Here is a 54,495-nt window from a genome sequence, read left to right as displayed (position 1 = left end):
AATGGAAACTACTATTGAATATGTGGATTTAAATGTTCCTTGTTCCCTCCATAATTGCCGTTTGCCATGAAAGATTTTTCTAAAACCAAACGTATTACAGTATGTCTAAATTAGATAGGAAAACACGTTTGCTAAGCTTAAGCTTTGAATGGGAGAAAATGTTAAAATCTCACTGCCCATGATCACCTACAGTAAATGCTGTCCTTGCATCATATAATTCAACAAAAAGTTTTATTTTTTTCATATTTTGTAAGTTAGGAAGCAGCATTAAAAAAATACAGAATTATTTTTAATCTTTCAGTCCACACAAAGTAATTTACCAGCGACCATGAACTGTCTTTCAACTACTCACCTCAGACAACAATTTGCAACTTCTGGTTATTAACATTAGTCTTCTCAACTATTTACAAATATATTACATATTTTAAATCCTCTCAAGCAAAGAAATATTTCAATAATTAACACAGTAGATCCTACATAACTTCAGTGTTCAAGGGAACTATACACGCAGTGCTGGAAATCTGAATAATTTATAACTGAAATGCACATATGTTGAATACAAAAATTCTGTGTGTGTTGCAGTGGCATCTATTGACCAGTTTCTACTGGAGGACAAGAATGAGAGGTGATGTCATTGGTCTTTTGGAGCGCCTCATCTAAATCCAGAGCTTGATTGTTAACTTTCACCGTCATGCAGCCATGGTAGGAAGCAGTAACTGGAGTTGAAGTGACAGGAACATCTGTGGTGTTTTTAAAACAAGAACAACAAAGAAAGACATCTTCAATAAACACTACTACCAAGCTCCTCATTATTCTTAATTTCAAAATATAGAGAACAATTGTTCTTTTTGATGTTGTAAGTAGTTCATGTATCTTATAATGGCTGTATGAACAGTTGAGTCCCGCTATGAAAAGAAATATTCACAAAAAGCACCTTTGCAAATGAAGAACCAGAATTTATATGCTGAAATGAATTCTATATTCTTAACACTTCTACTTTCAAAATCTTGACTTTAATTTTTAAAATAAACCTTAACTCCCCAGGTGATGAATGCAGTATCACGGTCCTAGTTCTGCCTCTTTGTATATGCATTGATGTAGAATGGATTAAAATATCATTTTCTTATTTTACCAGCTTTGCCCCTCCTCTTAGATAAAAGGTTAATACACAATACACATAACAAAAAGGAATAGCTTTGATCCCCCCCCATTGGTTACAGCATCATGAGTTTTTTTAATCACATGGGAACATCTCTGCATTATAGAATCAATCTCCGGGATGTGTATTTATCTCCACTGCCTTGCTGGACTCAGAAACACTGCAAGATCATATTTTTGTTAAAATGATGTATGCACAAGCATTTGTCATTTGCTTCCCTTGACCTCACCTGCCAATTAAGGTTTAGCCTCGACCTATGACCGTAAAGGGCATGTTGTGATGGTTAAGGGGGATCACCTTGGTTAACGACCCCCAACCCTGTTCTCCCTGATGAAGTCAAACGACCATGCAGGTCATTAAGTGGAGCATGGAGTGCCTCTGGAGTGGGAGGGGCCCAGTGCAGGCCCAAACCCACCTGTTTTGGGACTCCCAAGATCTTCCTCACCCTGAGACACCACATGCTATGCTTGCTGCCCCTCAGGGTCCCCACAGCCCTTGGACCTGCTTCCGTTCCCCCCCACCAGGTCACCACGTGCCTTGTATAAAAGTACAAAAAAACTATACTTTTCATATGAAACATTATTTTCTAATCTATAGCACCCTCCCTTCTCTCCCTGAAACATATGGAATGTAGTTTCTCCAATAGGCCTTGGGTGATATCTAGAAAGAATCAAGAAGAACTTTGCCCTTATCAGGAAGATATTACCTAGCTGGGAAAAAACAACGGAGCAATCTAATGCTTGGATGGGGTGGGGCAGAAAACAAAAGAAAGGCAGACATCAGCTGACATTTGCATTCCACTTCTGCAGGATTCCTCTACAAACCAATGCTTTAAACTCTTGCATCTGTAAAAACTCTTCAAGTACTCAGAAAATAAAAGTAAGGAGCAAATAATATGCCACATTATCTGAATAAGTCTCATATATCCAAATATCCATGATTAATTAACAAGAATGACATATGTACAGTATTTAAAAACCAGGGCCTTGGTTTTTTGCACTAACTCTAACAATTACTCCCTCTCTATCCTGTTATATTTATGTGTTATCCATAGAAACCTTTTCTTTCCAAGAGCTGGCTCCCACAGATACAGACATACATCTATACACACAGTGCCTCTTTAGTGCCCATTTGAAAATGCAGAGATAAATCTATATTTAGCTCAATAATCTAAATTTAATCTAACAGGATCATATGGACAGACTTTTACTACAGGCTTGATCACCGCTAATAACTATGTGCAACAAGGGAAATGAATGAGCCCATGACATATTCCTACGTTCACTGATCATATACTTCACATATACTAAAACAGCAGCCTTCAACCTTTTGGGCACCAGGGACCAATTCCGTAGAGCGATTTTTCTGCAGACCAGAAGAAATATAGTTTCGCATGTTGCCTCCATACCGCGGATGGGGCTTTGCTTGTTTGCATGAGCTGGTTTTGGGCATGCGACAGACTGGTACCAATCCATGGACTGGGGGTTGGAGACCCCTGTAGTAAAAAATACAACTGGGCCTTCAGTAAGAATCGGTGGAATGTACTTTACTTCTACGTAACTATAAGAAAATGTCTGCAATTTGACAAGTTGACTTTTCTGTCACTTAATCTGTTGTTGTACAAGAGCAATCCTGAAGTAAAGCCAGTGGTGGGCTGCTGCTGGTTCAGACTGGTTCTAGCGAACCGGTAGTTCCAACTATCAGCTGGCCCCACCCACCTGCCCCCATCCTATCCTGTTCTATATTTCCTTCTTTCTGGCCCAGCTGATTCGCGCAGCACAGCTGATTTCCACGCTTCCGCTGTTCTACTTACCAGGGCTGCCATAGAAGGTAAGCAGCTGAGCTTCAAATTGCTGCATTTTGAACACTGTGCACCTGTGCATATGGCGCATGCATGCACAAAGCAAAGCACACATTCACAGAATCAATTGTTAAACTGATTACAGCCCACCACTGAGCAAAACTGGTATTTATTTTGCAGCATCACCACCACCAATACAACAGCAACAGTAATAATAATGGTGTTTTCCCATATAGCTTCAAATAGCCCTTGTAAAGGATGTGGGATAGCCTGGCAGATGTTTCTGATGTTTGATAGCTGTGTCCTGAGTTATTCAGTATTGTTGACAGAGGAATCAGTGGAATGACAAACCATAGTGGTGATATTGAGTTTCCTTGAAAGATTCTTCTCTTGATGTTAATTTCTCCCAGTCTATCACAATTGACCAGCAACTGTGTTCTCCATTATGCCATCTATCTTTGCATAAACCTTTCAATATTTCTACTGCCTCTGGTAATTTCTAGACACTTGATTAACCAATCATGTGGCAGAGAGTCGAATGCCTTCCTGTAACCAAGCCATGCAACATTGAAGTTGGTCTTCCTTTCTTCCAGTTTTCCAGAATCATCTTGTCAATTAAAAGTTGGTCTTTTATTCCTCTGCTGTTTGGGCAGGTTTTTTTCTGCTCAGGTGGAACATCCTCTTGAACACCATCGGCACTGACAAATTCACCATCACTCAATTGCAAAAGTGATTTTACTCAGAATAGTTTACATCCTCTGATGATACCTTCAACACCATCAAACATCCACCTCTGCCTAGCCCAGGTCACCGGAAAGGACTCAACAAACAAAAATGCCAAATCTAGTCTCAACATTTGGCAGACTGTGCTATGAACCCTAATAAAACAATGAAAATAATAAATGATAATGAATAGACCAAGTATATGATAATGGAAAAAATAATGAAAATAAAATAAAAACCATAATAGAAATTCTCTTTAAAGCAGCCATGTCCTTCCTTAGGACCTTTCCTCAGTTTGCACCAAAAGGTTGCATAGCTCTAAGAGTCACCAAATGTAATCAATGTTGTGCCTTAATCCAAATGATTACAGGAACCATAAACACATATGGATTTTGAAAATTCTGTGTAAACTATTTCAGAATTCTGAGTCATTATATAAGATATCTCAAATAATCACATATCTACTGAAAAAAATTGGCAGTGGTGGAAGCTACTGATTATTTGATGACATCCATATGAAAGCATCTCTAAGCATCAGGAGTGGTATTTTTATGACCTCTGCACATCCAGCAATTGAAATAGACTCCTGGACTATTTCCTGTAAATAACTTGAACAAAGAAGATCATAATGTTTGCTGGTGGAATAAATTTAATTGCAGCTGAACAGCCGCCTCTGCATCCCAAATGATCTGATGTGGCTTAATTCATGTATTAGAATTATACAAAAAAGTAGCTAGCCTTGAAGGGAAATCATCAGTTCTAATATAATGGACGAACGTTCAAGGGAAAATTATTTGCTCTTCCATGAACAATGTATGTTATATTGTATGTTATATTACATTCATTTCAATTATTTCTTTGAGACTTTATTAAAACCAGGCCTGAGATAGCATGAGGTATATATTTTTTCCTCAGAACAAAATCAAATTTAGTTGTGCTTCATTTACTTAACTTCCCAAAGGATATAACCTAGATGCTGTAATGTGTTTAAAAGCAAACAAGTCAATAAGGTTTGTTCTTGAGGCAGTCACACAGAAAAGATGCAAAACACCCAATTTTCACAGGCCACCTTGTTGACCCCTATTCTATCAATGAGCAGATTATATGCCTTCTAGATGTAGCATTTAACACTCACCTGGCAGTCCTCCCACACAGGTCTTTATAGATGACTGTAGGTAATTATCTAAAACAGAGAGATTATCTTCCAGTTGTGCCTGGCTTAGTTCGTTCTGTCCTGCAATCCCATCCATGGTCAGAACTATCTGATTATTGCTGATGGAGATGTCCACCAAGTGCTCTTGTTTGTCACAAATGCTTACTGCCAGCCTGCAAACTACAGTGTCCTTCACTGCCAGGATAATAAACTGTACAGCAAGGAAATAAAGAAAAAGTTTGTTAATGAAATATTGACCTACTATATTTTTGAAACATATTAAACACTGAAGATGTTATTATGGCATATATATTGCAGTGGGCAACTATTCTAAAGTAGTCTATTCCCACTTCCCAGAAATCTTTGAAAATATAGTTTTATAGTTAATCACAACACAATGCATTTAATTAATATGAATTAGTATTTACAGAACTGTTTAATAATTTAAAAGTTTCTCCTTGTTGTATGCATGAAGTATTTCAATATGTATTTGTGTGTTTTACCTGTTGCTTAAGCTTCTTTGTGGAATGGTAGTCAACCAGAGCCACTGACAAAGGGACCACTGCTTTATTGCTAACAAGAGCAAAGAGCACCCCAGTATCTGTGGCTGGACGAATTAAAAGATTTACTTTTACTTCCCACTGCTTCCTGGTTTCATTGATATCAAATGGATAAGCTATAGAAAGAGAAACAGAAGGCTAAGTGCATACCCTACAATTTTTAACACTTCTAATAATCAAACAGTAGGTAAGGTTTCTCACTCATGGTAAGAACAAGTGGCCATTATCACAACTTCTTCGGATGTATATTGTTATCTTATGCTATGCTGCTATGTTATATTATAATAATATTTCCATCCTTTTAACAGCTCTTTTGCTGATTTCATAAAAAGCACTGTGATTGCTTTGACTAGTTAAAGTCAAGATTATACTTTTTAATCACCAAGACATCTGGATTGTAAGAACCTGGTCAATCTGCTGGGTCTTTAGGGTCCCTAATCATCCAATATCTTGAGCTGCAGGAATTAATTCTGGGTTTCTAATCGAAAGAAACTAGAACAAAGAAATAAAGCTATTTTCAGTTGTATTTTACTGCAGCGCAGAGTTACATATGTAATACTGTGTTTTCCCAAAAATAAGACCCAGTCTTATTTTCTTTATTTTCACTCAGGCTTATTTTCTGTAGGTCTTTTTTTTTTTTTAAATGCGGGGGAGAGAGGTGATTTGGATGTGCTGCGCAGTTGCCTGGCTCATGGGAGGCTCATGGGATGCTTGTGCAGCACCACCGGCAGCAGGTGGAGGCAGAGGCATGGGGGGGGGATCAGGATGTGCTGCACAGCAGCCTGGTTCACAGGAGGCTTATGCAGCATCACACAACTGGCAGCAGGAGGGCAGAGGCACGGGGAAGGCAGATGATTTTGGTGCAGCCGCAGACAAGCCGAGAGACAGTGGGATAGAGTGGGTGGTATGTGATTGCCTGCCTCCTCCCTTGCCTCTGCCTCCGCCTGCTGCAGGTAGTGCCACACAAGCCTCCTGTGAGCCAGGCAGCTGTGCAGCACGTCCGGATCGCCTGTTTCCCCCTCCCCAGTGCCTCTGCCTGCTGCCAGTGGTGCTGCACAAGCGTCCTGCGAGCCTCCCGTGACCCAGGCAGCTGTGCAGTATTTCCGGATTGCCTGTCTCCCACCCTCCATGCCTCTGCCTGCTGCTGGTGACGCTGCACAAACCTCCTGTGAGCCAGGTAGCCGCGCAGCATGTCTGGATCGTCTGTCTCTCCCTTTCCCCGCCTCTGCGCTCTGACTTACAGGTATCTGTGCTGCACCAAGAGGTTGGTGGGCCACATCCATCCCCCTGGCTTATTTTTGGGGTAGGTCTTATATTAGGCCCACCCAAAAAATCAGGCTATGGCTTGTTTTCGGATGGGTCTTATTTTCAGGGAAACACAGTAGTATAGAAAGCTTGATGGCTTTTTGCACTTCTATATCTTATTTTTATCTGTTTATGTGAAATATTTATTTACCATTTTTCATAGCAAAGAATCCTGAAGGAGTTTAAAAACCCAGTAAAACTAAGGCAGAGAAAGAAAAGAGTTTCAAACCAGTTCATTTAAAGATAAACGTTACACTAAATGATTGGGAAAGCCAATATAAAAATTTGGTGCCGGATGTAATGTATGCTGCTAAATTAGATTAAAAAAAGAAAAGAAATGTATATTCTTTTCTCAGCAGGGTAGATAAAAATCAATGATTTTTTTTAAAAAAATAAAAAAACAGATTTTTTTGATTTAAATCGGATTTTTTTGATTTTTATCAAATTTATTTTAATAAAAAATTTTTGGGGTAAAAATCTATCATAAGATAGTTTTCTATTTAAGATACATAAATAATTTAGTTTATTCAGCATGAAATGGAACTTAGTTATGTAGCATGAGGCTGTGTATTCTGCAACACTGGGACTATCGGTGAGTCAACAGTGGGTCAAAGGAGTAGCAGAGATGACAGTTGCTCTTTAACAATTATGATTTAAATCGAGTTGATTTAAATCAAGCCTTTTTACTAGTGATTTAAATCATGATTTAAATCGTGATTTAAATCAACTCAATTTAAACCAAATCCACCCTGTTTCTCAGCATCTCTTTACTTTCTATCAGCACATAATATTAAAATTAAAAACAATGGTGCTGGTCAAAGAAGATCTGAATTGCACTTGTAATAGGTATGTATATTATTCAGCTTTAAAAGATGTCTATCTATCATTGGGAAGGTAAATAACAATGAAATCTGAATCCATTCAACATTATCAGATGTGATAAGGAAAATGACAATTACATTTCAGGCCCTAGTAAATTTTCTCTCCTAAGTAATAACTCATGCCATGCATTGTCTGACAAGGTTATATAGGCAGGAAAAGAAGCATACCACATTGCAACCAGCCAAAGTAAATCACCTTATATATACTTTGCATGGCTTTACTTAAAAGCTATTAGATCATGCATTATACATATACTCAATATTCTTTGTAAGAGTTTAGTTTTTTCAGAGTTACCGTATTTTCCGGCATATAAGACGACTGGGTGTATAAGACGACCCCCAACTTCCTGTTAAAATATAGGGTTTGGGCTATACTCGCCGTATAAGACTACCCCTCTTCCAACACACACCAAATAAAAATTAAAAAACATCAACTGGCTCACCCACAATGTAAAAGCAGCTGTGCTAGACCCAAAATGGCCTCTACAACAAGCAGGAACCTCTCACAGCCACAAAAAGCCACAAAAAACAACTTTCACAGTTTACACACACACAACACAACACAACTGGCTCACCCACAATGTAAAAGCAGCTGTGCTAGACCCAAAATGGCCCCTGCAACAAGCAGGAACCTCACAGCGCCACAAAAAGCCCCCCCCCAAAAAAACAACTTTCACACTTTACACACACAAAATTCCACATACAGCTTTGTGAGATTTTGTGTGTTTGTGTAGTTAGAGTGAAACACTACAGAAACACACTAAATCTCAGAAAGCTGCACAAATATTATTTTATTTTATTTTATTTTTATATGAAAACTAAATTTATAATTTCCTAAACTTTAAATGGCTAGGTCTAAAAAAGAACAACTAAAAAAACCCCAATTAACTATTTTTTTTAAAGCTCCCAAAGGGGGAAAAAAACTTACCCAATAGAACAGGGCTCTCCAACCTTGGCAACTTTAAGATTTGTAGACTTCTACTCCCAGAATTCCTCAACCAGCTTTGTTTTGCTGGCTGAGGAATTCTGGGAGTTGAAATCTACAACTCCCTGCCTGCTTGATTGCAGGCAGGGAGTGGCTTGCTGATGGAATGAATTCAGGCAAGCGAAGCAAGGCAAGCGTTGCAACTAGCAGCTAAGGTAAGCAAGCTGGAGGGGGAAAACTTTTTTTCTTTTACATGGCTCTGGCGATCCCAGCTACGTTGCCTGATTAGCAGGCAACTCAGCTGGGATCGTCAGAGCTTGGATCGCCAGAGCCATGTAAAAGAAAAAAAGTTTTCCTTTTACATGGCTCTGGTGATTCCAGCTGAGTTGCCTGATTAGCAGGCAAAGCTGGAATCGTCAGAGCTTGGATCGCCAGAGCCATTTAAGGCTCGTCAGAGCCTTTCGGGCTGGTCTGCCTGGTTACAGGAGAATGACACCCAGAGTATAAAATGACCCCCATACTTTTGAGAAGATTTTCATGTGTTAAAAAGTCGTCTTATACGCCGGAAAATACGGTATTTAAATATTATAATAACACTTATTTTTTTCTTCTTCATCCATGCCTAGAAGACACATTAATTTTCTTGTAAAACTTTCTTTCCTATAATAATTAAGAACAAGTACTTACCATAACTGAGATTAAACACGGCAAATCCTTTGCCAGGGTAGAAAGAGCCTCTTCCTGCAATTGTAAAGCACTGCATCCTATCATTCGCTCGGACCGTATCTTGGATATTCATGTCCTGCCAATTCCAAGCCCTCATACATCCATCTAGTCGAGGATTAATCTAACAAGAGAAAGGAAATTACTATTCTTTGAACTGCTGATGAAAATGGAATGGGGTTTATCCAAATATTTTAACTTAGAAAACAATGCTTTTCAATTATCTCAAATCTCTCTTCAATATATTGATTATATTTATACTCAATAAATATGAGTATTATAAAACAACATAGGCTTAATCAATCATGGTTTAATACCACTGCCAAGACATACAGTAGTGATATGCTATTTCAATGGCCATTTTTTGTTTAAAAAAAAGATCATATAGATGTATGTAGGCTTATAGTTTAGCAGCATTTGGAATGCTGTGCTCAGTCCAACCCATCTAAAAAAGAGAACAGCACTGGAAGAAAATGTTATAGCACTTCCCCTACAATCAGAAGATAAAATATGACAGGTTTGAACTTCAGAGTAGATGGGGGAAAGGTTTCTGTGAAATTTAATACATCTTATAGCATCACAAATGTAGGATGTGGATAGAAACTGACTGGTTATCATAAGCCAACCAAAACTGCTTCATGTAACAGGTAACATAAGAATGTTCTACTCTAAGCCATTTCTCTGTTACAGCTTCTCCTCTTCCATTTCTTTAAGTTAGAGAACATCTATGTCTGAGCATCAACCAAGCTGGGCAGGTTTGAAGAGATGGCTGCAGGTGACTCCTCTTCCAAAGAAATAAAGGCAATGGTAGAAAGGGTGCTGCTTATGGCAGGCAGGTGCTGCTTATGTGGTCCCTCCTGGCACCTTGCTACCTGCTGCTTTCATTGGTTCATAAGAAGCTGCAGTATCACAAAGCATAGAGATACTATGCTTCTATAGGCTATGAAAATGTGAATCCATCTGAGTGAAGAGGTTGAGTGTAGAGCTGGTAGAACAGTTTGTTAGAAGACTGATGAAAGGATTCATGAACAGGAAGGCATGTAAGGTAAGAAAACAGATTTTAATGCAGCATGATATCATTTCTTAGGCTAAGAGTTGCACTTTTCCTCCCAATGATGCCATTTTACTTTTATACACTCTCTCTCCATTTGAAGAACAATATGTGTTTTTTCATTGCTATGAGCCTGATTTTATAAAATGTCTTTCCATCTTTTGTGAAATCAGACACTGCTTTATCTTTTATATTTTAAAGAGATTGATTTTATTTGTAATTTTATTCAGTTTATTGTTTTGATTAGATTTGTATAGACCATGCTGCATTCTTCCAGAGGGAGTACATATGGAAATGAAATGAATCATAAATAATTTTCAGTCAGAATTTTCTCAAGAAAATATAACACAGCAAGATAAAATGTTAGATTCCCTACAGTCAGCAAATTAGGTCACTGAACCTTTACAAAGTCTGCTGGGATAAAAGTTGCAAAACACTATCAGCAGGAAAGCATAAAGAAAAAAACCTTAAAGAATGCAGAGGAGTAAATAGACTTGCTCATAAGGTATGTTGACTTACTATCCTCCCTAGAGCTCCCAGCTAAAAATAGATAAGTGAACAATACAAAACAAAGAAAAAAATCAGAACAGCAGAAAAGCCAATTTCTATAATGTTGAGAGCAATTTTGCTTGCTTGACATATCTTCTGAATATGTGTTCTACTGCACAAATTTATTCTTATGGTCAAAATTCTTATGGTCATATGAGTTTTTTTTAAAAAAAAAAGTATTATATTTTTTCCTCATGGACAATATTTTATCTTACTTTATTATTATTATTATTTTATCTTATTTGAATCCAAGATGTCTCTCTATCCCTTGTTCCATCAGTTGTTCAACTCTACCATAGATTATAAAATGCATGCAATGAACAGTCCTACTTACAGGATGGATAAGATGATGGATCTTGAAAGGAACTCCTCCAACTGTCAAATTTAGTTGATAAAGTCCTCTGTCTTGAGTAAACAAATCACCTGAGACAGCTATCCTCATAACTGCATCCTTATTGACTTTTATAACTAAACTTCTTTCCAATTCATCAACTGATATCTGACAGAAAAAAATCACAAAGGGATCAGGAGAGAAATATGAAAAAGCACATCATATTCCATATAAAAATATTATTCAATGAGCCATTTTCAAGTCATATGGTGGCTATGAATTAGCCGTATCTTTAGAAATACATACAGCCAAATAGCTTTATTTTTTTCATTCGGTAGGACAACATTGTAACTTCAGAAGTGAAGCTAGGAAAAAGGGGTAAGCTGATTTATCTCAACAAAGCAGGTCCTATGAAACATTTCAAGTGACACATTAAAATTGAAAGTCTCATAATATTTTATATACATATATTTGCTAACAATAACAAGACAAAACATGATCAGTATGCAGTTTTCTCTCATGTTCCAATCATACTGTTGGGACTTAACATTTGACTATAAATTGACTATTTATTTACCAGATTTATCCCAAGCCACATCTTCCCCCAAATAATTATCTGAAAACTAGGAAAATGGCTGATAAGAAGAAGCTGTTGTACAGCTGTTGTGGATGGGAGGTTAAGACTGCGTATTTGAATTTATCTGTTTGAGAGAAATGTATAAGATATACAAGACAGAATAGTTCATACACAGATGGAAATAAATTAACTTTGAAATATGTACAAGTAGCTCTTGTTATCCATGATTTTGCATATATTGACAGATTCCTTATCATCTGAAATTCCACAAACAGCTGGAGATCAAGAAGCTTTCAGTTTTTCCACACCAGCTCTTTTGGACAACTATCCAAACCACTCTACAATTTTATCTACAAGAGGGTGAATCTGAATGCCTATCAATTCATTTTGTATGAATCTAATTTCAGTTTATCCACTCACATCCAGCCCATTATCAGGCTCAAACACAGACAAGGGAATAAAATGTTTTATGTTAGATTACAATTAAAACCCATGATACATGTCACCATAAGCATGTAGGCACTTTCTGAATATGTCCTGGCAAGAGCAAACACAATTACTATTAAATTCAAGACCCAATCCTAAAGGGAATTAAAAGCTTCCAGGGAACCTAAGAGAACTAGGTGGGTGCATTCCTGGATCCCTGATATACTGGTAAGTCATCCATCAAGCCAAGAAAAGCAATCTCAGCCTCAAATTCCAGTTGCATAATCAGTAACTTCCAGCTGTATCTACAATAGCAAGACTACAAGACTCTTAATCATCTTAGTTGGAAATTATGTATTGCAAATCAACCTACACTTTTCCTGCTCTTCCACATACGAAGAGTTAAACTGGATTTTAACTCTTACAATTATTCATATGTTTTGACTTTGGTATGGTATCTTTGATAACAGTATCACAGCTATTTATTTTATGAAGGAAAGTATATATACCCTCTTGCAAGTAAATTGATTATTTGGCTAAAAAGGATTTACTGCAGTACAATGAGATTGGTACTTGCCAATGTTTACATTTCTCTACCCTGCCTCAATATTTACCTGCAGTTCTAAAGACAGCTGCAGAGACAAAAGTTAGCTGATGTCACAAACTTGCAGAAATATAGAATGTTATATATTTAAACATTAAAAACTAACATTTTATTGTATTAAATATAAATAATTCTAATTTTTTACTATGGGCAATGTACAGGTCATCGTATTATTTATTTAAAAATATTTACACAGATGTACAGTTTAAAATCACAAATAAAATTGCCAATAGGATAAAAGTTCCAACCAGCCAGATTTTTAAAAAAAATCTAGCATAGTAATAAAAGCAGTCAAAAGTCCAGCAATACAGCATAAAGTTTACCACCCAACTAAAACCAATGGACCTTGTCTAGCAAGAGAGACTTAAAGGCATGAAAATAGAAGCCTGTACTATACCCACTGTCTGCCACATGCCATGGTTGATGACTGGACCAGTGCTGGTCACCCGGCCAATTCCATTGTACTTGAGTTGCAGCTCCAACCGTCCATTGCGCAAAGCCAAGACTATCCAGGTTTTGTCTTTATGGCCTCCAGCAAAAAAAAGGATGCCTTCAGGATCGAAGGTTCTAAAATCAAATTCAGCTGTAAATCTGGACACATAAGAATAAGGAAGAAAAAAAAGAGTTATGGAGGGAATAGAGTCTATTTTCCAGACACTTAAGCTTTCAGACTATCTCCATCTAATTAAAAAAAAAAAAACCCTATCAGCCATAGAATCATTGGGGGATGATAAAACATGACATCATCAGGCAAGCCCCATACATTGGGCATTTACATTCAAAATCACCTACTACAAAAGATCAGGGTTGGCATTGTGATTATCAGGCACAAAAAAACATGTCCACATATGTTCGAATTTAAGTGATTTGTTGCTATGCTTCTTCTCAACTAAGGTCAGCACCTGCTTAGATAAGGGTCAATGGAAGTCCAGGGAGGTTGGACTTAGTTCCATCTGTGGCCATGTAATGATTCTAGGCTGATCCCTCTTTTCACCCCACCGCAGGGTTTGCTATTCCTTCTCCTACAGTAATGTACCATATATTTGGTCATTTTCTTCATCTCCATAGTTTATATACAGGTAGTCCTCCACTGACAGCCATTTTATAGTGACTTTGTGAAGTTACAATGGCACTGAAAAAAGTGACTTGTGACCATTTTTTAAACTTATTTATTATTAATGTATTATTATTTATTAATTCAATTTGTATGCCGCCCCTCTCCGAAGACTCAGGGCGGCTCACAATGCATTTAAAATCATTATAAAAAATATTTTAAAATTAAAAACATTAAAAACATTAAAACTCATTCACACCATTCATGGCCGGATCTCGCCAGATCGCAAGGGCGAAATCAACGGCCCCAGGCCTGCCAGAAACGCCAGGTCTTCACCACTTTTAGGAAGGCCAATAGGGTGGGGATGGTCCGGACCTCAGGAGGTAACTCGTTCCAGAGAACTGGGGCAGCCACAATGACAATTGTTAATCCCATGGTCATGTAATCAAAATTTGAATGCTTGGCTACTGGTTCATATTTATGACAATTGCAGCGTCCTGGGCTCCTATGTTCATCTTTTGTGGTCTTCTGGCTACCAAAGTCAATGGGAAAACCAGATTCACTTGACAATCATATTACTAACTGAACAATTGAAGTGATTCATTTAACAACTCTGGCAACAAAGATCGTAAAATAGGGCAAACCTCACTTAACAACTGTCTTTATTAGCAACAGAACTTTTGGGCTCAGTTGTGGCTGTAAGTCAAGGACTACCTTTCATTAGATATCTTTCTGTGCATCAATTATTTCCATATGTAAATTGATATATTTTAAGGATGATACTCTTGGCAGGATATTATGGGAAACTTCAATCAACAACCATACCTTCCCCAATAACTGCATTCTAGATGATCCCAACCTTAGAATTCACTGACCGCTAAACGAATGTACTTGTGATGTCATTTTAAGAAATAAGAAAACAAGAAACAAGAAAATGAACAACACACTTGTTGCATGTTCTTGGGAAAGTTGTTGGCCTGGTAGGCAAGAGAGAGAGTTGAAAACGGAGAGAGAGTTCCCAACCTCTCCTGATTCTGCAAACAATTCTTCTACACCACACTGTACTATCATTGCTGCAAATGTGTTAATTTTTTTTCAAGAACTATAACCACATGAGCAAGCTGCCCTGATGCTTCTGCCACCAAAACAGTCACACCTCTGCTCACATTTCTTCAATGACTTTTTGCTGTAGGAAACCTTCAAAAAGGGAGCTTGCACAAATATTGCTGACCATGCACTGTAAGGTTTCCAGTCATGTGGTAACCTACCAGGGGTGGGTTCTACTTATCTTTACTATCGGTTCACAACAGGAGCACGTGCCCATGCGAGCATTTCTGCACATGTGCAGAAGCTTCTCCGCATGCGCAGTTCATCAATTATGACGTCTGGGTGGGTGGGCGGAGCCTCCCACCGCTTTTACTACCGGTTCTAAAGAACCGGACAGAACTGGGAACAACCCACCACTGTAACCTATTCACATCCCTCTCATAAGAACTTTACTCGGTGGATTGCAAGCCACTGATATAGGTAATGGTGTGCACAATATCAGACCAAGACAGATGCACTGTACTTTTCCCCCTTCTCTGTCATGTGTGTTGCATACAGAAAGAGTTTGTAAAGAGGTCTTCTGGTATTTGTTAGTTTCATATAGTTAGATTCTGATATACACAAAAGAAAAGATGGAAAGAAGTACCTAGAACCTACAAAGGTCAAAGTTAATGTTCAAAGTATAATGTTTTATGCCATCAACTAGCAAAGTTAATACCCATACATAAGAGACAGAATCAGTATTTTAACCCTTCAACCCCTGCCTTAAAATGGAAAGCTCCTTATCTGGGAGGAGTTCAAGACATGCAGGAAGACCTAAGACCTACTATAGCCCTTAAAATCCCAAGTCCCCAAATTTGAATCCCAGATACTCTGGAGAAATCTAATACCACAAATGGTCTACAGCCCAAAGACTACCCATCTTGGCCTATTTAAGAACTCCTGTAAGGACTCCAGTGACATAAAATAAGAACACAATTGTAATTGTTATTCAGATCTTAACATCATTAGGCAATTGGTCCTTAGTAAGTCTTAGAATTCCAGCCCAGGATGACACAACTTAATTGCAAAGAAAGGTAAATCAATTGCCTTTAAGAGGGAAAATAATTATTATTTAAATTGCTTTTAAAAAGCAATTCTCACCTTGTGGGTTGTGTCCTTTTAAAAGCTGCTTTGATGACAGGTGTTGCACTAAAAATTCTTCCAAGATAGAGAGATTTAATGCTTTTTGCAGTAGCAAATGGTACACAAGGCAAAATATCCTGGGGGAGGGGAAAAAAAGTTTTTTCAAAACACTCTGCTCAGATTGAGGTCAACAATTACAAAGATGTTTGTGTTTGTGTGTGTATGTAAGAATTATATTTAGAGCATTCAGTGATTTTGTAGTGTCCTGAAAAACAGATATAGTAAATCAGGGCATCCAGCTCCATCTGGCTATGACTGATGTGTCCAAAACATCCTGTGAACGCCTCCATAGGAGCCATCTTTTCCCTACTTAGATGTCATGTGATCACACCACTTAGTGATGGCAATTCTGGCAGTCCTGGTTGCCAAGTGAAATCATTATGGGTTATTAAGCAAGAATGTCACATGATCACCATTTGCAACCACCTGCTTGCTTCCCCATTAATTCTTTGTGGCACATTTGGGGGAAAAAGTCACAAATGGCAACCATGTAACTATGAGTCACTGCAATGGCAGAAGTAAGTACTACTCATTCAGCACTGTTGCAAGTTTGAATAGTTGCTGAACTAGTGTTTGTAAACCAAGGACTACCTGTATATTATTATTTTGTTATTCATATAACACATCTTTCTGATGTAGAAGACCATAAAATAAGCCCATTGTCAGGGTTGACACCCATTTAATGGATCTCTGGTGAAAAAGGTTGAATAGTGTCAGGCAGAAAAGACCCAAAGAGCTATTGTTAATACGAAAACACTAGTACAATGGGCAAAAAACAAATCTCATGACGGAGAGCAACTTTGTGTAGGTAATTCTGGACTTACAACCACAATTGAAATTGGAATCTTAACCATTGAGCAGAGATTCAAATGAGACACTTTGTCACCGTTTCACTGAATGACTGCAATTCTAGTTCTCCCAGTTGCCATTAACTGATTGTGTGGGTCATTAAATTGCCTTTTTCTGCAGCTGTAGGCACGCCGAGTTTATATGAACCACCTATTAACCACCTTGCACCATCCTGCAAGTGGGCCCCATTCTCTTCATCATTGGAAGACTCCTTCTCCAAACTGCACAATTTGAAAAAAGGGCCTCCTGAACAAATGTGAGAGCAATCATATTCACTAGCCTTCCCAGAAAACTTTCTAGCCTTCAGAATGCTGGCGTTCACTAGCTTTCTAGTGTTAGGAAGCTAGTGAATCTTCAGGATCTGAGATCTGTTCTTGAAGCCCACTGAAGGATTTCCCCTCTCTATATAATCATGGGATACTTGGCAATCAACCATAAATATGAGCTGGTTGCCAATGTAATCATGTGACGGGGGAATGGGGGGGTAAAGCAACCTTTTACAACAACTAGAATTGCTTTACAGGCAATAAAACATCTTTTTAAAATCTGTCGTATCTTTGTACAGCAATTAAACAACCAGTTGTAAATCAAAGGCAACCCATAAGTTTTTATCTGAAATTTCATTTGGCAAGAAAACAAGCAACACATGCTGTATGAATGGAACTGGGAACCAAAGTTTTAAGTATGCATCTTCCCTATTCATGATAGGCAACGCTCCGTTTTGTATTATAATTTGTATTATTATATAAACATAGTGTTATAATATATTCTTCTCCAGACTCAAGTGAAGGAAATGAGTTAAACTTTTCACTTTGTACACTGCTATCTCATAAGCATGAGGCTCCATTTGTGTGTTTCTGCCTACAGAACAGAAGTATTAAAATATTACCTCACAAGTATTCATATCACTGGAGAGTTTAACTCCGCCTTTTCCGTTGCAGTGACAAGTATAACTTCCTTGTGAATTAACACACGTTTGCTCACAGAAGTTCTGCTCACATTCATCCACATCTATAAAACACCAATAAAAAGAAAAGCAGAAAATTAAGTTCTTGTGTTTGCTTTAAATGTATTTTAAAACAGTTATAGCAACCATAAAGAAAAATACAACATGTTATTCTTTCTAGAAAACTTAGTTCGGCATTGTGTTCCATTTCTGGGCAGCTTTTCTCCCTACCCCATCTCACCCCTAAATTTACCAAAAATAATCAATACCTTTGATATATTTTTTTAATTTTCATGAAGATAATGCCATTTCTGTGTTTTTCTTATACCACAATAGGAAGTCATGGTGACATTTTGCTGTCCTGCTCAATGTATGATATTGAAGCAGTAAAGTTGTAATGTAAGATACCATCAGTTTAACCATGAATTGGCATGTCTCATTTGTTGCAGCCAGGCAAGTGTGGTCAGTTATAATGGTGAATTCCTGACCCCACAAATAGGTATGCAGAGCATTGATTGCCCATTTTAGTGCATAGGCTTCTTTTTCAATGGTGTTATATTTTTTGATTTTGAGGGGAGGGGATTCTTGGAGAGGTAGACCAAAGAGTGGTCCATTGCTTCAAAATTTTGGGTGGCATGGCGCCTAAGCCTATGTTAGTTATGTCTATTTCTAGAACAAAGAGGGTTGGGGAAAATTCTGTCCTGGTTTCTGGTTTCTCACACAATGTGTCTTTTATTTTTCCAAATACTTCCCGGTGTTCTTTAGAAACTTTATCTTTGAGCATTGGTTTCTTGTTAGGTCTGTGAAGGGTTGAGTTACAGTAGAAAAATGAGGTATGAACCTTTGATAACATGCTGCCAGATCAAACTTTTCTTTGTTTTAGGGGCTTCTGCTTGTTTCAGGGTTTCAAACTTTCTATATTCTGGTTTTACTTCTTCCTTTCCAACCATGAAACCGTTATATCAGGTTTCCTGATATCCCAGATGGCACTTCTCTGGAATAGGCCAGGTTAGGCCAGGTTTTCCTAAATTATCAATTACTAACCTTAAATGTTGGAGATGTTCTTCCCAGGTCTTGATATACAGTAGTGTGCAACAGTGTTCGGCAGTTGTGCAAAAATGGTGTAAATTAAGAATGCTTTCAGAAAGAGAAATTTGAATAGTTTGTTTTTATCAATTAACAAAATGGAAAGTAAATGAAAGAAGAGAAATCCAAATCAAATCAATATTTGATGTGACCATCCCAAACTATTAGCACTTCTATTTCTGAAAGCATTCTTAATTTACAGCATTTTTGCACAACTGCCCAAAAGTTTTGCACAGTACTATATATGAAGATATCACCTAGATAAGCAGCATATCCTTTCCCTTGACCTCATAAAATCTTGTTTGCTAGACACTGGAAAGTAATGGGTGCCCTATGTAGATTAAGTGACATTCTCTTAATTGAAAGAGAACTTGTGGAGTAGCAAATGCTATTTTCTCATTTGAATAGTGTTCCAGTGGAATTTGCCAATATCCTTTAGTTAAGTCCGAAGGTGAAAAATACCTGGCTCTACCTAGGCCATCTGAGAAGTCATCAACTCTGGGCATTAGATACCCATCAAATTTTGCCACTCAGTTTATTTGCTGGAAGTCTATGCAACACTGGTTTTCCCCCATTTGATGTTGGCATTAATATGATTGGAGAACACCAGTCACTTACAGATGAGCATCTTATCTATTCAATTTTTAACAGACCTTTCAACTGTTCAGGAATCCTATAGGGCAGGGGTGAAATCCAAAAATTTTCCCTACTGGTTCCGTGGGTGTGGCTTGGTAGGCGTGGCAGGGGAAGGATATTGCAAAATCTCCATTCCCTCCCCTCCTGGGGGAAGGATATTGCAAAATCTCCATTCCCACCCCACTCTGGGGCCAGCCAGAGGCGGTATTTGCTGGTTCTCTGAACACCTCAAAATTTCCGCTACTGGTTCTCCAGAACCTGTTAGAACCTCTTGGATTTCACCCTTGCTATAGGGATGCTGTCTAATCAATCAAGTTTCTCCCATTTTTATTCTGTGCTCTATTAAAACAGTTTAACTCTTCAGTTAAAATTGCTGAACTACAATATCAGAAAAGCTAAAGTGGTAGCAGATTAAGTAAAATAATCATTAACCAGAGCAGTCCATTTTCTACCTAAGAATGCTTTCGTTTGAGAAAGGTGGGCTCTCTCAATGCTGACATCCAAAAGCAAATAAAGAAAATAGTGATTTCCAAAAATTTGAGTATAAACCTGCATTGAATTTTCTAATCATCAAATGATTTTTTAAAATAAATTGGATGACAATACATTTAAAAAAGAATATTTGTAGTTCAGGATTGAATTGAGGGATCCCATTGATGCTCTCTGAGCTTGGTTGTTTTCTTGTACACAATACATTACCCAAACTAGGTAACATCATCAATGCTAGACAATACATTTATTGTACCTTTTAAAAATTATTCTTCTAAAAATATTATCGTAATGCTTGATACAGTCTTCATTCAAAGCATCAAGTCTGATTCAATACATCTGCTTATTTTTCAATACCCACTTGCCATCTAGAGGTATATAGGAAATTTAAAGCAAAGTGAGAAGGCAACAGCATACATCAAGGGTAAGAATTCTCATGATGATATTTAATTCTACCTACTAACCTTTGCAGGTCTTTGTGGCCTCATCGTAAGTGTAACCAATATCACAAACACATGTGTAAGAGCTTATTACATTTTTACATTGAGCTTCTCCACAGATCCCTGCTGTTGCAGCACATTCATCAATATCTGGAAAAGAGCAAAAAGTAAACATAATCAACAATAATAATCAGAGTATCAACAATGTTTCACAGACCTAACTCATTCTCTTTCTATTGTTATAACTGCATGATGGAATTAGGAAATGACTTCAGCCTCCCCATAAAAAAAAAAGATTGCTATTCTGCAAAACATACAGCACTTCTGGGTAAATGCTGTAAAATTATTAAAAATGGAGAAAACTCTGGAGATGGGAACAGAGAGGAGGAGAATCACAGGAAAAAGTGTGATAGCAATGTTAGAAGAGGGTCAGGGTTTTGAGACAAAAAGGATCACAGGATAGGAAATTACGAAGCTGTTTGGCTGGGAAAAGCTTCTCTCAGTCAACAATGAGGGTTTTGTCCATAGTTCCCTTAATGCAGGGGTGTAAAACTCAAGGCCTGGGGGCCAGATCTGGCCTGTGGGGTGCTTAGATCTGACCCGCGGGGCTGCCCTGGAAACAGCGAAGGACCAGCCCGCAGTGCCTCTGCCAGTGAAAACAGGGCCGGGGGGGCACACGTGGCCATTCCCTGAGCTCTGTTTTCACTGGCAGAAGGTTGCAGGAGGCAGTCACGGCTGAAAACAGAGCCCAGGAATCCCTTTTTCGCTGGCAGGGCGCTCAGGCCACCACAGGCGCCCCCAACACGAGTGATCTTAAGCTGGCCACGCCCACCCTGGCCATGCCCACCCCAGTCCCCAAGGTCAAACACAACCCTGATGCGACCCTCAATGAAATCGAGTTTGACACCCCTGCCTTAATGGAACATGCTGTATAGATCATGTTTACATGCACATTTGAATTTGTTTCTGCATTATGAAAATGAGGCGTCTAATGTAATGAATGGAGGATACACAGTCAAATCTTGCGGTGTAGATAGTAGCATGTGGCACCACCCATTTTTCAACAACTAGTCTGTACATAGCAAATTTCATGCAGAATAGTATATAGCTGCATCCATACATACCCACCATGCCATTCTCTTTTAGGTTAAGCAATGTTATGCACAGCATAGAAAAGGAGTAAACCAAAAGAAATTAAAGGCATCAGAGAAGAAAAAGAGAAGAAATATAACCGACACTAGTTTATACCAACATCATTTCATATTCTCTTTGCTTCTGACAGATTCTTCCTCTGCTTCATATGCTGCCGTTTGTTTTCTTAAATTAGGTTCTGAGGATGTCATCAACTTTATCTTACCATGACTTTCTCTGCCTTCACCTTCCTTTTGAACTGTTCGTTCACTCTGCTCTCATCTATTGGTTGAGGAATTCTGATTTTCATTCATTCTCACTCTATGAGAAACTACATCCTCATACAGGTAGTCCATGACTTATAACTAATCCTTTAGTGACTGTTCAAAGTTGCAATGGCATTGAAAAAAAGTGACTTATGACCAGTTTTCACATTTATGACCCTTGCAGCATTCCCATGGTCATGTGATTAAAATTCAGGTGCTTGAATATTTTATGACAGTTGCACTGTCCTATGGTCATGTGACCACTATTTATAACCTTCCCAGCCAGTTTACAACAAGAAAGCTAGGGGAAGTCAGATTAGTTTAGCGACTGCAGGATTTACTTAACAACTGTGGCAAAAAAGTTGTAAAGTGGGGCAAAACTCAGTTAACAACTGCCTTGCTTAGCAATGAAAATTTTGGCCTCAATAGTGGTCATAAGTCAAATACTACCTATACCTTATACTTCTTTTTATACTCATCATTCAGTTTTGCATTCAGGAACATATTCCTTTCACAATTTTTCATTCTTCACTCTATTTTTCTTGTTTTAGCATACACTGAGCCATGGTGGCGCAGTGGCTAGAATGCTGCATTGCAGGCTAATTCTTCCCACTGCCAGGAATTTTATCCTGATCAGCTCAAAGTTGACTCAACTTCCATCCTTCCGACATTGGTAAAACGAGGACCCAGACTTCAGAATTAATAAAAGGTAATTTAAGGAATGGGGATGCAACCATAGCATCTGTCTGCAAATTTTATGCATGATTCCAGTAAAGGACTTGGCTACTTTCATGAGCTACAGACAGATACTAGAATGTTCATGCCCCACATGTTGTGAGGAACATTTTCTAAACTATTTCCAAAGTGCTGCACAACCTTAATGCCTAACTCTTTCTCTACTCTGTTTGCCCATTTAAATCTCCTTTGTCAGCTGCTTTTCCACAAATAAGTTATAAAATATGTTTACAGCTCCCTCCCCATCTAGGCATTTTCCAGATGTATTGGAATTGCAATTACCCTTGCTGACATTATGAGAAATTGCTATTCCTTTGTTTTATTTTTAAAATGTTGGCAAGCTGCTTCTCATTGTAAAACAAAATTAAAATAGATGTAGATCAGGGTTATCAAACTCAAGTCGTCATGGCGGCGTCACGTGACATATCGGGACTTTTTTCCCCTTCGCTAAACTGGGTGGGGGCGGGCCCAGCACGTGATGCATCCGGCCTGCGAGTTTGACATCCCTGATGTAGATAATCAGTATCTTCCAGGAATGTCTACAGTTGAGTCATTACTCATTCAACAACCCAGTGTTTGGCAACTTTAAGATGTATGGACTTCAACATTACTGAGAGCTAATTTGTTCTAGTCATTAAGGAACCAGGCTAGAAAGCAGGAGACCGGGAGTTCTAGTCCTGACTTAGACATGAAAACCAGCTAGGTGACTTTGAGCCAGTCACTCTCTCACTCAACCCACCTCACAAGGTTGTTGTTGTGGGGAAAATAGGAGGAGAAATGTGTGTTTGCCACCTTGAGTTATTTGTAAAAATAATAAAGGTGGGATAAAAATAAATAAAATTACTGGCTAAGGAATTCTGGGAGTTGAAGTCCACACATCTTAAAGCCGCCAAGTTGAGAAACATCACAATAAATTGTCTCACAGGGGGATATTTATCACTAGGTGACACTACTGAAGATTACATGGAACCAAAGGTAGACACCATCCATAATGCAAAGTTGCAATCCTTCCTGGAACTATCCAGCCAACTCTGCTTAACTTGCTATAAAATAGCCCTTATGAGGTATGATCAAAAGAAAATGTGAAACCCCCCCAAAATTGTCACGTAGTGTCTTGCAAATACTTCAAGTTCCAAAAGCTGGAATGATGCCCCAAAACAAAATGGTGCCTCAAGCAGATATCTCAGCCTTTGTAGAATGTGGTTTCTCAGCAACAGCTCCAGTTAGGAAGTGTTTGCCGCTACTGTACAGCTCTTTTCTTCCTTTAACCTTCTCTCTCTCCCCTCCACAATGTCTGTCCAGGCAACATTATTGTCATTTTATTCTTTACTGACTTCCAGTGTGCAGAACATTAACATTCTGTTCAACAGGCTGAAGCACTATAATTTAAATTACAAAAAACATATCCATTGTTATTGGCCACTTGTCATCAGAACATTTCTGAGATGAGTAAACTCTCTAGAGATTATTTTTCTCTCAGGTGACTGCACACTTCTTGTATATCCTAGGTCATTCTCTAATACAATGCAATATAAGAAAACTAAGAAAAACTATATTCTACTTTGCCAAATATTGCTTTTTAGCTCCAGAAGGAGCCAGTTGGCTGGAGCATTTTGGCATAATATGCCAATCCTTTGTGAATCACTCTTTTGCTATGGGGTTGGATCGTTCTGTGGTATGACTGCAGACATGCTTAGGCATGCATTCCTGGCTGTTCCTATTGAAATCTTAAACCGCAGTTGTGAGAAAGTCAGAAGCAATAGCAACTGCTCAGTTTAGCCTTCAGAATTATTTATGCTAATAAAGATAGCAAGTAGCTCAGGGTTAATGTGGTTTATAAATTTTATCTGGATTGAATAATTTATTGCTGGCTCATAAATTCACTTAGAACATATCCACAATAAACATTTTAATCCTCGAAATGCCATTTTTTGTCTTTCATCAAGATATCTACCCTTTTATATAATAATGGAACAATAGATTCTCAGCAGCGGTATGTAGCTTTCACTCACTCTTATAGAATTGGTGCAGTAACCTTCTCGTAAAGTGTTGTTGATAGAACATGTCAAAAGATCCAGCAATCATAACTTGCCAAAGTGTTTGAACTGGCAAACTAGGGGTTGGCATGAACACCAAAAAGAAGAAAGAGGAAGCAGGAAAAAAGAACTGCAGCTGATGAGATTAGATTAGATTCAAAACAGGGTAAGTTCATATAATGCCAAAGGTGGATTTCATATTATTCTTGTCTATTTCATAGCTTACCTTTGCATGATTTATTGTCACTCATAAGAGCATAGCCAATGTAACATGAGCAGTGATAGCTGCCTGGCTTGTTATAACAGATCTGTTTACATCCGCCATTGTGATCTGCACATTCATTAATATCTAGAAATGGAAAAAGATTGTTTCAGTTTCCAAACAAACTCCAACAGAAGAATGTGAAACAAGACATTGATCTCTTTATATGTATCATTTCATTAAAATCCACATGTTGTATATTCAAGATTTTATCATTTCTGGTTTGATTTTCAGTTTACAATGTATAAATTTATTTATTTACGCAGTTATTCACAAGCGTCTTCCTATACTAGGTTAAGTTTTTAGGCTGACCAGAGCAATAATCTATGCAGAATCTCTTTCAATCAAGTCTTCGGTTATTCTATTTTAATGGGCCCATTGAGCTATTTGCTAATTACAGTCTCTCTTGTCATCAGCAGCAAGATTTCCTAGAATTACTCTCTTAATCTCCATCTGGAGATTCCAAAAATTGAAACTTTTATGTAAAAGAAATCCATATTCTGTAAATAAACTATATTTTTCTTCATCCAAAAGTCAAAATTATAAGAGTAAAGGTAGTCCTCAATTTACAAGTTTGTTTAGTGACCATTCAAAGTTATAATGGCATTGAAAAAAGTGACTTATGACTGTTTTTCCCACTTATGATTGTTGCAGCATCCCCAAATCATGTGATCAAAATTCAGATGCTTGGCAACTGACTCACATTTATGATGGTTGCAATGTCCCGAGTTCATGTGATCGCCATTTGAAACCTTCTGACATGCAAAGTCAATGGGGAAGCCAGATTCACTTAACAACCGTGTTGCTAACTTAACAACTGCAGTGATTCACTTAACAACTATGGTAACAAAGGTCGTAAAATGGGGCAAAACTCACTTAACAACTGTCTCCCTTAGCAACATAAATTTTAGATTCAATTGTGGTTGTAAATTGAGAACTATCCATACCAGCAGCTCAGATCTAGGCTTACCTTTATCACATGTCTTGCCTTCCCAACCTCTCTTACAGTGGCAAAGGTATCCACCTTTCAGATCTTCACATTTTATAGTACCATCTCTGTGACACGGGTTAGGAGAACATTGGTCTGGTAAATCTAGGCCAGAAAACAAACCTCGTAAAATGTTTATCCTTGACTCATATTGTTCAGAACAATGAGATTGGTATTACTCTTCAAACTAACCCTGAGAAGGCATTATATTCTTTTTTATAAGGAGGAATAACATTGGTGGAATTGCATCATTGTATAATGTTATTTTCTAGGCCATATGCCCAGTTACAGAAAAGGTATAACTCACTAAAGCAAAGGAAGTTTTGTTCTGGAGATCATTGTGGTTTTTTTTTTCTTTTTAAAGAATGGAAAGTATTTCTCAATTTACCTTCCTCATTCTAACTTTGAAATCAGCTTTCTGAGAAACTGTTCTCCGATTGTTTTTTTTCCCCCTCCAAAAAAAAAAAAGTCCTGAGACTACAATTGTTAATTTTAGGCAAGAGAAAAACATCAACACACTTGCAGTTGCTACCTTCCCAGAACACCCTGAAACTATGATACATATTGTTTGTATAGGGGTTCAGCATGAACTCTATACATACGTACATGCCAATTAAATGTTATACTCAATAAACAAAAGAGAATGAGACTTAACACAGGACACTCAGTGACTCTTTTTGCAAAAAGTGTGTATATTTCACAGAGGTGCAGATTAGCCCACTAAATATGAATACACATATACGTATATATACATATACATACACATACACACACACACACACACACACACACACACACACACACACACACACATATATAAATCCAGTGATTCCCAAGTTCCTACATAAATACCTAAAAGGACCCTTTTCTCACTCATTACTGCATGTACAGCATGCATAAATATATGGTAACACAGATCTGAACAAATCATTTACAAACATATGCTAAAACAGGTTAATGCACAAAATATATTAGTGCACCATGATCTTTCTTAAACGAACTAGCTAATTCTTACATATCCTATATACCAAACAATAAAACTGTAAGGAATTTTATATATATTTTTAAGCTTTTAAAATGATCAACTGTTTATATTCCACCCTCCCTATGCTGATCTATGACCATAATAAAGATTGGGCTGATAGGCATGGCAGACAGAAAAAGAAAGACAAAAGCTGAGGTAAAATTGCTTAGGAAATTCTTTATCAATAATGATGCCCGAAAATGTCTTCTTCAGAGCGGAAGAAGCTTCTTGGATAAGAAAGTAAAACGTCTTCAAGGAAAAAACGAAATCCAGTTGCCTTTTGGAAAAAAGCACTTTTAGTATGCCTGAAAATGCAGTCATGATTTTCTCTGTCCTAAAAGCCACAATAAATATTTTTATTCAATTGTTCACATAAATTATTCTAATAATGACAAAAATGTCACATCTCTAACCATGTATTTGGTCATGCTATTTGGGAACCAATGGACTCCTGACTGCATGTGGCAAGGTACACAAGTAACATGTACTAAGAAGAAAACGTTCCATATGCAACTATTCATTCTAATGTTTTCTGTGTTTTTCTAAAGGGAAGGAAAGCCATAATCTAGAACACAAGAGCAATATTGCTGACAACCTCCCAAGTAGACCAGACAGGAAACACAACAAAATGAGCTAATTCTACTTTATTGTCGATGTATATTAACAGAGTCTTGCAAGTCTGAAAGTACACACCTCTCACTGCTTGATATGTTAGGGTGAATCCTTTCTATGTTTCTTTCTCTGACCATTATTCAGATGCATGATCTCCCCGCCCAATCTTGATTGTTCTTTAGGTAGCATCTGTTCCCCTTGTTTCCCAGTGTTGTTCTCACATACCATTATGTCTGCACACATAGAGCTATCCCAACATTTTATTTTTTACTTCTACATGGTGATTGCCTGATGAGTAAGGTTAACAAATTGAATATTAGAATGGCTATTTAGACTTTTTCCCCAAAAAATTCCTTTTGTTCTCAACTATCATAAGGCTACCTCAAAGAAGATGATCGTTTATATTCCCCAAGTCTCATCAGAGTTGGAGTCCTTATTCTTTTATCATAGCAAAACATTCTGATGTTGAGCAAGGCAAAACTCATAATTAAGAATGGTATTTAAGTACCCTCTGCCAAGATCAGACATACCTACAATATTTTTATCTTGAAACCTAGAAATAGTATTGCTTGATAAGGTCAATATAAACGCTAAGTACTAATAAAAGCTAACATAAAGGCAATGTTAACAAAATTCATTGTCCTCTCTTTCTGAAGTAAGCAAGCTCATGAAAAAGAAGCTGGCAAAAACTGAATAGAAGAACATCTAACATTGTGAAGGTGAATCAGACGTATACATAAACCCATTCCTGTGACCCCATTATAGATTACACTCACCAAGAAAATACCATTTAAAAACCCTGCCTGAAAATTCTTGCTTGGCAGGTAGAATTTTATTTCTGTACTTGCTGAGGTTTTTGTTTTTTTGTAGAAAACAATAGATCAATGGTGGACTTGCCTTATATTGATGACTTGGCAAATTCACACTGCTCTTGCAAAAGAGCAGTGTTTCTCAACCATAATAATTTAGGAATTGTAATACCAGTTGGGGAATTCTGGGAGTTGAAGCCCACATATTTTTAAATTGCTAAGTCTGAGAAACACTATATAAGGGGACAGTAAACGTGTTAAAGTTTCAGATACATTTTTCCTGCAAATGTAACTGTTATTCTCATACTCGATATGAGAACAGGTCTGATGGGGCTCTCAATTTTTTGACGCATTTGATATTTTTGCTCTGCAGGCAAACCAACTACTGGGGAAAAAAGAATGATTTTTTTCCTGATAACTATCATGTTATATTATGCAGTACATTTCCACATTGCTTATTGTTGCTTAGTGTTCACGTTTCAAGCAAGAGATGAAGTCAATAAACACAATTAATTTTATAGTAACAGCTATTATTTGCTTTCTCTTTTAGTGAATTATGTACTCAAGTATCCATATTAACAAAATATAGACTGGTGATGGAACAATTACATTAGAGAATATCCCAAATTATTACACTAATTGTAATGCAGCCTAAAGAGGAAAAAGTACATTAAAGAAAAAAAAACTAATTTCTAGTGCCAATTCTATCTAAGAAAAAACTAGTACTTACTTGAACCCCACTATACACAGCAGACAGGATACATTTTCTACATGTAAATAAGCAGTTCTCATCTTTATGTTATTATAAAGTCCAAGTCAGACTTTCAGTGTTTCTCTTTTCATTATCTAAATATTAAAGATGCATTTTGCTATTTTTCTCATTTAAATTTTCTCATTTAAATTTAATTTCTCATTTAAATTACAACAGTGCCATGGGCAAGCTGTTATGTTTGAAGCTCTGTAAGTAAGACACACACTTCTGGAACTGACTGAGATAGCAGCTTGCCTAAGGCAACTGAGCATGGCTTTAATTCTGTTCTTTTCTGTTCTATTCTAATCCACCTTTCAAGAATATAGCCTTCCCAAGAGTGTTTTCAAAGGAAAATCTTTGCAGGATGTTGTTAAGATTACCAAAACACGTGAAGCAATTGAACATTTGGGAAAAGCAGGACACGCAGTATAAATATTATATATTTTATTTTATAATTTTTAGATATGCTTTGTCTTTCAAGTCTCCTTTTGGTTCTGTTTTTCAGTCTCATATAAGGAAAAGTTTCAAACAATATTTCTGCCTATAAAATTTTGTAAAGAAAGAGCCAGAAAAGTGGAAAATTAGAGGACTGTTACAGAAACACCATGCCCAGTTGCCTTACTGCTTTTTCTTTACTATGCTCAGACAATGCATCAGAAACATTTGATACTGTTTATTCTTCAGATGGAAAAAATCATCATAATAAGCAAACCTGTATCAAGTTCATCATACTAGGCTCTTGAATATTACGTTCAATGTCCTCCATGAACAAAAATACTGGAAAAGCCTAGCAATTATTCACATATTAAAACACACAACTTCCTGATCATTCTATTGAAAATCTGGCTGTCCCATGCTTAATTACGTAATGCTTCTACAGCGCTTTCTAACTTTCTTCAATTACAGGGAAATATATTCCAAAATGTATCAGTAGCACTTGCCCCCAAATATGAAGATTTGTTTCTCAGTAATCAGCTTTGGGATCAAGGGACAATTCAGAATGGATTCACATGACCATACAAATATTTAGCATGAGTTGGGGATGGGTGGGGGTCATTTATAATATTTGTATAATCTTAAATGGAATCCAGTGTAGTCTGTGATGCACTTGGAATATTGAAGCTGTGGAGTTCTACACATTGATTCAACCACATTCTCTCAGCCTAACTACCTCACAAGATCATTATAAGAATTGCATATTCCACCTGGCTTCCATATGCCAATAACGGAAGAGTTGCCTAGCACTGTGATTTAAAGATGAAGGGGGACTTCAAAATGCACATAAGCGTACAGTACAAGCACCTGTCTACAACTACTTAAACCAAACATGTCTTTTCATGGAAAACACACAACAGTTGCAAAGGAAAGCTATGCAATCCCTGTGCATCTATTTGCAAGATGGCAAATGTAGATACGAAATTATAACATGCACAAGATGTCATCATGCCAATATCACCACTACATACTTGCATCTTCATGTCTTGAATACATACACATATTTGCAATATTGTGTGATGATGTCAGCATGGACATGTTATCATTTACCACCCCACCACAGATGGGTAGACAGGTGTTACCTGAAGAATTCCTTTGTTGCCTTTGAATCTGAAGCACTGTACAACTGGTGAAATAACTATAATGTGCAACATAATAAATAATGTCTTAGGATAAGTTTAGGGTGTTCATTGCATCTTGACATAAACAAAAAATCAGATGAAGAAACTTAATTGTATAACACTTGTATCTAGTAGTATTTCACTGACAACTAGGAAAATTTGGGGATGCCACGCAATACCTTGATCTTTTGAAGAAATGTACCCAAGAGATGATATCTGACTATGATAAAGGAATCAGGTAATATAGACTGACTGAAATGGCCTTTTAACTGTTGAAGAAAACCACTGTTCAACATCTTATTTAATGGTCCTTGCAGGTTCCCATCACAAGTGTTTGCTACATTTTCAACAATTCTCAACAAATCAATGATCGAGGGATCTTTGGTGCTCTCTGAGCTTATTTTCTTGCAGGCATTTCATTACCCAAACTAGATAACATATCAATGCTAGCTAGTAAAGAGTGGGGTTTGCTCTGTTTATATTTCCTGGTCAGTATTGGTGGGTTTGGTTTTAGAGGTTCTTTGGTTGAGTTGTGTACTGTTGGCTTGTTTGTCAGTTTCTTGACTAGGGTATTGTTTATTTGATTGTTGGTTTGATGTTAATCTTGGAGTTAATATATGCTCATTTGAGTGCTGATTACTGCTAGATAGGTGCTTAGATCTCTTTGTTCCTCCTTTGGCTTGATTATCTTTTTTTGCAGAGGTTATAGATATTATTTATGTCTATTTGTCTATTGATGGCTAATCTGTCAGAATGCCAGGTTTATAGAAATTCCCTGATGTTTTTGGACTTGGCTTGGTCTAGGATGGTCATAGTTTCCCAATTGAAACTATACTTAAGTCTGCCCATATGTCGTGGAATTAAAGAGTTTTAACCATGTCTTCTGATTACTAGTTGGTATTCATGGATGCGTTCTGCCAGTCTTCTGCCTGTTTCTCCCACGTAGTGGTTGTTGCAGTCATTACACTGTATGTTATAGATGACTCCTGTTTTTTTTCTTCTGGGGCTGCTGGGTCTTTTGGTTTGCTTGGGATGTTTTGAAGGGCTTTAGTTAGCTTGTGTGCTATTCTGATTCTATGTGGTTGTAGTAGTCTGTTGTGGCTTCTGAGATGTTCTTGGTGTATGGCATGTTATTCTTTTTAGAATTTGTGTTAGTTATGCTGTATTGGATTGATTGGTCAGGTACTTTTTGATAAAGTTGCACGGATATCCATTTTGTTGGAATGTGTTGTATAGATGCTCTGTTTCCTTTTTCTGCTGTTCATAGATTAACTCCAAGATTAACATCACCCTAAAAATCAAGTAAACAATACTTCAACCAAGAAATAGCCAGACAAGCCAACAGTACACAGCTCAACCAAAGAACTTCTAAGGCCATCCCCACCAACACTGACAAGGCAATATAAACCGAGAACAAATCCCACTCCTTACTAATACTGATGATGTTACCTAGTCTGGGTAATGAAACGTTTGCAAGAAAACAAGCAAAGTCAGAGAGCACCAAAGACCACTCATTTCAACCCTATGCTACAAATATTCTCCTTCTGCGATTATCACAGAAGACTAAACCATATCACCTTTGCAATATTTGAGACTAGTTGTTAATATATATTTATCCTTCTGAGTTCAACTCTTTCGAACCGTAGTAAGTGAAACAATGGCAAGGAGAACCAGCATTAGCTTTCGCTAATACTAAAGTGATAAAAGACAGAGGGGAACAACCTAGGTCTCTATGAGGTTTGCAGAAATCTGAATTTGGGATTTCTACACTGGACTAAAATGGTTTTGTATCCAGCAATTGTAGAACCGTGGGATGGTTTTGAAGCATGTACCATCCCTTATAAATAATACCTTTAAAATGTTTTGTTGTATGTTTCCTTTTTAAAGTTTTACACAATTTCCAATCTTTTTTCTTCAACTCTACTTCAAAAAAAAAACCCTCTTCCTACTTAAATTTTAATACTAAAATGTGTGTGTGTTAATTTAAAAAAGTAATTCCATCGAATTATCTATTAACTATCGGTTTCTCTTTTAATATAGTACTTAAAATTCACTTATGATAGAACTATTGTATCATTTCTCTGTTTTGTTTTCTGTTCATATTTTGCCTGAAAAATCATAGTTTGAGCTCACGTGCTTATGTTCAAAGTGATGTCCTACAAAATTCAATTTGATACTTCAACTAAGTATACATAGGACTGAAGTCCTTCTCTCTCTTTAAAGCAATTTTCTTTTAATCTTCACAATGGCTCTGAATTTTTTAATCCTGAAAGGACACTCAAGGGAACTCAAATCCATCCTCAAAACCATTTACTTTGAAATATTATGAGTCTTTTAGAAATAAATTATCTATTTCCATCTACATTTTGAAATTGATTTTAAACCTTTCTTTGCTGCATCTTTGCCCCAAATTTCCACAAAGGGGGATTCCTTTAACTTTACTTTCACTGGTGTCTTCCCTAGTTTTTTTCCTCTGCTATTACCTCCTTGGCTTCCCATGGGTCTACTCTGTTTTTGCCTTGTATAATTTCCACTTGGCATGAGTCTTTTCCTGACACTCTATCTTGGTTTATCTTCACACAAGCTTTACAACTTTGCTTGTACAGAGACATATACAGACTGTCAGTTAGCACAATCACCAATCGCTATTTAAGACATTCTGCACTCTTCTGTGGCTCATACCGTCATTGTACATCATGTTCTTGAAATTTTCCTTTCAGCAACCAAACATTTAAGTAATATTATACACAAGGGTCCTGAAATGTAATATTATACACAGGGGTCCTGCTGTGCATTTTATTATGATTCACCAAGTTGTCCAAAAATATCTAGTTAATCTAAACCATTGTTTCCCAACCCTGGCAACTTAAAGATATTAAAGTTGCCAAGGTTGACAAACACTGATCTAAGCTATAGTCTTCTGTAACATCCAACTGCAAATCATGGTTAAGAAATTAATAGTTCATAGCTTAGATTAAACACTAAAATATATTAAGCTCAATAAAATAGAAGCATCCGATGCCTCTGAAATGCAATGCTCAACTTAAAAACGGAGGCCAAGTCACAACATTATTTGTTTGCATTTATATTTTATTTTCCTTTTTGAAATTTTAGCAAGATGTTTTAAAATCACGGTTTAGCACTGTGTGTGCATGCAGCAAGTACCAGTGAGGGAAAGAAAATGGGAAAAATAAGGGATACAAGATCCACTTTGGCACATTCATGTAATATTAGACCACTATTTAGAGTCATATACAAACTCTTGATACTGTAAATTATTAAAAGCAGAGTGGATCGTGAATCCTCCCCCATGCTAGACCCACACAGAGATGTTACAAATCCCTAAAAGATAGAAAGATGAAAAATGCTTACTATGCACACACGTATGTAAACTTGGACTTCTTGCAGCTGGTGACCCATAGTCCCGAATACAGTCTAAAGAAAATGCAAAAAGTATTATTAAGCCATATGCCAAAATGGACTGATTTCTACTCTCCCATTCTATACTCAGCATGTTTGCTCTTCTACTGAATTATTCATATATGTATAGATATATCTATACATCCATAAATATAAAGGTAAAGGTAAAGGTTCCCCTCGCACATATGTGCTAGTCGACTCTAGGGGGGGGGGTGCTCATCTCCGTTTCAAAGCCTAAGAGGCAGCGCTGTCTGAAGACGTCTCTGTGGTGATGATGCCAAAGGTGCATGGAATACTTTTACCTTCCCACCAAAGGTGTTCCCTATTTTTCTACTTGCATTTTTTACGTGCTTTCGAACTGCTAGGTTGGCAGAAGCTGGGACAAGTAACAGGAGCTCACTCAATTACACGGTACTAGGGATTCGAACTGCTGAACTGCCGACCTTTCGATCGACAAGCTCAGCGTCTTAGCCACTGAGCCACCGTGCCCCCTTCATAATTTCATAATTCATAATTTATATCCATAAATATACCTGCACTTTTATTTTAGAATATGATTCTTCCATTTTCTAATATTATGCAGGAGATGACCAGGCTGAGCCTGAGGGAGGGGACAAATGCCTCATAAGTCAAGATTTCTTTATTTTTTTAAAAAAGGGGAATGGTGCCTGGTTCATTGCAAAAGATCATATAAGAACTGACCTCTATGGCAGATTAATATTCATACAGATTGTGCCTGGCAACAAAACAACACTATCATACATGAATAGGGTGTAACTGCAACTCACCCAAATATTTCGGGTAGAAATAATCCTGTGAGGAAAAAAAAACATTTATTGGAAAGACACATTTGATCTAAAGTGACATTAAGATTAAAATAAAGGCTAACAGTTTAATAATGGAGCAATACAATTTGAATGTAGTGTTAGGTGTTTGCTCATCCTATTGATCCCATTACCATTAAACAAAGCATTTTTGCTTTTATAGAGCCCTGAGTCACACTACTGAAGGTTAATGGCTGAATACTCATGAGTAAACATCCAAGTTTATACTGCTTACTCATCAGTAAATCTGCTGATTAAGGAAACTTGAGCTGCCCGCTTGAAAACAGAGGTTATGAATTATCCACTGCAGTTTCAAAAACATTGGTGACAACAGCAATATTGGAGGAAGGAAGTGAGTAGTCAAGATTCAGTTTCTCATTTTGCTGTTTGATGTTTAATTCTCCAGCTGCAAAATCCGGAACAATTCCCTTAGTTATAGGAAAACAGAGTAAAGGAAAGTTTCAATTTTAAAGCAGAATTATAAACCCTTAAGTCAGCATATGTTATCATCATTAGGACAGTTGAATTCCTCCTTAAAATATGGGTTTTTAATTGTTAGTTCAAACTTTTGAGCAAATCACTGATTCTACTGAAGACTGTCACCAATATCAATAACAGCTCCCAGAATACATCCCAGGAAAGAAGATAGTACTAAAAGTAATGCACCTTATGTGAGTAATGATTCCAAATAACAGACCAAACAAGCAAAAAATATGAAATGTCCATGCCTTTATGGAATGCAGAACTGGTCATGGAACAATTGTTAGTCTTCATAAATTCAAAGCCCAACTTGTCCTTTATGTCTCTCTTTTGGAAATTAAAAGGGTAGAAGATCACACTAGCAATAAAAATTGCCTACAACTTCACATAATGATTTTCATGATGTGAATCTGCATATGATAGGGTTTCTATTGCAATGCTTAACATTAGCCATGCTAATAGATGCTACACTGTAAATGAGTAGAAAATTAGATAGTATGGTGGTAAGAAATTGGTGCTAGACAATTGTGGTGTGAAGAATATAATGGTACACATGACAGCTACAAGTTGATGCAACAGCATCCTCAAACACAAAAATCAAGAAAGAATGGATATTCTCCACATGCGTACATTATGGTATTTAACATATCTGATTACTTCTTTTCCTTTAGTCCATTTAATCATTTCCAAAGAACTTAATTTGGATTTTTTTTGCATATCAAAACATGTCTTATTTATTTTAGCAGAAAAAGAAGAAAAAGACTTGGAGATAGAAACAGACTTTTTTTGCTTATATATTTCCATTTATTCAAGCTTCAGAAGGTCAATGAATTAATGTTTCTGTTCGGTTTACACTAACAGAAGCAAATACTTACTGACATGTAACAGAAATATTAACATTTAACATTACAAGATTATCCATTATTTTGGCTGAATAAATATCAAATCAAACAAGATGACAAATAATAAATCTTACTATTTAGTTTCCAAAGGTTTTAAAGAAAGTACATTTTCCATTTTTAAATTTCTGATCTACTAAGTGTCCTTTTCCCAAAACATAAATTAAACATTAGATAGTTTGTTTATGGGTTGGAGGTGCCCTGAGTACCAGAAAGGTAGCCAATTTATGAAGACAAATTAAAAGTTATGTGCAAAAATGTGCAACTTACTCTAAAAGTTTCTTTTTCCAATTACAATCAGGCTAATAGATTTTAAGCACAAGTAAAAAAGACAGGAGTTAAATTCTAATATAAGAAGATAGGTTATAATTTCAATTTAGATAAATAACAATCAATAAAAGTAGAAGAATATGTTCAGACAATAATTTATGTTCATGATCTAATCTATGTTATATATGCCCCAAAGCATATATTTCATATAGGTGTTTTCCACATACTTTGCATTAGAATTTATATAAATCTCATTTAAAATGGCCATTTGGATGAAAGTCATGGGAAATTAGTTTAATACAAGTGATTATACAAGAGATTAAGTATCTATAAATTGGCTTTTTTCCCCAACATGTAATTCCTATTATAGGTAGTCCTAGACTTACGACCCCAATTGAGCCCAAAATTTTGGTTATTTTTTTTCTCTTCAAGTTTTTTATTTTATATTACATATACATATCAATGCATGAACAGTGTGACACCTGGATGCCATACATTTCAGTACAGATAAATAATATTATAGGTATCCTATTCTTCTTGCCCTGCAGATATCATAAGAAGGGCTACTTCTAAGGAAGCCTTTGTTCATTGGGATTTCTGTACTATTATGCTATTGTTTTTTTCACAAAAAGAATTCAGGCAACACACATTCCCCTGAACAGGAGACTTCAGAGCAAAGTAAGTGGCAATGCCGCACCCACAATTAAATGGGTATTCCAGGAGGTGCTGTCAACAAAGAAGCTTATATTGCCTCAGATATTCACACTGTTACAGGATAAGCAAAGCTAGAAAAGCATCCAACGATGTTGCAATGACATTGAATCTTGGAAGATGACAATGTGAGGGCAAATATGTAGCTAAAAGAGGTTGGAACATGGTAGATAATAAAAATCAGGAGTAAAAAAAGGCAATGGAGAAGTAGGAGAATACAATATCATTGGTGGGAAAGAAAAGACTTCCCCCATCTCCCAGGAAAGATTACTGTGTGTCCATGTTTGGATTGAGGTTATATGCCTGTGTGTGCACATGTTTATAAATCTATGAAGCAGCATATATGTCTGAAGGAGGTTATGTGTGCACATAGATATTCATATGTGTTGGTGTATTTTACATGGATACTGGCACATGTCTTCTCCAAGATCAGAACTTGGCCCTCCTATAGATTATGGATTATAATTTGCCCAAAACCGATTGTATAACATAGTTTTACCATATAAATCCTGTTGTTTGAATATTTTTAAAAATTATATATTTAGTGCGAGAAATTTATTAACCGAAAAGACATCTTTGGTCGTTGTCATATGTTGACGTTCTATTTTGTAATTTTCCCTAGCTATTATCATGTAAGATAAGCAGTTTGATGTAGTGGTTGAGGCACTGGGCTAAAAACCAGAAGGCAATGAGTTCTGTTCCTGCCTTAGGCACAAAACCATCTAGGTGACCTTGGGCCAATCACTTTCCCGAAGGAGGCAGTAAAAAACCACTCCCAAAAATCTTGTCAAGAAAATTGCAGGGACTAGTCCAGGCAGTCACCAGGAGTCAACACTGACTCAAAGGCACACACAAAAATCACATCTACGGAACATTACATGGCGTACAAGCTGTAGCCAAATTATTTAAAATGAATCAATATCTGAAATTCAAGCATTTTTCATCATTACAGGCATATCTCTTATCAACCTAAATTTTATTTGTCCTATCACACTCCTTATATAGACCTTTGCTGGGGTATCACATTTTTTAAGACAGCCTTTGTTTTAGCATTATTTTCTTTAGACCTAACTAGTTTCTTTGCAGGATCAAAGCATATAAAATAATGCCAATTAAAAAACCCTCGAAACTGTGCCAGAAGGACAGCATCATTAATCATCACAAGGTTACAAGCAACCAAAACTGCTCAAAATTATACTTATTTATTAGTTCTACACTCCACATTCCTCCTCAGGAGCAAAAATAGTAATAATACATAGCATTCCCTCCTATTTCTGAACAACCTCCCTCCCTTGCCCCTCCCCCTCCCCCCCCCCAGTAAGACAGGCTGGACTGAGAGATCCTGACTGGTCTAAAAGCCATCCAGTAAATCTCTATGGCTGAGGATGGACATGAACCTTATATAAATTAACTCAGCGTTTATATAAATTTACTGTACATGCTGAATAATACAAGGAGGTTACTCAGCACTTTTAAAATGACAATTCTAAATATAGAACTTTGAATGATGGGTTATTTGTTCAGCATTGCATCAAACAAATTTTCTTGTTCCTTCTCAAAGCTCTCTAAAAATTCTGTGTCAAGCAACAGAAAAAAAAAATTTTTTTGTCACATCAAAATCTTTACGAAAATTCTTGTGACTGTGTGATATTTTGTAATTTTTAGCTGGGCAAAATGGTGTATCACAGAACAACAATTTTTGACTCAACATACCTTAAATGGGCTGACTTACAGAATGTACCCAAAATATGACTCCTGTGGGATTGAAATTTGGCAAAGTTGTGGATGCTTCTCCACCGTGCCTTCTGACTACACTTCCTACTGGTAGAAACCACGGGTTGTATAGCAGAAGGGACGATGGGAGACGTATACCCTACCCTTTTCCCCGCCTCCCTCGAGCTTCTGCACTGAATAACTGGAGGCAAGGGCTGACTAGTGAGCAGCCATTGGCTGCTTTGGAACTGAGGCCAACATTTGAAATCTCTTAACAATGGTGACCAGTGAGGGGAAAACCTGGATGCCTGCTTGGGGGGGGGAGGTGGAGGAGGAAGAGGCTTCACCAGGGCTCTCTTTTATATGTGAAAAGAATGATCCAATGGGTCACAAGTTGTGTAGTGATCTTTTAAATTTTACCAATGGCCTGAACCTTAATATTTGCCGTGTACACCTGCTTGTGCATTTATGTAACATGGCATATACAGACTTGCAATACATATGTCACAGCTTTTCCAAATTCTCATCAGAATTTTAAAGTCGCAAACAAATCTCCTTTGTACAATCACACAGGCTAATATAAATTCTTCAACCCCTGTACATATTGTTTGTATGATACGGTAAAACTCAACATTCTACATTATTTTAAAAATGCCATTTCTGCTTTAAAATAAGACCATTTAAGTGCTGTAAAACAAGAATGAGGAACAGACCTCCAGATGTTACACAACTATAATTCCAATGTTATTAACTAATCTCTCTGGAACTCTTTAACAATACCTGGAAAGACTGTGTATTGAGTCAAGACACAAAATAAAGCTACAAGATTACATCCTACAAAAATACCAACAACTTGATGCATCTGGACCAATATTAGAATCACAAGTTTTTGTTATTTCTTATATATTTCTACATATTCATTTAGACCCCAACTGAGATCCTGGGAACGCTAAAATAAGCCCAGTCAAACAGAATCAATTCAGTTTCTTGCAGGAATAAATAAATTTATGTTGGAAGATCAAAGCTAGAAATTAACACAAAGCAATTTATATTCACATGTATACCTCATCTTTCTCCATCTTCTAGCAATCTACTGAAGATCATTAACTTCCTCCTATTGTTATCAATGACCAGTTTAAATTTATTCCATTAATGACAGCATAAAATGTGTGAGCTCTTTCTTTTTGACCATACGGTAATGATAATCAGTTGGACTTCAGGGAAACTAAAGAAGGCTCCCAGGAGATGTTAGGAATTATTGTATTGCTCATCTCTTTATCAAAGCTCATTTGAAAATCATCCGCAAACCTGATTAGCTGAGAGAAATGAAATAACCATGCTTGCTCAGATATTGCAGTGCTTATACTGCAAACATCCCAGTAATACTTTTGCTGTCTAGGACACTATGTATCTAATTATTTTTTTAAATAATAATAAAGGAATAAATTGTACCTCATAGAAGATAACCAACAGAATTTTACTATTGTTTTTAATAGATCTTTCTGCTATGAATGTAGCTATCAATAGCTATTAAAATTCAAATGATAAATGAAATGTCGAAGCTCAGAGGCAACGTATCTCCAGACACTGGAAATAAATTCAGGATATTTCCACCAGTTTTATCTTGATATTTTTTGTGACCTTCCAAGGACAGTTCCTATCTAGTACTCCAAAGTTAGAGCTGCGATAATTTCATGGAATTCCAAAGTCCTTTTTAGGTGAATAGTATTATTGGTCTATTGATTTATGTTTGAAACCTGTCTATTGCTAATCTTGTATGGCTGGAAGACATACAATGCAGGGCAGGAAGAGATGGAGAACAAAGGGAAATTCCATTATGTAAACAGAGATCTATTTGCATTAGACAAAATCACCATTGCTTCAGGTATGCATCAACATATGACTACCATATTTGAAAGATAGTTTATCTCTCCCTACCACCACCCTTTCTTCTTCCTCAGAAAACCATTACTTTTTCCCCCACTTCATTCATCTTTATAAACTATACAACTTCAGAGAGATTTTTCAAAACTGGAGGAAATTAAGAGCACAAACATAAAACAGCATTTATTTTTTTAAAAATCTGTCACAGAAAAATCCAAACATTCCATAGTAAAGCTTCAGATAAATGACACTGCAGAATATAAAACAGTTCTTCCCTTTTTGCAGTAGAACAATACAATTTAGTCATATACGTTTTCTGCAGGCTCATTTTTGGATTTAAAAAATAGTTTTACTAAAACTTTATATATAACTAATTCTCTGGTGACCTTGGATTATGTTATCCATTTTGGGGGATATTCTCCACCCATCAATGAACCATGGCTGCAAACTTGTAAGAAATTATTTCAGCAAAGCTTACCCTATATTGATTAAATGTGAACACATTTAACATTGATATTTAAAAGGAGTAATACTTTATAAATTCAAAAGTATGATAACATATATGTAAACAACCTAAATATCCAATGCTGTTTGCTGTTTATAAACTGAAAATGACAGAGAATTGGAGAACATCATGTTCATTTTTGTTCTTCCCAAACATATCCTTGACTTTATCTGAGGCTAAAGGCCAAAAGAGTGATATCACAAACCAAAATTTGCTACTACTTTGCAACTATTCACTATGCTGGAAAAAGATTACACCATGCTGTGAACTTAGTCAGGGAATATGTTAAGACACGTTTTTCTTTAAATATAAAAATTAACTCTTCCAAGAGAAAAAATCCAAGTTCCTCTCGTTCTCAGTACTTTTGACCTACAAAACTCTCAACCTGTCTACCCCATTCAAATCATTAACAGGAATACAACCATGTGCAAAAATCACTAGTTCTCTTAAAACATTTATTTCCTAAACTAACACCAAATAATCCTTGTTTATAAATGAGTTTTTCCAGAATAGTACATCCCAATGTTGCAAGCATCAGAAAACTAGAATATATAAAATGAAATGTTTTGTTTAATTTAAAATTATAGTTACTTTTATAGTATTGAGACTTCTAGCAAGAAACAGCTATAGATTTAGGTAACTATCATTCACTCACTAAACACAGTAATTTGTTTAAAAAGATTCATTTTAAAAATGATGTGTTAACTCAGACTGTTTACATTTATCAACCAATACACAGCTGATCCAAGTTAGCATAATCTTAGATGGCTTTATACTGTTTATTCAACTGGTTTATTCAACGAAACCTTGCTTGCAAAAATCAATGGAGGGGAGGCATTTGAACTGACAGGCACCAAAAGGAATATTCAAATTGAGCTGTGCAAATTGCAAATTCTCCTTAGTTATCCAATAACCCTGATTCTAGTAGATGTACTTCGTAGGATTTAACTTGTCCACAAAAGAAAGCACGTGTGCAAATACACACCTACACACAAGGGATCCTTTCTAGGAGAGGGATCCTGATTTATCCCCATATAAACTACTCCCTTCCCAGCATTTCCCTACTCGTTTGCTTGGCTTCACAATCCAAATAGAACGCATTTGTCATGAGAAGGGCGTGGTTTAAGTTATTTATCTAATAATGATTCTTCCAAGCAACTTCTCCAGCTGTGCAAACACCTGGCGCCCTTCTGATGCTTTAGGATGACTTCACACTATTCTTCTTCCTTTTTTAAAAAAAGTAAATAAAAAATAAACTTAATGATCCCCGACACTTTTTTGGACTTTTCTCACCGTCTCAGGGTCGTTCTCAAAGACTTCTCGGGCTTCTTCCCGGTTGCAGAGTTCCTCCACGCACTCTCTCTCCAGATGGCCTTGCTTGGTCTCCTCGAAGATCTGGTAGGCTCGTCGGTGCCTCTGGCGAAGGAACTGGGAAGCCTCTTCCCGACCTTTGTAGAACACCACGGCTGGAGGAGCCCCCAAAGAAATGGGGGGAGGAGGGAAAGGGGGAAGCCATTAATCCAAGGGCTCCCTTGGAAGAACGACGCGGCCGCGCGCTTCCCCAGCAAAGTCGCCGGCTCCCTCCCTCACCCTCCGGGCAAGCGCGCGGGGCTATTTCCCTTTGCAAAGAGTCCTCCGGGACCGTCACGAACTCCGCTCTACGTGACATGCTCGGACGGCTCGCAAACCCTCCGGCTCTGGGTTCCATCTTCGGCTCCGCGGCTTCCCCCGCACCATTTTCCGCGCCCGCCACGAGCGAAACCAAACAATGCCGCGGCGGCGCCACCGCCGTTTACTTCGCAAAACAAGGACATCCCCCGCGTTCCCTCTCGCCCGGCCGCCGCCGAGAACAAAGCTGCGGAAGCCGAAGAGCAACGGAGGCGAAGGTCGCCACCGACCCCTTTGCTTTGCGGGCAGAGAGAAAAGCCGAAAAGCTGCCGGGGGGGAAAAATGGTCTGGGAGCGGGGAGACCGAGAACCTTTGGCCGAAAAGTAGCGCCACGAGGCAGGTGCCCTGGACTTGGAAGCGGCCAGCTGGTCGCCCGTGGGAAAAAGGCTTTAGGACGCCCTGACCTTATGAGGCAAACGCCGAGGTGGCTGTCGCCGGGCTCTTTCCCGGCCCCTCAGAAACGCAAACGCGGTATTGTCCGCGTGGGCTTTGGGGTTTGTTTGTTTGTTTTTAAATGCGCGTCTCCCATCCATTCAGGGGAAGAGGGCGAACTCCTCCGCCACTACGAGGAAGGGCAGCGGAGAGGGGCTTCCTTCCTCGGGTGGGTGGGTGGCGGGGGGGGGGGACGACAAGAAGGGGAAGAAGCGGCCCGGGGAAGAGGAAGCCCCACTACTCACTCTGCGAGGAGTCCGCAGCCAGCAGGACGAGCAAGAGGGCAGCAGCGGGAGCCGGCGGCGGCTGCATGATGCGGCGGCAGCGGCGGCTGAGCCTGGGGCTGCGCCCTCTGACTGGCCGAGAGGAGCGGGGCGGTCTGGTAGCGGAGGAGGGAGCGCCGCTCCTGTTGGAGGCAGCGCGGCTTCTGCCGAGCCCCGCGGGGGAGTCGCTTGTGCCGTTGAGCCAATCAAGGGAGAAAGTTTGCAGGCTTTGGAGCTCCAGCGACACACCTAGTGCTTCCCGCGCCCTCAGCGCCCGAGAACTGGCTGGCTGCTATAGCGAGGCGAGGATGGAGGTCAGAGGAAGAGGGAGGCAGGCCCCGGAGGGACGTTTTTGAAGGAAGAACACAGCGACCCGTCGACGGCCGTGCCCTCCGGGGCCGAAGGCCTCTAAAAGCAACCACGCACGGCTGCGCCTCTCGAATTCCTGCAAAGGGTCATTGGTTGTATGTAAAGGGTGTGTGTGCATGGAGACAGTCGTGGCTTGCTGCCTCGACGTGTTTGACAGCTGTTATTTGCTGCCTGACAATCTTGCATGGATGCAATTCCCTGCCTGCAGCACATGCCCTCGATTGTAGGGGTTCTTTTGCCTGAAAATCCCAATTGTGAGCCAGCAGAGAGAACGGTGACACTTTGCAGTTCTGTTCAGAATCAGTAGGCATCTCCCCATTATTTATTTATTTATTGGTTTGGTTTATATGCCGCCCTTCTCCGGAGACTCAGGGCAGCTTACAATGCGTTAAGCAATAGCCTTCATACTTTTGTATATACCTGCTTAGTAGGGCTTTCTGCCACCCCCAAGTGGTGTTCTTTTTATACAAAGTCAGTTTATTGCCCCCACAATCTGGGTCCTCATTTTACCTACCTCGAAAGGATGGAAGGCTGAGTCAACTTTGACTCAGCCTTCCATTATAGCCTTCCATTATAGCCCCAGGGTCCCCATAAGACACTTACCATCACACCTGATGGCAAGAAGATGATGGAGGGAAGCTTTCCATCCCTTATCTACTGTTACCACCAAAAATTGGAACCGTCATTTCACTCAAGTCATTTCAGTTCACCCAGTCGATCCCTGGCCTCTTATATATGGCGTTTTGAGATATTTCAGACATAATAGTGCTTCACAACAGAATCGCATCCATCAGCCCCATGTTCATGATTATTTATTTTATTTTATTGTTTATATTTATATACTGCCCTTCTCCCAAAGGACTCAGGGCAGTGAACAGCCAACAGATAAAACGCAAGAAATACAAAATTTAAAAACAGTATTAAAATCCAATTAAATTAATTTGGCCCACAATTAAAAGCACCCTGTATTAAGACCTATAACTAAACAATTTAAAAATTAAAACAATTTAAAAGAGTTAGGCCAGCCCAGCTTGCTGGAATAAAAACGTCTTTAGGGAATGGCGAAAGGTGCGAAGATCCGGGATTAAAGCGTTAAATAGGATGGGTTATAGTTAGTGTTAGACTTGGGTTCAAGTCCACCTTCAGCCATAAGAACTTGCTGATGGGCTTTGGGACAATTGCTCTGTCAGCATAATTTACCATGTGGTGGTGTTGCAGGGGTGAACAGAAAAGACATCCCCAAATGATGTAAATCATTTTGAGCACCTAGTGAAAATCAGGATGTTACAAATGTAACAGACAGTTATGTCTATGAATATTACAGAGAGTTCTTCATAAACAATAAACAGAAATGTTTTATCTAGTTTCTCAGCAGCAAGCATTTCTTAATGTTTTGAACATAATAAGGAGACTATGTTTGACATGCAGCTTTTATATTTGATTTATTGAGCGAAGTTATTTTTCATAAATACCACTTCTCGAAAATGGCTTGGAACAAGATACTATCAATGGAATTTTACTGGCCTGTGGAATGTGACAATTCTTTTGGTAGAGTCCTCTGTAGTTACAGTAGTACCCGCTTGCTTGTTATGCAAGGTTTGAGAAGAAAGAGATCTCTCTTTTAGTTAAATATGCCCTCTGGGCATATCTAGTTACTTACAATGGATGGATCTCAACTTGAAATGCATGCCAGTTTTGCAAAACAATGTACGGTAAATGGCAGACAACCAACACAAGCATTGAAAGGTGATAAGTTGTTCTACAAATTCTTTACAATCTTTAATCAACTATGTAGCCATTTTTTGTGAGGCAGCTCATCATTGTTCTAGTTTTTAGGATACCAAACTAAGATTATAGTTGAGTGTTTGAATACTTACTTTGGTTCTGCTTTTACTCAACTGGACTTGCTTCAGTAAAGGATTGACTTGCATGTCCTTTTGGGGATTCTGCAAAAAATCTTCACTCAAGTTGAACAATTCACTTTAATAATCATTTGTACTTGGTCTAGTTTGTTTATCCTAAACCGGCTGAAAAGCAATCCAATAAAAATAATCTTTTAAAAAGCAATTTAAAACGGTACTGTATATACTAACCACATATTGACTTATTTGAGAGTTCTCTACACTAATTTTTAAAAAGAAAATGCAATGCCAATTGCAACACATTTTGGGAAAGAATCAAACTTTGCTTTAGAAACATTCCAGTCTGGATCTTGTTGCTTTGGTTTTTTAATTGCATTTCCTATCCAGGTGCCAGGAAATAGTGCATGGATCTCAAAGACGGGAAACACTGAATGGTTTTATTCCCAAACAGTGCACCTTAGTTAATTCTCAGTTGGATTTCCTTTAATTGGATGTCATACTTGACACATGAAAATAGCTTTTAAAATAAGCCAGAAAAAAATTTATATAACCATTTTAGGAGATTATAATTGCTGCATTAGAAGGATATTACTGATCTGGGAATTGTGAAAGGTTTATGAAAGCCCTACTAATCATTCATGTGTCATTATTTCATCTTTCTAGAATGAAATCTGAGATAATACAGGTAGTCCTCGACTTACGACCACAATTGAGCCCAAAATGTATTTTGCTAAGTGAGAAATTTGTTAAGTAAGTTTTGCCCCATTTTACAACTTTTCTTGCCACATTTATTAAGTGAATCATGGCAGTTGTTAAGTTAATAACATGGTTATTAAGTGAATCTGGCTTCCCCATTGACTTTGCTTGTCAGAAGGTTGCAAAAGGTGATTTATAAGACCCTGGGACACTGCAACCATCATAAATATGAACCAGTTGTCAAGCATCTGAATGTCAATCACGTGACCATGGGGATGCTGTGAGGGTCATAAGTGAGAAAAATGGTCATAAGTCACTTTTTTCAGTGCAGTTGTAACTTTGGTCATTAAATGAACTGTTGTAAATCAAGGATTATCTTACTATGATTCTAAACAGAGCTACATAGGAGTAGCAAGGGGCAAAAACATTGCTACTTTTCAAAATGAAAAGATCAGTTAATTTCCCTAAAACATGGGGGTCAAACTTGTGGCATCATGTTGCCATCACGTGACGTATTGTGACGTATTCCCCCTTCGCGGAGCTGGGGTGGGTGTGGCCTGCATGTGACGCATTTGGCACGGGCTGCCAGTTTGACACCCCTGCCTGTTCTGCCCCAGCTACGGACCCCAAAGAACGCAGCACACACAAAATCTATACAAAGCTTATTTTACTCAAATAACTCAGTCTTTTTCAACCAAAGGCTGTTAATAAACTGTCTTAACAGCCTACAAGAATTCTAAGATAAGGTCTTAGTCTTACTAGGGTTGCAGAAAGCCCAGAAGCAATTTTGCAGAGAATCCAGATGCGAAGGAGAGTGAACTAAAGTTGTTCCCTACAGCTTGCTGCAATCGGCGTTTCTCCTTAAATAGGCTAAGGGAGTGGCCAATTAGCCCCAAGCCTTACTATCGAAGAGATCTCCTCCTGAGGAGCCATTCCTGCCTTTTGGCAGCTCTGCATGCCCGTGCATTGAGAAGAGGCTCCTCCTCTTCATCCTCTTCACTTAAAGGAGCTTCTGGAGGTTCTGAAGACCCTGTCTGAATCCTTGCCTCTGCACCACATCTTCTCCAGCCTCCTCACTGTCCGACTCGAGCGCCAGCTGCACAGGCTGCTGGTGCAGCACCACACCAGCCTCCTCGTTGTCGGAATCAGCTACAATCTGCAGAGGCCACTGACGGGCCACAACACTGCCCTAGAACAAAAGGCAGATACATGATTCTCCCACAACATTTTATCTTCAAAGTGAGATGGTATAGGTTAGGTCAAAGATAGTAGCCAGTCCAAAGTCAATACGCTTCATATCAGAATGAGGATTTGAACCTGCATTTTACTGATTTTAATCCAGATTCTACTCATGTAATTTCTGGTATTAACCTACCACCATCTCCAAGAGAATTTCCAGTAACTGGGTGAGACAAATGTAAACAATCAAAATTCATCTCATTGTGAATTTTATGGTACATACATTATTAACCTGTCTAGATCCTGGAAATGTAAGCTTTAAAGAAGAAGAAAATTGAGAATAAAAACTTCTTTTGTTTTTAGTAAAGGACAACGTTAATCAATTCAAAGTATATCATGCCTTGTTGCTGTTTTTCCTCCTTATTTAACTTTGTGAGCTTCCAAAAAGCAGATTATGGTGCATTGTAAGAAATATATTTGTTATCTGTTAGAAGAGAGAATGGTACATGAAATTCATTCTTGTTGAAAATAACTTTTATAGGAAACATTGTTAAATCCTTGCACTAGCTTTAAAAGGCAATTAATTGTGTTTTTCTGCAATACAGTAATAAAACTTGTGTTCTTATGACCAAGCTGAAGAAGTATTGGCTGAGTAAGCCACATTTGTTCAACTTTCCTTCCGTGAATTTACTAGCACATATGTTTCTTTTATAATTTTAAGTAATGTATTGAGCTAAAAACAGAAATCAGTAGCATATTCTTCTGCAACAAAATATATATTATCTGCAACAGATAAGATTATGTTTCAGGAAGCATGAGCAAAACCTCTGAAGTTGCAATCTAAATTTATATCCAGCATTGGTTATTATTGTGTAATCCCTCTGAATTTAGACATTTATAAGACAAGGCTGCTTACAAAGAGAATAACAAGTTATTGATATTTATTAGGGCATGTATGTTTGCAATAATCTAAAGGAAATGCTTTTTATATTGTATGAATCCACTACCTTTTGATTATTTACTTAAATATACAGAAATCTGAAAAATATTGCAGCAGCTTTAAGAGTTATCTTAAAGAACACTAATGATTAAGTTGATTAGAGAGTATCTTCTTTCTTCAAGGATATGTGAACACCTGAAAATATATGTGTGTGCTTTGAATAATAGCATAAAGGTGCTGTATATGTACAATTCTAAAGTGCTTACTCCAACTCATATCTTTAATAAATGCAGTTGAGTAGAGCTGAAATACCAGTATGAATGGTTGGAAAATGATTCCTTATCATAGAAGTGGCAAGGAGTGTCCATAACATACATAATCACCTTGTAGGTAGATTACATAATGGAGAAAGAACACTTCTAAAACAGTAGTAGTCTGCTTATTTTAAAACATTCATAAGAGTTATTATCTGCACTGTGAGCTTTGCTCTACCACTTCTGACGTATCTTCTAAGCATGCTCAACACACTTGAACCAAATGTGCTTTTCACAGCTGTTCTTAGTTCAGCAGATGCTAAATATGTCCAAAATGCAACAGTTCATAGATAAGGCAGGAAACATAGTGGGTAATCATTTCTTTGAACAAAAGATAGAATAACATTTAAACTGGATCATTTCATGTGGCTGTGATGCAGAAAATAAGTTTATTCCCTGGGAAGCCCAATCCAGAATTGCCTCCAGATTGTTATGTGTCAGAATTGCTTTAAATTTGGCACCATGTAAAGGCTGGGGGTGCATTCAATACAGGTGCTGTTTTACCCCATCCCCTCAAATATAGGACTTGACATTATTTTTGCGAAAATTGATTTATACACCCCTTGCTTGAAAAATAGAATGGCAAGCTAGTCATAAAATGGCCTTAGGACAGGGGTGTCAAACTCGTGTTGTCACGTCATCATGTGATGTATCACGATTTTTTTCCCCTTTGCTAAATTGGGGATGGGAGTGATGCATCCAGCCCATGGGCCACAGGTTTGACACCCCTGCCTTAGGAACATAAAGCTATAGGAGTAAGAAGCTTGTAGGCCTCAAACTATGGCTGAATTATATTTCTAATAGCTTGTAAAAAAATGCAGAGTACAGTAGAACCTCTGGTCATGAACGTTTCTGACCACGACCAAATCAGGTTCCGACCAAAAAATTCACATTTTTTTCCCGCGGCCGATTTTCCCTTCCACACCATTTTTTTTTTGTATGCACCAAGTTTCCAAAATTAGGTTCAGGTCGTGACCAAATCGGGTTACAACCAAAGTTATGGAATGAATTATGGTTGTCACCGGAGGTTCTAGTGTACAGTAATAATTCTGTTTCAGGTGGCCAAAGTTTTGTCCTTGCATTATAGGTTTTGCATAAATACAACAAATTATATTGCTCTTCCACTACATTTGTACTGGAATAGTAATTGGTAAAGAAGTGACTATTTGTCTAAGACCCAAATATAGCAGCTGTTAAATTCAGAATTAATCTGACTGTTTATCATTCAGTTTATCAATATAGGAGAGGCTATATATCTCTCCATTCCCAAGAATATTAAGGAACACCTCAAACCTTGATCCAGTTTTACTTACTGTATGGTTCAACAAGAAATATTTCTTATCTTCCCTTGGCAAAAGTCCATTCTATTAGCTTTTAAAGAATCGCATTAAAGTTAAGGTTATTGATGCTGTCCTTTGAGATTTCCAAATGCTCATCAAACAAATCAGAACTGTCTAAATACTACAACCAATGTTTGTTTTCTATACAGGATTACATTTGACTGTCAAACAATATGTTCATTACCATATAAAGTCACCCATCTTTCTATTTTTCTGAGATCTTTGAACTTTCCAAAAACTTTTGAAGTTTTCTCTCTGCTAAGAATATTATGTACATCATTTATATGTGTATGCATATCTCAGTAGTCAATCCTGACTCATGGTGACTACATGAATATATCCCTGCAGTTTTCACAACATTGCCACTTTCTCAGTGGTGAAATTCAAATTTTTTTAACTACGGTTCTGTGGGCGTGGCATGGTGGGCGTGGTGTGGCTTGGTGGGCGTGGCTTGGTGGGCGTGGCAGGGGAAGGATACTACAAAATATGCATTTCCACCCCACTCCAGGGGAAGGATACTGCAAAATCCCCATTCCCACCCACTGTGGGACCAGCCAGAGTTGGTATTTGCCAGTTCTCCAAACGACTCAAATTTTCCACTACCAGTTCTCCAGAACCTGCTGGATTTCAACCTTGCACTTTCTTCTTCCTAGGGCTATGAGAGAGTGACCAGTTCAAAGTCTTTTAGCTGACTTCTATGCCTAAAGCAGAACTAGAACTTATGGTATCCTGGTTTCTAGCCTGGTACCTTAACCACTGTGATATTTATTTATTCACCCAATTTATATTATAGATATAAATTCCATTCTGGGTAGTTAAACAGACAATTCTAACAATGAAGTAGGCAAGTTATTTCTAGTCTGCATAACCTGAGATAAAGCAAATTGAACGTATATAAGAGGCTTTCAAGGGCTCAGCTAAGAAATTCCTTCTTTAGTGTCTATTTAGAACTAAAATAAAGAAGTAACAGCCAAGTATTTGGTGGGTAGGAATTTGCAGAGGACCGCACTATTTGATTCCACCGAAGTTTATATTCTACTATGGTATAAAGCACTCAACTCTTTTTTTTTTTTTTTGCAAGGTATCATTTCCTTCATATTGACAACTCTACAATTAATATTTGCTGCATTATTATTGAATTAATATAAGAACGTCATCTTTGATCCGTATGCAATCATTGAAAGAATTGCCAAAACTAGTAAATATTATTGTTTGATAAAATAATTATCTAAATCCTTAAATTTATAACTCATCAAAAGGAAGGAAGGAAGGAAGAAATTATCTATGTCTAACCTTTAAAATCTTAGCCTTTACATGATAAATAAAAATCATATACCTCAATTTACTACCACAACTGAGGTCAGAATTTCCTTCATAAATCATTGCAGTTGTAAAGCAAATTCTTCATGCAACTGGACCCTATTTTATGACCATTTTTTGTTAAGTAAACATACAACTTATTTATTTATTTAGATTTTTGTACTCCATTTTTATTATTTTTATAAATAAACTCAAGGCAACGAGCATACCTAATACTCCTTCCTCCTCCTATTTTCCCCATAACAACAACCGTGTGAGGTATGTTGGGCTGAGAGAAAAAGTGATTGGTCCAAAGTCACCTAGCCAGCTTCCATGCCCAAATTGGAACTAGAACTCACAGTCTCCTGATTTCTAGCCTTAACCACTAGACCAAACTGGCTAGTTTAGTTCTTAAATGAATCATGCTTCCGGTTCTTGACTGACTTTGTCAGAAGCCAGCAAGATGCTGCAACTGTTGTAAATGCTAGCTGGTTGCCAAAAGCCCAAATTGTGATTATGTCACCAGTGAATACATACAATGGTTGTAACTTTAGGGACTGGCTTTAAATAACTTTTTCCAAGATTGTCATAACTTCCTACTGTTGTTAAATAAACAATCATAAATAGAGGACTATGTAATTCTTTTCATTAGGATTAGGCCACTTGGAAATACAATACTGTATATACAATATTACGATATAGTCAGTGAGTTATTCTCTTGCCCTATTGCAAATGTCTTCAATCAGTTGCATGTTGTACTTCAAAGTTGCTTTGTGATGATCTCTTCAATTTTAAACAGTATCAAATTAAAGCATGACAGTAAGCTACTTGCTTATTGCAAAAACGCCTTGAAAGGTGTGATTATGATTTATATGATACAGTCCTTTCCCCTCTACTTCCAATATTTATCTTTTTTTTTAAAAAATGGTATAATCCAAAACACATTTATTAAAAAGCAATTCTATAAAACAGAGTGGGATTTGTTTCTGAATAAATAAGCTTAAAACCAAACTATTTCAAGATAGTGAAAATATCTGGGTAGATTTTTAAGGTATTATTCCTACTAATTTGGACTTAACTTCTAATCCAAAACAATACACTTTATCTGATTTGCCAGCAAACATGAATGTACTCTGCTGGAATATAAGCTTATAAAACAAATATTTTAAAACAATGGATATGCTGATTAATGAGAACTGTAGTCCAGCAGTTTTGGAGGTTCAGGATTGTAGAAAGCTGCTTTAAACATGGAAACAGTTTTCTAAAATGACGCAAAGTATTTTCTAATACATTCTGTGCTTTCAGAGGACTGTTAAATGTACAAGATATATTTTTAATCATTATTGTTCAATAGTCTGCTCTGTTTTTTGTAGTGCAATCTGTTTAATGAAATACCCATTATATTTACAGCCATTGTAAACATTTTTATTTTATGTATTTATTTATTTTGCATTTTCCTTTTGATCAGCCAAAGAAAATATACTGATCGCTTCATGCTGTTTCCTGCCTGCTTTCTGTGCTTCAAGGTCTGCAGCAGTGAAAAGACCATCAGCCGCTCAGCTCCAAAACAGCTGGAAAGGAACAAAAACGGGAAATGATGCTATGTAGAAGTGTCCTAAATCTGGAAAGGACAGCTTTGTAAAGAATATCTTAGAAACAGTTGCTTCTACTCCTATATTTCGAATATTCAAGTCCATACTTGAATATTTTAAAATGGTTTTAAATAGTTTGGGGTTTTAATTTGTCTGGGCCAAAATTATTTAATTTGATTTTAATTCTACTTTTAAATTTTGTATGTATGTGTTTTACTGTTTGGCTGTGCACCGCCCTGAGTCCTTCGGGAGTAGGGCGGTATAGAAATCAAATAAAATAAATAAATAAATAAATACAAATGTTCTTGAAAGACATTCTACTGTATGTATTGTACTGTGTTTTCAACTTTGGCAGTTTGTAGATGTGTGGACTTCAGCACCCAGATAAACTATGGCTGAGGAATTCTGGGAGTTGAAGTCCACACATCTTCAAACTGCCAAGATTGAGAAACACTATATTATTGGAACTGTTACAAAACCAACAAACGAAGGAGCAAGCCAAATCTTTCAACATCTTATCCATAACACATCAAGTAATAACAGGGTTGTAAACTTTGGAAACTTCACAGCCAGCTTACTATATCAAGTCCTGCTTCAGTTGAATAACAGGGGATATAAGAATCTACAAAGTTATCAAAATAACAACTTGGGTGTCATAACATCATCAAACAACTGCTGTGCTTATATGTACATGCACAAATGATCACTTTTTGCTTATATGCTTGTGTTATGAAATGCACAAATATAAGTGACATCATACATAGTAATAGCACAACATACATGCTGTTATACCGGTTAATTATATTTATTTCATTTTTATTCCACTTTTATTTTGGTCAACTCAAGGTAACATACATCTTTAACCCTGTTCATAACTCCCCTATATGGTAGGTTGGATTGAGTGCCTGGCCCAAAGTCACCCAACTGGCTTTCATGCTTAAGGCAAGACTAGAATTCACAATCTGGGCAGCCAGCATTTCATTATACCCAAATTTGGCTGTCTAATTTTAACCATGATTTGCTGAGTAAACAAGGTGGGTAGGTTCATGCATCATGTTGAACCATAAGCCATAGTTTATAACTATAGTTTATAAACTATAATTCA

The 54,495-nt window shown here is 37.5% G+C and overlaps 1 protein-coding gene across 1 annotated transcript; it reads right to left on the bottom strand.

The window, feature by feature from the left end:
* Window positions 1–214: 214 nt before the first annotated feature.
* On the bottom strand, window positions 215–43,978 carry GAS6 (growth arrest specific 6). The gene is made up of 15 exons (XM_034419248.3): window positions 43,782–43,978; window positions 42,730–42,902; window positions 34,939–34,963; window positions 34,103–34,165; window positions 25,901–26,023; window positions 24,895–25,017; window positions 20,525–20,650; window positions 17,793–17,914; window positions 16,013–16,131; window positions 13,170–13,359; window positions 11,165–11,329; window positions 9,195–9,354; window positions 5,340–5,512; window positions 4,819–5,047; window positions 215–740 (listed from the first exon to the last, which is right to left on the bottom strand). Exons 1-15 carry the CDS (start codon window positions 43,846–43,848, stop codon window positions 589–591), a joined length of 2,010 nt encoding a protein of 669 aa, XP_034275139.2. The 5' UTR covers window positions 43,849–43,978; the 3' UTR covers window positions 215–588.
* Window positions 43,979–54,495: the final 10,517 nt, after the last annotated feature.

This window comes from Pantherophis guttatus, chromosome 5 (assembly GCF_059756535.1).
Source record: "Pantherophis guttatus breed Tessera chromosome 5, ASM5975653v1, whole genome shotgun sequence".
NCBI lineage: Eukaryota > Metazoa > Chordata > Lepidosauria > Squamata > Colubridae > Pantherophis > Pantherophis guttatus.
The sequence above is the reverse complement of the archived record's forward strand: the minus strand, read 5'-3'. Positions and strand labels throughout refer to the sequence as shown.

Coding starts and splice junctions, on each gene's coding strand:
- GAS6 (XM_034419248.3), bottom strand. CDS start 43,848: ATGCAGCCGCCGCCGGCTCCCGCTGCTGCCCTCTTGCTCGTCCTGCTG. Junction 42,903..43,781: donor GGCTGCGGACTCCTCGCAGA/GTGAGTAGTGGG, acceptor GGGCTCCTCCAG/CCGTGGTGTTCTACAAAGGT. Junction 34,964..42,729: donor TTGAGAACGACCCTGAGACG/GTGAGAAAAGTC, acceptor TTTTCCTCACAG/GATTATTTCTACCCGAAATA.